The sequence below is a fragment of the Nelumbo lutea genome, chromosome 4, assembly GCF_056320005.1.
Source record: "Nelumbo lutea isolate HS-2025 chromosome 4, American lotus-T2T, whole genome shotgun sequence".
NCBI lineage: Eukaryota > Viridiplantae > Streptophyta > Magnoliopsida > Proteales > Nelumbonaceae > Nelumbo > Nelumbo lutea.
This window is the reverse complement of record NC_142687.1, coordinates 99316598-99388686: the sequence shown is the minus strand read 5'-3', so window position 1 is coordinate 99388686 and position 72089 is coordinate 99316598. Positions and strand designations below refer to the sequence as shown.

Sequence of the window (72089 nt, the reverse complement as noted above, 5' to 3'; positions counted from 1 at the left end):
GTTTATGTGGGTAGGTGTGGGTGGAGTTATTGTGGGTAGGAAATCCAGACTCCTTAAAGGTTAAGTCATGCTTGGCAGAGCCCAAGGCATGAGCGCTAGGCAGGACCATGCTATGTTGTAGGCCTGGGCAAGGCTAGGCTGAGCCAGACCAAGTGTTTTTTTATTTTTTTTTATTTTGTCATTTTCTTCATTTTTTGCTATGTAAAAATGACAAATTTGGGGACAAAAAAATTTAACAAAATACAAAATAGATAATAAATTGAAGACGAAATTTCAGAAATTTTATTTCATCTGAATTTAATGATTACAAAGTAAACAATAATGCTTCCCTAATCTTGTAGTCTGTTTTTAGCATCCAGTCAATCCTTCAAGCATATACACATTTCTAGGCTTTCATCGTTCATGCAATTTCTCTTGTCATTAATTACCCAAGTACCTTCACTAAAACAAGACTCTGATGGAATTATGGGCACCAATGGAATTAGTAGATTACATGCCATGGTGGCAAGAACTAAATAATTTTTTCCATGTTCTTTCCACCATGCTAAAATATCAGAGTTATTTAATTCTTCATAGCTAAGAGAATTTGATAAATTACTAAAATTAGCTTGTAAACATAAATGATGTTCAATAGTTGAACTTGATGGAGAAATGACAATGGATTGTTCTCGTAGTACTAGTGGTTTTGGTGTTGAGGCTATACAAGTTCTTCTATGTCCTAATTATTGAGATTTATATACACTATACTTTCAAATAATAAATTATTAACTTCATATTTTTTGTTCTAATTTCACTTTCTATATTTTCATAATAAGATTCAAGTAAAACATCTAAATAATTTTTAACCATAGGATTTAATATTACAACTAAGCAATAAAGAAGAGAAATATTTTTTGAGTATTTTTTAAATTTAATTTCCATTACATCAATAATGTTTTTAAATTGTAAATTATTTTTATATTTTGAAAAAGTAACTAATCATAAATAATTTATTAACTAAAACCTAAGAAGTTGAGCAATAAACACCCGAAGATGCATTAGTTGTATGATAAAAAATTTGTAAAAAATATTTTATTCAAACTTCAATTTTCCAATCATTGTTAACTATAAAATCATGGGGCATTTTCTCATTATAAAAATTTGTAAGAACATCTTTATTTTAAAATACAACTCTCTGCATAGAATAGGTGGAAGTTCACCTATATTGAACATCTAATACAAAATTTATATATTTTAGATCATATTTTTTATACAAACATTTAAATTCTTGTTTTCTTGTTCCAAAACTTGTAATTTACATAGTGCAATTTCTAATTTTAGAATTGTGAGGAGAAATACTATTTAAAGCATCTTGTACACATAAATTAAGATGTGATATGCACATCTAATATGAAATAATTGACCATATAAACATGGTCTTAATTGAACTTTTAAAATATTTGTTGTTGAATCATTATTACTGTCATTATCAAAACCAATAAAAAACTTTATTTTCAATTTCATAAATATGCAAAGTATTTAAATACTAGAAACAATTGTTGGGCCAAATGTGTGGCCATTCGAGTCTTGTAAAACTAAAAAAATCTTTCTTGTAAAAGCCAATTTTCATCAATAAAATGCTACATAACACAAATATAATTAATATTATACTATGAAGTCCAAATATTAGATGTAAGTTAAATTTTAGATTAAAAATTGACAAAGTAGAAATTAAAATTTTTATATGAATTTTTTTAAATTATTTGCTCAAATTGTATTTATAATTTTTTTTTTTAAATTGGAGATTTATTGAATGTTGTAAAATATTTCTATCCTAGGTTCTTCAACTAATAAAAATGGTTATGTAGCATGTATAATATATTTAGCTAATCCATGTCTCATTTTCCTAAGAAATATTCAAAATTACTAAAAAATCCACACCCAATTTGTGTTTTATTTTGATTGTTTTTTATTTTTAGATGACTAACCATATGTTTATACAAAATGGATAGTACCATCTTTGTTTCTATAACTAAAATCACTCTTACATTTTATGCAAACAACTCTTTTTCCCTTTCCCTAAAGATGTTCTATATTAAACATTTCCTAGACTAGGTTGGTTTTTCTCTTTTGTAGGTGTGGCTTCTAGCATTAATGATTGAACCATTAGCACCCATGTTGGTGTTGTTGTATTGTGATTGTACATTCTTGAAGGTGAACATGTTGGGAAATGGATTTTAATTGCAACTTGCTTGGTCCGTTAGTTTGCAATCCCAACTTGATTTCAACTAATGAAGCTTCTAAGCCTCCCAATTTGCAAACTTGAGATGCTTGAGCAAGCTTTCTTCTTGTTGAAACTTGAATGAAATTAAGAATTAAGGATTAGAGAGTATGAGAGTCCATGAAAGAGTATATGAAAATATGAGATAGAATGAGAATTGGTGTGATGAAAATTTAGGAGGATAAGTATAATTTATAGGAGTTGGAATTAATTCAATTGACTAAAATTCCCTTAAAAGTTGGTCATTTTATAGTTATTGAGAGAGGTATTTTGGCAATTTCCAAAGTTAAATTCCACTTTACCAAAATACCCCCAAACTAGATATTATATCATTGCAAGGGCTGTTCACAGTCGGGTTGGGTCGGTTTACTAGTTTTTTTTTTTTTCAACTGACCTGACCTGGTTGGGTTACCTAAAGATTAAATCAAAACTGACCTACTAAGCAATATATATATATATATATATATATATATATATATATATATATATATATATGCATGTATGTATGTATGTATATTTAAAACTAAAATATATATTTCGGAATATACATGTTATATATAATATTTCAGTGAAAATATATTTATAGATAACTCAATTCAGTTCGGTTCGAACTGAAACAGAATTGAATTATCGGTTTACCCATCTTTCCAACCCAAAACCGACTAATGATAAATTAAAACCAGCCACATCAGATTGGGTCAGGCCGGGTTAGTCAGTTTGAATTTATTTGTGAACAACCCTAATAGTTGTTAATTAGGGGGCATTATTGACATTTGACATTTTCATCCCAAAAGCCAAAATACAAAAATATCTCAAACTAATAATTTATAGCTATTGGGGGGTATTTATTCTAAACCCCCCTAAAAAGCAAAAGCTAGCTGACCCCCAATGACTACACTTGAAGTGGGTAGCATGGTCTATAGTGGGCTAGTTTCGTGCCATGCCGGGCTAGGCCAAGAAGGGGCCATATCAGCACAACCCACGTTGTCATGTCATGCTATTAGACCTGTTCATGGGCTGGGTGGCCCAACGGGCCGGTCCGGCCCCCGGACGGGCTTGAACATGTTTATAGGCCCGTGGGCTTAAATTCGGGCCAAAAAGTCTGACCCGTAATAAATTCAAGCCGGGCTCGGGTTTTGTCAAAATAGCCCGGCCCGACCTAAAATTAGAATTAAAAAATCATCTGAATTTTTAATTCTAATTTGAATAGGAAAAATTATAATTTTTTTATTAGGTCAGGCTTTGGATTCGGGCTTTTTGTCAGGGCTGGACTTGGGCTCGGGCCTAGCATATTTCCATTAATGATGAATAAAAGCCCGACCCGAACCTAGCCCGGCCCAGCCGATGAACAGCTCTACATGCTATGCCAGCCCGCAAGCCTCCACATGACTTGGAGGTTTGGGTTGGGTTACGACATGACCTGGTTGCTATAGTGACCGGGTTGTACCAACTCGGGGGAGGTGAGGCTCATCCTCGCAGCCAAATACCAAGTCACCATGTGTCCTTGAATGGAATGTTCAAGGAATTTGCGATGACCGGGACTAGCCCATCCAATTGACCTGACCAAGCGGCTCACCCAGACGCCTCCAACACTCTCAGATCTTGATAAGAGTAACCAGCTAAAAGCTTAGGCCGGATCCAACAGTTGTCTCCTAACAAAATTATGTATCTTCGGCAAGCATGACACCTCCCGTAAAACACACCTTTGGAAAATGGTACACAGTATAGCCCTTTTCTTGCGCTCATTTCGTCCCCTTGCTCCAATCGTCAACCTAGCCTCTTTTGCATGGTGTAGCGACTGTTTGCCTACTTATTATCTTAAGTATTAGAGAGTTTTTCAAAGGATAGATTTTATCAAGATTCAAAGTATCAATATGTATCGGCCGATATGTATTATATTGGAGCCTTCCCGATGCATCCTTATAAGGAGTATTTCGGATTGACAAATGGTTCAGAGGGTAAACCGGTCTTAAACAGGCCCCTTTGAATCAGATTCGAAAAAACAAAAAAAAAAAAAAGAGTACCAATACAGGCCAATACAACATATCAGTCAGTATCGATACTTTGAACCTTGCACCTCATGACTCTCTTCCTATCTTGCAGGTGCCTTCAGAAACAGTTTGGCTCACCTAACCTCCTCAATTCATCTAATTTCTACTTTTCCCTCCTTTGTCATCTATTGCTCTGTTTTGGATAGTGCCATATGGCCTTAGTTCCAAACTTCTATTGGATTAATAGAACTAATCAACTAATATCAAAACCTGGGGAAATGACACGAGCAAATCTAAATAATAGCCATTTATATATCTACTAATTTTGTAGGCAAATGCTACAATGGAGAAAGTGCAACATAAAGCAAAAAATATACGTAAACCAATGAAAATGTGAAACGCCATCAGTAATGCATAAATGTTGCAAAAACAACTTCCCAAACAAAATTATTTGCAGAAGAATTCTTTTAAGTGGTAACTAAATCTGGTGATGATGATGGTAACTAAATCTGGTGATGATGATGATAAATATATCGCATATGAAGCATCCACTATTGAACCACAACCACACAATGGTTTAAAACCCTATTTAACCGCATTGGGAACATCTCTCCATGACAAGTATGGGAGATGTTCCTAATACACACTAAGATATGCATGTAGGTAGGGGTGATCATGGGTCATTAGGGCTTTTTACGGGTCGGGTTGAGTCAGTTTATTGAGATTTTTCCAACCGATCTGACCTGGTCGGGTTACCTAAAATTGAAATTGAAACTGATGCTGCGTGATCCAGGCACTCCTAATTGGCAGTCGACTGGCTCCTACTTGACGATAGACGGTACTTGAGAAGAAGACAGTGAAGGATTCCCGGGGGACTTGCCCGGTGGGAATACTCCGATGCTTAAGTTAGAATACTTGAGTGATACATAAAGAATGCAAAGAGAGCTGAGAGTGCAGGTAGCGCTAGATCAATGAAAGTTCGAGATTAACTCAAGGTCCCTTTGCCCCTTCGACCCTGGGGCTTTTAAATATGGGTGTTCTTGTCAAATCGGGCGTAACTGCCACTGGACCTCTAACACAACCGTTATTTTCCAGGGCTGCGCAGGTAAACGTTGCAGAGTTCTACCCAATCGGATGAGTGACATGACCCGGAAAGGACAAACACACCATCACCTGTTGAGAGACGTGGGTGCAGTCTGCTGGGTTGGCAGGAACTATGCCGTCAGTCATGAGACGTGATGCAGTCTAACAGGTTCGGTCTGGTCAGATAAGAAGCTTCCTGAGAATGTTGTGTCGCTTAACAGCAAGCTATTCCATAGCGAGCTATCCCATAGCGAGCTGCCTTGTAGCGAGCTCCTGGATGTGTCCCGAGGTGATTCCGCCTGAGGTTGCCTTTGGGGCAGTCTTCTTGCCTAAGTATTGGAGCGAGCTGGTTCTCTTAGCTCGTGAGCTGGGATAGCCTTGTCTTGGAGTATTCCCTTTCCACATGCCGGGGTCCATGAGCTCGCATTGTAGAGAGCTCATCCCGTGGCGAGCTGTAATGTAGCGAGCTGTCCTACGAGGACCTTAATGAGCTTACTACTCAGTCGTAGCTAGGCTGTCATGCTGAGCTATTGCTTATGCTGAGTCACGTCCATGTGTCACCTTCTTAGGAGGTCGGGTCAAATCACCCTCCATCAATTTCCCTCCACTGCTAGAGCTAAGGATTCCACTTTGGCACAAGGAGTTCATGGAGTGTGACGGGTGGATTTGACATGAAATTCAAACTTGATTGACCAATTGCATTAAATACACATGCGGATGTCAAGCGAATCCTGGACTTTTCGAATGCCAAAAAGTGCACCAAAATGGCTCTCACCTTTGGAAGTCGTGCAACCGACATTACCTTAATTATGGAAGACGTGCAACCAATCACATTTCAGTTTCAGAAGACGTGCGGTCAGCTTGACTACAAACCATCAGATTCACCTTAATCTGAGCCATCAGTTTGTGGGCACAATGGCTATAAATAGGAGGGCCCCAAGCCTCATTTCCTTCATGCCAACTTGCCTTGCCTTTGGATTCTAAGGTCGCACCTTCACCCTGTTGCTCGAGCTCTTCTTCTGTTCACACCGTCTTTTCGGTTCATCTCTTCCCTGGTGAGTCTTATCACTTTATCAGTATGTCTGGGTATCTGTACAACGTCTTTCCCCGGGGCAGTAACCAAGATGACGCCCCCTCGAGCTCAGGGGGAGCTTGGAGCCAAGCTCCGGAGGCTCGGGAGGCCTCTGGTGAGACGGCTTTCACCTCCCGGGGCAGGGAGTCAGATAGCTTTGGTACTTCCTCCATGTCGATGGAGAGACTTAGGACCTTGGTTCTTCAATTTAACTTCCCTAGAAACCACATCTATAGTCTCCCATCCAGTGACTACCCTTGGGAACACAGTCACGATGAGATCGTAATCTTCCAGGAGCAGCTCATCGCTGGCCTCCGTCTTCCTCTACATCCTTTGATAGTGGAGGTATTAAACCATTTCAACGTTACTATAGACCAGCTTCACCCCAACTCAATCCGAAATGTAGTTGGGACAATTTCTTTATTTTATGAATACTGTCTTCCTCTTAACATCGACATCTTCTCCACCATCCTTTCCATCAAGAATGCTTCCCCCGGAGCGCCTCTAGAAAGGAGTTCCTATTATTTTTCTCCCTGTTCCGGCTTCAAGCTCTTGCACGAGCTACCGAACAGGATCCCGGCCTAAAAGCAGGACTATTTTGTAGTTTGCAACCCCGAAGGGTGGCCCTTCCCAACTCAATGGAGGGCTACCATCCAGGATTCGAGTGTTGACTTGGATCTCAAAGTTCGGGAAATGATTCAATCCTGGGCAGCGGTTGGCTTCCATTGGTTGGACTACTTGACCGAGGACAAGCTCGCGTAGGCCGACCTAAGCCCTGGTAGGTTGCCTTTTAGGTTGCATAGTGCCTTGTAATTTTTTTTACTAGACTAATGCCTTGTGGTTTTTGGCAGCCATCATGTCCGGTGTAGACGCGTGTCGCCTTCTGTCCAGCAACCAGAAGCGCAGGGTAAAGAGGTTGCATGCTGACCGATTTTCTACTTCCGGGAGTGCTGAGTTTGAGTCTACTGATCCAGCCTTTGTTCCTCCACCGCCTGAGGTCCCACCGGTTCCATTCGAGAGAGTAGCCACGAAAGGTGGCGCAGAAGAGCACGAGGTCCTGGTGCAAGGGCATTTCCCTTCGTCTAAGCAGTCCCACCCCTTTGCCTTCCCACAGTTCCCTACCGGAGGATGGGAAAGCATCACCGACTTCACTGTGGCTTCGCGAAAGAGTCGGAAGGCAATCTCTCACGAGGAGGTCGCTAGCTGGGGAGGGATAGACCCCAAACAGTTTGCCAGGCTAGCCTCCGCTCACTGCATGGTGGTAAGTGGCTGTTTTTTTCTTCTTTTCCTTTCTTCTCCTTCTTTTTTCTTTTTTTTTGACCTTGGCCTTTTATTGGCAGGTGAACTCCGCCATCCACACCATGGCCCTCCAAACCAACATTCACTCTAGTGATGCTCTCGCTCAGAGGTCAACCGTGTAGAAGATATGCCATCTCAATCGGGCCCGAGGTGAAGTCCTTCAGGCTAGAAAGGGGAGCGAGGCCCAGGAACTACTCGTCTGGGACCAAGAGGCAAAGATCGCCCGACTATCTGAGGAGAGCACTCACTACCAGGAGGAGTCATCGAGGGTGAAGCGGAGAGGGAGCTCCTTCGCTAGCAGGTCCAGGACTTGGAGTCCACGCTTCAGGATCGGACTTGGAACTTCGACACCATGGTGGAGGCTGAGCGAGCTAAGGCGGTGTGGGACTTCAAGGACTCCCAGGAGTACCACGACCTCCAGGTGGAGTACAGCTCGAGCTCCTACCATTCTGATTTAAACTCTGCCACTAGCTTGTCCGGAAGAAGTTCTCCGGGCTCAACCTTGAGGGCATAACAATGAAGGGTCTGGATCTAGAGACGGCGGACTTGGCGGAGGAGGAGCCTGACTCTCTAGAAGATGACGAGGATGTGGAGGCGGTGGATCCCTGAGGCCAGTTGCTGCTCTTCTTTTTCTTCTGAATGGATTCTGGTGGTTCCCGAGTGTTTGAACCCGATTTCTTCTGAATGGATTCTGGTGGATCCCTGAGGCCAGTTGCTGCTCTTCTTTTGGGCGGTTGGGCCCTTTTTTTTTTGTGTTATGGTGAACTTCTCCTGGGCTGTTAGGCCTGGGTTGTTTATTTTTTTTGTTTTGTAAAAGTTAGTAATGAAATGTTTTGACTTTTTTCGCTAAGTATTGTGTGCTTTTTACCTTCTGCCGAAGCGATTTTATCACTCGAGCTGTTAAAGCTGCATGTACGAAGTAGGATCTTTCGGTAGTTGTTACCCCGAGCTGTTCCTCCACACTTGAGGTAATCTTATGGTATACCCCGTGGTGGTCACTATAGTAAGCCCGAGCTGTATGCACCTAGGTTAAGTTGACGTGGGTTGTCCCTTATCAGGTTCAACTAGAATACCGAGGCAAGCTATGCTTCATAGGGTTCATGCTCGAGCTGCCTTTGCCTTTGGTATTAATACTTATCCTTTGCCAACGAAACGGTTAGGTCTTTCACAGTGCCGAGGTCTTAGTTAGCTCGGCGTTTTAGCCCTTAGGCTGAGGGAGTGACTTATAGTCCACTATCGGAGTTCGCCCATGCTATGGAGGCGACTGGGTCCTATCGCACCGAGGTCTATGTTAGCTCGACATTTTGGCCCTTAGGCTCTGGGAGTGACTCTTGGTCTACTTAGTAGTTCGCCCATGCCATAGAGGTGACTGGGTCTTATCGCGCCGAAGTCTACGTTAGCTCGACATTTTGGCCCTTAGGCTCTGGGAGTGACTCGTGGTCTACTCAGTAGTTATAGGTAATATTGCCTTAAGTTGACAATATTCCATGCCCGAGGTACTTGTTTCTCTTCTAGGGTTTCGAACTCGTATGTTCCTTCCCCGAGCACCTGCTTTACTCGGTAGGGTCCTTTCCAGTTTGGCCCGAGCTTACCAACACCGGGCTCAGGCACCATATCTTTATGAAGAACCAGGTCGCCGACGCAGAGGTTCCGCTTCTTGACCCTAGCGTTATAGTACCGAGCTACTCTCTACTAGTAGGCCATGGTCCTAATATATGCGAGGTCTCGTACTTCGTCAAGGAGGTCGAGGTTGGTGCGTAGCTCATCTTCATTTGCCTTGTCATCGTACACTTCTAGTCGTAGCAAGGGGACCTCAATCTCGGATAGGATGACTGCTTCAGTGCCATAGGTGAGGTTAAAGGGAGTCTCACCTGTAGCGGTCTTCACTGTGGTCCGATAAGCCCATAGAACACTGGGTAGCTCGTCGGCCCATAATTCTTTATGTTGGTCCAGGCATGCCTTCAGTCCGCAGAGGATAGCTCTATTCGTGACTTCCGCTTAGCCATTTGCTTGAGGGTTTGCGATTGAGGTAAAGTTCTATCGAATTCCCATGTCTTGGCACCAGTTTTGGAATTTAATTTCCTTGAACTGCTTACCATTGCCAGAGATCAGTACCCGAGGTAGCCCGAAGAGGCACACTATAATTTTCCAAAAGAAGTTCTATACGTTCTGGGTTGTGATTGTTACGAGAGGTTCGACATCTACCCACTTAGTGAAATAATCAATTGCTATCACTAAGAACCTCCTTTGGCTTGTTGCTGGTGGGAACGGTCCGAGTATATCGATCCCCCACTATGCAAAAGGCCACGGGCTGGTGAGATACTTCAAATCGGCGGTAGGTTCATGGTGGATATTGGCGTGCTTCTGGCACTTGTCACACTTTCTGACGAGATCGATTGCACCTGATTTCATTGTTGGCCAATAGTACCCCAAGTGTCCGCCGCACAGGCCCTCATGAGTGTCACGGAGCACGAGCTCGACTTCGGAAAGTCGCAAGCAGCGCATGTAGGGGAGCGTGTAAGATCTTTGGTACAACCGTTCGTCTATTATGACGTATTTGGCCGCCTGACGCTCTACCCTTCTAGCGGCATTGCAGTTTGCAGGGAGGGTCCCGTGTAGTAGGAAGCTCGCGAGCGGATCAATCCAACTCGACTCTGCTTAAATGACAGGAGCGACCTCTTCTGCCCTCGAGAATGCTAGGTTGAGGCTGGTTCTTTATGTACATGGTTCTCATGGTATTATCATTGGTGCTGGCTAATCGAGACAAGGCATCGACTTCAGTGTTCTCCAATCTCGAGATTTGCTTGATGAAATGTGACTGGAAGTTGAGCAGGGCCTCTCTTACTTTGGCTAAGTAGGCGATCATGGTTTGTTCGCGAGCTTCATGTTCGCCTGTGACTTGATTGATCACGAGCTGTGAATCGTTGTAGATGACGATATGCTTGGCTTTCACCTCTTTGGCTAGAGCTAGCCTGGCTATTAATGCCTCGTACTCCGCTTCATTGTTGGATGCCGCGAACTCGAAGCGTAGTGCATACTCCAGCTTTGTGCCACTTAGGCCGTATAGAACGATTTCGTCTCCGCTGCCCTGCTGGTTTGACGAGCCATCGTCGCGCTTGGCCTAACTAGGAGAGATGCCACACTGGTTACTACCTCACGGTGCTCAAGCTCAACCGACCTGGGAGCTTCGGGCTCACCCGAGTTGGGGGCCTCGTGCTCGACTGGCATGGGGACTTCGGAGCTGAAAGTGCATTCCGCGACAAAGTCTACTAAGGCTTGGGCCCTGATAGCAGTTTGCGGCTTGTATTGGAGATCGTACTTGCTGAGCTCAATGTCCCACCTCGTTAGTCTACCGGAGACCTCGGGCTTGAGTAGAACTTGCCTCAGAGGTTTGTTGGTGAGGACGATGACAATGTGAGCTTGGAAGTATGGAAGAAGGTTCCAGGCTACAATAACTAGTGCATAGGCCAACTTTTCTATCTCTAGATATCTCATCTCTGCTCCCTACAACACTTTACTAACATAGTAGATTGGTTGTTGGACCCAATCTACCTCTTTTATCAATACCGAGTTGACCACTTCATCACTTACCGAGAGGTACAGGTCTAAAACATCACCCTCCTCGGGCCGGGTTAAGACCGACATACTAGCGAGGTACCTTTTGAGCTCGTCAAAAGCGAGCTGGCACTCTTCGGTCCATTCAAAACCTTTGCTTTTAATTGCCTTAAAGAAAGCCAGGCAGCGGTCTGCCGACTTGGACATGAAGCAGCTCAGAGCAGCTATTCGACCATTCAGCCTCTGAACCTCCTTCAGTGTCAGGGGTGGTCTCATGTCTAGGATGGCTTTTATTTTATTCGGGTTGGCATCAATGTCGTGTTAGTTAACGATGTACCCCAGGAATTTATCGAAGGTAACACCGAAGACACACTTATTGGGGTTTTTTAACCCAAAGGGCATGACCTTGTAACAGTACAGGCCAAGCTCGGTTATAAAGGCAGTCTTTTCTTCATCAGCTGGGTCCATCCTAATCTGGTTGTAGCCTGAATAGGCATCTAAGAAGCTCAGCAACTCATGCCCTGAGGTTGCATCCACCAAACGATCGATCCTGGGGAGTGGGAAGCAGTCCTTTGGGCAAACTTGATTCAGGTCGGTGTAATCGACGTACATGCGCCATTTGCCGTTAGCCTTTTTTACCAGAATGGTGTTGGTCACCCAACTCGGGTAGTGGACTTCCTTGATAAAGTCGGCTACGAGGAGCTTCCTGACCTCCTCATCGACTGCCCTCCATCGCTCTAGGGCTAAGTTGCGTTTCTTCTATCTAACGGGCCTAACAATTTAGATCGCAGAGGCTCCTCAATGGAAGCACTGATCTGAAGTGTCCAGGCTGGGTCCTCCGTCGATGCCGGGATGGAGACGATCTCTTCCGTGGGCGCAGCTCGCTCCTCACACTGCTCCGTAGGTCGCTCCAGCTCGAGGTCGTCGGCCACCTTGGCTTTCCCTTTGAGGGTGACGATGTAGCATTTGCGAGACTCAAGCTAGTCACCTCGTGCTATCCCAATTCCGAAGTCCGTGGGAACTTCATGGCCAAATAGTAAGTGGAGACCACAGCTCGTAGGGCATGGGTGATCGGCCGACCTACTATGGCATTGTACGGGGAGGGGGTTGTGACCACTAAGAAACCATGGTTGAGCCTCACTATGCTAGGCCAAGTGCCGACTTCCACAAGTACTGTGATCCTTCCCAGGGGCTTGACTTCCTCTCCACTGAAGCCTACCAGGGGAGTATTTGTGGGCTTCAGGTCGCTTTTTTGGAGTTGAAGTTAGTCGAAGGCTGTTTTGAAGATGAAATCTGCCGAGCTGCCCGAGTTGATGAGGACACGCCTGACTTCAAAGTTGTTGATCTTTACCTTTATGACAAGCACGTCATCATGGGGGTAGTGGACCCTGCCCGCGTCATCCTCTATGAAGAAGATCGAATCTTTCATCCTTGGCTGCTTCGGTGGGTTCTGTTCTTCCCTAGCGGCCTTGCAAGTTGATGTCCGAGCTGCAATTGTGGTACAACCAGCAACAATCGAACCTCCAACGATTACGTGGATGGTCCCCCAAACTGGTCTCTCTTCCGGGGGCTGCCTTTGCAATTGCCCTGCCTGCCTACTAGATTTCGGAGCATCTCTATTCTGCTCCCCCTACCGACCTGCTTGACTATTATTATTATTTTGTACAAAATTTTTCAAGTATCCGTGATGGATGAGCTCCTCTATCTTGTCGCGGAGGTTTTTACAATTTTCAATGCTATGACCGTGGTCTCTGTGGAAACTACAATACAAATTTTTATTCCTTACACGAGGATCGACCTTCAGCCGAGGTGGCCACTTCACATATGGGGCGTCCTTGATCTCCATGAGGATCTCGGCCCGCTTCACGTTGTGGGGTGTGTAGTCCGTCCTCTCTACTGTTGGAGCTCGGAAAGGCTGACTCGGCCTTGCCCCCCAGGCTTGGTCCTTCTTCTTCTTACTATCGCCCTGAGTTAAGGGCTCTATTTCCCTTTTCCTTTTCTCGAGGGTCTGCTCGCCCATCTGGTTGATCTCCTCCTCCATACCTATAAACCGATCCGCGAGCTTGAGGAACTCGGTCACGATCTTGGGCTGATTGACAACCATGTGCCACTTGAATTCTGTATGGGTAATGCCTCGCTTGGCCGTGGTGAGATGAACTATAGGGTCCAGATTGGGTATTTGTAAACAAGCATCATTGAACCACTTGATGTAGCTCCGAATGGACTCCCCTTCCTTCTGAACTATGCGAGGAGGATTTCCTGAGTTCTTGGGCATCTCTTGTTGTGACAAAATGGGAGGTGAAGACTTGCACAAACTGTGCCCAACTTCTTATCGATCTGGGCGCAAGATTCCAGTACCATGTGCGGGCCACTCCTTTGAAGATGGTGGAGAAGGCCACACACATACAGGATTCACTGGCTCTTGCCAGGTGTATTTGAGACTGAAAGGCATCCACATGATCATTCGGATCGAAGGATCCATCATACTTATCCAGTGGAGGGAGCTTGAAGCCCTTTGGCATAGGGACCGCAAGAAGTTCTGGTGACAGAGGGGAAGAGACTGAAAGGAGAGGAGTAGCTTTTACTTCATATGAGCTTACCTCCTCCTTACCCTTGAGCTCGGGCAGGACGCGGGTAGCAGTTTGGCGAGCTCGTCGGTGCCTCTGTTGTTGCTTCGTCGGGTCGGCGTTGGTGCTACTGGCTTCAGTATTACAGAGTTCAATGGGCTCAGACTGCTGATATAGCTGTGAATCGAAGGGCTCTGCTTGTAGTCTGCGGCTAGGACCTCGAACTGGTTTTCTGCGAGCAGGAGCTCAAACTGAGAGCGCTGAGGCGATGCGGGCCTAATCGGATAGGAGGCCTCCGACCTGCCTACAGGCTGCGAGACGGGGGTGACTGGTCTCTCCTTCCTGCCGTGGAACAGGGCTTGACTTTTGGAAGGATTCTGGGTTTGAGAGGCCTCTCCCCGATGAGGACGTTCACTCCGACGGGAGGGCTTGGCTTGCTTCAAGACCGGATGCCGAGGGGGAAGCAGTTGCTGGGCCGGAGGCAGTGAAGGTAACTGCTGTTGGTAATGGTACTGAGAAACTTGATGCAACACTTGCTGTTGGAACCGTTGCATTTGAGCTTGCATGGCTCGCATGCACTGCACCAGGTCTTCAAGCTGGTTTTGGTTGCTCATTGGGCGAACAACGGAAGGTTCAGTGAAGGTTGCTCCAATCGTGGAAGGGAGTGGAGCGTTCACAGGTGCCACTATATGAGGCACGTTCAAGCTGGAACTCCGTCCACGGAGAGGGGGAGGGTGAACTGTCCAATGCAGGTAGTAGGGAGCTAGGGTTGCTCCCCTGAAGCATTCTGGTCAGCACCATGTCCGCCATTACTAGAGGAAGCCATGAATGCTGAGTTTTTGAGAGGGAGTGTAGAGGTTAGAGGAAGGCTTTTTGAAGCATTCCCACAGACGGTGCCAAATGATGCTGCACGATCCATGCACTCCTTGCTGGTAGTCGACTGGCTCCTAGCTGGCGACGGACGGTACCTGAGAAGAAGACGGTGAAGGATTCCCAGGGAACTTGCCCGGTGGAAATACTCCGATGCTTATGTTAGAACACTTGAGAGATCTGTAAAGAATGCAAAGAGAGCTGAGAGTGCAGGTAGCACTAGATCAATGAAAGTTCGAGATTAACTCAAGGTGTCTTTGCCCCTTCGACCCTGGGGCTTTTAAATATGGGTGTTCTTGCCAAATTGGGTGTAATCGCCACTGGACCTCGGATGCAGCCGTTATTTGCCAGGGCTGTGCAGGTAACCGTTGCAGAGTTCTACCCAATCGAATGAGTGACACGACCCAGAAAGGACAGACATGCCACCACCTGTTGAGAGACGTGGGTGCATTCTGCTAGGTTGGCAGGGACTGCACCGTCAGTCAGGAGGTGTGATGCAGTCTGATGGGTATGGTCTCGTAAGATAAGAAGCTTCCTGAGAATGCTGCATCGCTTAACAGCGAGCTGCTTTGTAGCGAGCTATCCCATAGCGAGCTCCTAGATGTGTCCCAAGGTGATTCCGCCTGAGGTTGCCTTTGGGGCAGTCTTCTTGCCTAAGTATTGGAACTAGCTAGTTCTCTCAGCTCACGAGCTAGGATAGACTTATCTTGGAGTATTCCCTTTCCACATGCTAGGGTCCATGAGCTCGCGCTGTAGCGAGCTCATCCCATGGCGAGCTGTCCTACGAGGACCTTAACGAGCTCGCTACTCAATCGTAGCCAGGCTGTCACGCTGAGCTATTGCTTATGCTGAGTCATGTCCATGTGTCGCCTTCTTAGGAGGTCGGGTCAAATCACCATCCATCAGAAGCCAACCCTGTGTTAAGCAAAACCAACCTAGTTGGTTTGAGTCTGTTTGTGTTGGTTTGGGTCAGTTTTGGCTCTAAGTTCAACCATGCTTGAGAGTCAAATTGTATTGGAGATTGTGCTTGAGTTGAGGGACTAAGGGGAGCGGACCAAGTTAGAATAGAAGTTATCAAGAAAATAATAAGTCAAATTGTATTAGAGAAAGAAGACTTAAATTTGTATATTTCAATAAACCTTCTAATCTAAGTAAAAAAGGACACCTAATTATAATTGTAATTGGTTGTCTAGTTGTCTTACAACACTTGCCATTAATGTCATTCCTAAATAGAAGACTAGAAATTAAGTTAGGTTGTAATTAGGATAGAGACAACTTAGTTAAGTAGGAACTAAGTAGGTTGTAACTACTAACTAGGAACTAAATACTAACTACTAAGTCGGTTTGGTTCGGGTCAGTTTTGGTTTTCAACCTGAACCATCGGTTTATAATTTTTTACAACTCAAAACTGACCGGTATTGAAGAAAACCCGACCAACTCGGGTTGGGTCAGTCCGGATTGATCGATTTGGTCGGGTTGGGTCTTCTTATGAACAGCCCTACATGGGTGGTCTGCATTTTTCACTAATAATAAAGGCTTTAGCCTAGGCCCAGGCCAGCTTGCACCCTGAGCCTAGATTGCAAGCCCAAGCCTAGCCTCGCATATGCCCGGGCTGGGCTTATAAGCTTTTCGAGCCTAATTATTTAGACCTTTCTTAGCTTGGTTTAGTTTGGTTTCTGTATCTATCCGTGAAGGCAAGGCCTTCATTCCCGGTCGGTCTTGAGCAATGTGCGACTTGTCCCCATTGAGTGTTGCTCCAAGTCCCACACATTGCTTAAGAAACATTCCCAAAAGGCCTTGCCTTAGAGGGCAGCTTTGATATTTGAGTTGACTCATGTATTATCATATGATAAAAAGATTTTTATATATCTTATCTAAATAATAAACATTTAATATAAAATAAAATAAAATAAAATTTATTTATATATATATATATAATGTAGTATAAATATAAGACATAAAATATTAAGTGTATATAATTTATTAAATATGATCAAGCAAATCCAACCCGTGTATCGCATGGGGCTCTTATACTAAACATCTAAGCCTAAAGATGCCATAACTATTCGTTGTAAACTTATAATAAAAGCCATAATTTTTGTTATATATGGATGGATGGAGTGATTTTTTATATTAACCTACTAATAATATCATTTAGGTCGGTGTATACATTTGTAGACAGAAGATCTGAGATTTATCATACCTGCAAAAAGAATACATCAAAGAAAAGCACCGTATCGTATGGGAGCTTTCATAAGGTTAATACAACTGAAGGCCAAGCTTCTCTTACAATCCAAACCCCAATCATTAAAGCATTCCAGATCTTTTTGCTTTTGGCTTTTGGCTTTAAGATATTCTGTGTACAAGACAAGCTATTGAATAAACCGAGAGAGCTTTTGAGCTTTTGAGTGGTGTGGTAAATCATTATATTGTTTACAAACGCTAGCTTCGCTTCAAGGACGAACTCGAAAGAAGACATTCGCAGCTTCCTTACAAGCATACAGGTAAATAGTTTCTTAACATGCTGATATTAACATTTAAATAATTTCTTACTACATTGATGATGAACCATGTCTTTTCTGTTTTTTCATCTATCTTCAAATAGATACAGATTTGAACAATGTACGGTTAATTAATTTGAATCCAATTCAGATTTGAACTGCACACAAATGGAGCCTAGTACCTCCCTTTGTTTTTTATTGAAGTAAATGTTTTGATAGTTGGGTGCAGCCAAATAATTTCTCTTCGGGGAGGGGATGAAAAAGTAATTAATTAAATTTGATAAGTGATATTGTTTTCATCTTGGGTTGTTGTAGAAAGGATTTTCCGTGAACTAAAGTTACAAGAAAACACAAAGGACCAAAGAAACAACTTACAACGAAAAAAAGAGAGAAAACAGAACACAACAGACATACAGTAATCTAATCTGAAAACCAAAACTTGCTAAAGAGGAAGATTAACCAGATTCGTGGTTGCAATTTGTGATCGCCGGCTTAGACCATTTTTCTTTAGTGATCTGACTCCAATAATACCGATGAATAGATTAACCAGATTTGAGGTTGCAACCAAAGATGGAGTAGACTATTTCCATCCCTACCGATAGACAAAGTAAAAATTGACGTTATCATCTAAGATATAAAAAATATCAACCAGCAACTGCCATACAATTGGGATTGCATCAAAAGACTTTGAAGAAATTACACTTACAGCATTCTTGGCATCACATTCAACAACCAAATTTGGAAAACCCAAATATTTTGTTTTTCCAAAAACAACATTCTCTTGAAAAGCCATTGCACTTCAGCCCTCCCAAACGGGCACCAATTTTAACTACTGCTGCTTCCTGAGACCAAGATTATCCTCAAAGAAAAGAAAATTGATCCTTCTTCTATGCCCACATTGGAAAAATATGAGTAATTTTAAATTTGCAATTTATGTCAAATTTTAATTATTATTTCAAAGAACCATTTAACCTAAAGGCTTAAGCTATTAGGTAAGGTCCTTGAATAAGTTGATATTCTCTAATACATCCCCTCACACGAGGGCCCATTGGGCTTGAACTGTGAACAAGCACAGGCCCGTCTATACCTTAAATAAGTTAATTAATTATAATGTAATGGAGATCGAACACTAGATCACTTGATCAAAGTGACTCTCATACCATTTCCAAGAACCATTCAACCTAAAAGTTTAAACTATCAGTATTAGGTGAAGTCATTTAATAGGTTGATATTCTCCATCAATTGCTTCATATTATAAAGAAAACATATAATATGGTTTTAGTTATTTGCTCTTCTCAATTTGACCACATGCAAATACAAATGAACAGAAATATTATCTTAGGAATTAATTAGATTTTGTTCTGTACCAGAGTAATTTAGATAAGTTGCGTTGTTGTAACTGTTTATTAATGATACCCATATATACTTTGATAGGACCCATATTTGGTAGAGCACCGGTTGTCGTCCTTGAATGATCAATGGAGCATTCCGATGGTATGCTTCAGCTTCAGCCTCAGCTGCTACTTCCAAGGTTTAATGGGGAAAAGTTTCAATATTGGAAAATTCAGATGAAAGCCATGTTCAAATCCAAGGATTTATGGGAAATTGTTGAAGGAGGAGGAATACCGACAAAAGATAATAAACAGGTTCAAAGCAAAGACTCGGAGGCCTTGTTCTATATTTTTCGAGCTGTAGATGAAAAAATTTTCTGGGAGATCGCTATCTTATCATCAGCCAAAGAAGCTTGGGACAGGTTGGAGGTAAGGCTATGAAAGTAGGTCCTCCTAGTTCTTACTAATTATCAGTTTGAGAAAATATTTTATTAATTTATTAAAAGATTATTAAATTATATATACAATTGTTATAGTGGAAAAATCTATGATGTGATACTGGAAAAACTTTAACCAATCATCAAAACCTGTCATGAATTTTGGGGAAAGTCCACCTGATTATTGATTACCAGTTTTATGATGTTGGTTGATTGGTTATAAGTTTTTCTGGTATCATTGTCTGGTCCCGGCCTTATATATCGGGTTGGTTGGGCCCGCATTGTGTTTGTGCTCGATGTGGATCCGGACTAGTTCATAAGTGATCATCTTAAGTATAAGCATACAATGACCTAAGAGTTGAGATGGTTGCTTTCTGGTTTTTAGCATATTGCATACCTATATTATACTCTTTTGGAGAAAACTTTGGTTGTCAATGTTTGATAATATGTATTATGCACAAGGTATCTCCACATATTATGTTGGTCCATATAAGGTTAGTTTTGTGTCTGCGGTTCAAATTAAAAGTGTTAAAGATGTATGTTTTGTGTGTTTTCACTTATTAATGTTCGGATGATGGTTGAGCTAGCTAAGGATGCCATGTGGCAACTTTCATAGCCATCCTCTCTCTCAAGCCGCATCGACTCCACATGTGACGGAAGAGTACTACTAAGGAGTGTTCTGTACAGACAAGGAAGCGGACATCGCCAAGGAAGAGGGAACCTCTTGAAAACCTTGATGGATGACCTCATCCCGACAACCCCAGAAGACCTATCTATTTGGACCGCGAACACCCAACTATAAATAGGTATTCCCCGCTCGAGGTAAGGGACTTTTGGAAGAACACTCTATGAATACTTCTTACACTATCCCTTCGGCTTGGACCAACATTACCTCTACCTACTTGGCCCGACCACCTCTTTCTCTACCCAACTGACTTGAGCATTGGAGTACCTACCCAAGGAATAACTCCTTGGGCCTTTGACCTTTCTCTTGGTTGTAGATCTTGTTGCACATTTCCATCCTTTCACCTTAGCCTCGTCCAGTTGGCAGGACTATTTGATTGTTTCTTTGGTTCGGAACACCTCGAATTGAACAACATTAGATTGACGCCATTTGTGGGAAACATACAAAAAATCATTTCCCAAACACCCTTCCACACACTCAAAGCTAACATTCCTAGAAACACATTCGATTGCTCTAGAGGTCGTTCCCCATCTCGGGGATCCCGCTCACTTTGCAACTCTCCACCTCGGGAGCCCTAGCATCAGACCGTGGTCGACCCAAGCAATTCCAAGCCATGCTATAGAAAGTCGACCGTATCCTAGCTATGATGGAGATGCTGCGGCAACCAGCTCATGCCCTCAAGCCACTTGCGCGTCTACTATAGTCGATCCTCACACCGAGGACCTCAAAAGGGGCCACATAGACATGCACGGGGCCCAATCTGACTGAGATCGACCGCAACCATCTAGAAGAACTGGCTCCCCAGCTCGGTCTCGCACACACGATGCCCACAATAGATCCCATTGCTCGACCCGAGTTCTGGTGAAAGAACGGCTCGGCCAACGTCTACAACAACTGCTAATCTTGATAGTCAAATCCAGCTCGGTCCGAGATTGGCCTGTGATCCCAAAAAGGGAGAAATCTGTGAACATGGTCACAACTGATAGAGACACAGAGATCAAAGAACTGAGAGAGGAGTTGGCTGACCTGGAATGCAGCCAACTGGACAGAAGTGCTGCCCCTTTGATGACTCAACCAACCGAGCAACACCACGGTCAACAACCCTCCAAAGATCCTGTCTTCATCCAAGAGATCATCGACGATCTCCACTTGGCTGGATGACGACCTCCTTAGTTCAAGAAGTACAATGGAGCCTCAGACCCCAACGACCACATTGAGAGGTTCAAGGCGATAATGATCCTGCATGACTCTCCCGAATGTATTATGTGCAAGGCCTTCGTTGCCACCCTCTACGGAGTCGCTAGAACCTTGTATGTCTCCCTTCCTCCGTGGTTCATATCCTCCTTGGAGCAGCTAGAGACGTTGTTCCTAGCACAATTTACCACTAGCCAAAGGCGCTAGAAGACGTCGGCTAGCTTAATGCAAGTTCGATAGAGGAAAGGAAAGACTTTAAGGGAATACTTGGCAAAGTTTAATGCCGAGGCCCTCTAGGTCTGAGCCCTTGACCATTCAATGGCTATGACAACCATCATGAGTGGATTGTGCTCCTCAATTTTTAGCTTTTCTTTGCAAAAGAATCCTCCACCCAACTTGACTGCATTCATGAGACATACATAGAAGTACATGAATTCCAAGGAAGCCCAAGCACTAGAAAGGAGTAAAGATGACCAACATGAATAGAAGCGAAAAGACAATGAGGAGTGTAGATCGAACAAAGACAGTAAAAGACAGGACCGCCGACTTGACTGCGGGCCGAGGACCCCACCACCGACGTATCACAACTTCACTCTACTTAATGCTCCACAGGCTCACATATTGATGCAGATCCGCGGCTGCAACTTCGTTAGGTGGCCCAAAAAGATGAAGATACAAAGCAACAAGAGAAATTGAGACAAGTTTTGCAACTTCCACTGTGATCACGACCACGGCACCAAGAGCTACCTTGACCTTCGCCACCACTTGGAAGACTTTGTTCAACATGGATACCTTCGTGGATTCATCGACATCAAAGAACATAAGCATAGTGAAGAACCGCACTGCGCCGACGAGTCCCCAGCCTGAGCTCCTTCGGTTAGGATGACCCTTAAAAGGGGAAACTAGGTGCGAAAGAACTACCTCGAGGAGTTGGAGTGCTAGGACAAATGTACTGATGACGATCGATGCAGAGTATTAATGGCGATCAAGTTGTACAAGTTCAATAAATAAAGAATCCTCTTCAAGCACAAACGACCAAATGCCCATGCACAACCTATCCGAATTCCAATGGTTGAACTCCGCATTGGCCAACGATTGCAGCGCGATGATCACCTCACGAAAGACCCGACCGACCATAGACGGTCAAGGCCAGAACAAGCCCCCCCATTGAGCATCGTGGGAATGACGTCCCCGTCACAACGACAAGAGGACAACTATCGAACTCTGCGTACCCACCCGACTTGCATTTAGAATAGAGCTAACCAAGGATCGTGGCTAGCCTAGCTAAAGAGCGTGAATCTCTCCAGGACCAGGTGCCACTAAGCTCCCTGACAACATTGACAGCTTGGAAACACCTCGGCCAACAAAGACTGAGGCTAGTAAAGCCAGAGATCTTGACCAACGAAGATCTAGGATCTCGGCCAATATAAGACCAAGGCTACTAAGCTAGAAACCTCGGCTAGCATAAGACCGAGGCTACTAAGCCAGAGATCTTGGCCAGCAAAGACCTAAGACCGAGGCTATTAAGTTGGAGACCTCAGCCAGCGAAGATCTAAGACGTCATCCAACATAAGATATCGACTATTAAGCTGGAGATCTCAGCCATCAAAGATCTAAGACCTTGGCCAGCAAGCTGGAGACCTCGACCAACAAAAACCTAAGACCTTGTCCAATATAAGACTGGGGCTACTAATCTAGAGATCTTGGATAGCGAAGACCTAATACCTCGGCCAATATAAGACCAAGGCTACTTAGCCGGAGATCTCGAACAACGAAGACCCAAGACCTTGGCCAGTATAAGACCAAGGCTACTAAGCCAGAGATCTTGACTAGTGAAGACCAAAGACTGATGCCACTAAGCCGAAGACATCAGCCAACAAAGATCGAAGACCTCGACCAATATGAGACCGAGGCCACAACGTAGAGTTTGAAACTCTGATTATCCCAAGAGCCAAGTACAAAAGCACAACCTATGTTCCCTACCAACCAACCTAACTCCAAAGCAAAACAACTTGAAAGAAAAAAAGAGAAAAGCAACACAAAAAGTGCTTGGTAGAAAGGCTAAACTTCCATTAATGAAAAGTTTATACATTGATTGTAAGCTCAGAATACCGAGTTGTATACAACAGAGAAAAAAAAGAGAACATCAACTTTCCACTAGAGGATCCTTGGCTTTCTCCTGGACGTAGGCAACAATGGCACCCCACCATCAGGCTTTCTGACATCAAATGGACCAAACCCCTGAATGACTTTGGCCACCTCCAAGAACTGACTTATCACCCTCCGCTAACAGAGAGCGAATCCCGCCTACCAGGAGTCAGTAGCATAGTCATCCAGCCATTCTGATGGGCCTCCAAAGCCCTATACTTGGAGACACCCTCCTCCTCCGCCCGAGCAATCTTTGCCTTAACCTCCTTGAGCCCCCTCCTCAGTGCATCTCATGCCTACTTGAGATCGTGGGTGCAACCTTTCAAATTACAGATAGTGTCATCCCTCTCCTTGACGTCGTGCTTCAGCTCAACCAACTCTACCTTCAAATAGGAATTCTCTATCTCTCGTGACTCATAAAATCGTCACAACCCACAAAGGTGGTCAACAAGGCTAATGATCGAACAACAAATAAAGTTGATCTCACTAGCATGACTTGATGAAGAGTCGCGCTCTCTAGGAAGATGTTGGTGTGACTACTGGCTTCCTTTCTAAGACTGGGGAGCATCACATCTCGGGCAACCTACTCAGCCACTCTTTCTGTCTCAAGGGTGTCTTTCGACCAAACCGACCACTATGGTATGTATATGCTAGCCGAACCCTCAGCCAAAGCATGCTCTGGAGTGTCCCCCCTCTATGACGAGGACCGCCCAAGCTGAATCGTAGCCTCATCGAAGTCGACCACAACGACCTCCTCCGTTAACCTCGACCTCTTCCCTTTTTGAGGTGTGCATTTTGCCAAGTGACGTTGAAGCTCCGTGGCCTCAGGCTGCACACCCGAAGTCTTAGCCGCTTGTGCCTTTTTTGCTGCCGCCGCCTTCATACATTGAAGTTTCTCCTTAGCACTAGCCATATCCGAGTCTGCACAATTCATTACAAAGTTACACAAGCTCACAAAAAAAAGAGGTTGCACAACCCACAAACTAGACTGGGATTGATCAGCCAAAGCGCACATCAACCTAGCCAAGGTCTACAATTGGGACGATGTATACTCCCCGATGTGCACCCGCACTATCCTCCTCATAGAAGCTTTCTCCTCCTTCGACAGCTCGATCTGGGAAGGACCCTTATCCTTGGTCCTTGAAACGGATAGGGCGAGGGAGAATGGCCAACCTCCTCAGCACTTCACAAAGAAAAAACCCTCTTTCTAATGCTTTATGGGAGAGGGAACCCCAACAAGCACCTTGGTGTTTAGCTTGGAAAACAAGTAGTAGTACCCCTTCTTGTGCTTCTTCAAGTGGAGAAAATATCTAAACATTAGTAGGGTGATCTCAATGTCCTTAAGAGTGTAGTAGAAGAGCAGCCTGACCAGGTATCGAAATGAGTTCGATATCAACTAAATAGGAAGGACCCAATACCACCTGAGGATGGCACTACCCCGAGATCTAAAGGGAACCTAAGGCTAGCTATCAAACTGTGGACATATACTCAAATCTCCTTAGTATGATCCGAAGTGGCCCTCTCCACGATCCCAGGACACCTCAGTTCCTACTCCTTGGGAATGCGATACGCTTCCCGGATCTGAGCCGGGTTGGCCAGAAAAGGTTTACACAAAGTTGAGGCAAGCCGCTCTTTAGACTCCACATTGGCCTTGGCTGCCTCGTCGATACCAATCTCTCGGACCTCAGCATCACCCTCGTCACTGACCTTGGCCACATTGGCATTGGTCTCCAGTGCCCGAACCTCGGTCACCTCACATCGAGGAATACCCTCACTCTCACCCCCCGAAGTGTACTTACTGAAAAGGGAAGACAAGGAAGATGAAGTGAAAGACATCTTACCGAAGAAAAAAAAAAAGAAGTTTGGGACACTTGAGATATCAACCAAGGCACGTGAGCTGAACTCTAAGGCATAAAATCTTCTCAAATGACAAAGTAAAATGGCTCGCCTACCCTTTTTTGTAAAGGCATCCAACGGTTCAGACCAAACCAAATCAACGGCACTGATTCGAAGCCACACTTCGCATGTGCATAACCTCATGAAGACAAAATGACGCGTCTGCCAACCTGTCTCGGAAATGGTACGAGTGTTGAACTAGGCGGTCCACCCAACAAATTGGCCCTACTCTGGATTAGTCAAGTTGAAGAAATTAAAGTTCCTCAACTAAGGACCATAGAACTCTTCCACGCCTAGTCATGGCCGAGCACTACCCTCCTTGACTTCTAAACCACCAGACACATGCATACATTGGGTTAGGTGGGCTGGGTTGGGATGTTTGTGTGTGAAATCCCATGCTTTTGTTTTTTCTCCTAATTTTTGTCATGTTTTCTTATGTTTTGGTAATAATTTTGGAGGTTTTCTCTCAATCACATTTTGTAACCATCTCTTCAAGTTGACTTCAATGCAAATTGATTCTTCCAAACTGGTCTGGTTGTTAATCTCCCTTTACCATTCTTTTATCCACTATTTTAGACATTTGTAACAAACTGGTTTGTTGTTTGGGGCGGTGAATGCACACAATGCTTAGGTTGAGAGTTATTATATGTTGGAGACCAACTTCTAGAAAACTTTTGCACTAATGGAGACATTGCTAGAGGTATCAAAATCGGTTTTAAGGACAATGAAAATTTTCATGTGCCTCAACTATTACCAATAAGTGTTCTTTAACTCTTTATGATTTTGTAGATTAAACTTGATCATCACAAACTTATTGTTGTTCTACTTTTGGTAAATTGATATTACCATATTGCTGCCAACATAAATTTCATACTCATTTTCCAACAACATTAAAATCAAAAAAAAAAAAGAAAGTTTAAGAAAATTATATTTTTTACAACTTTCTTATATTTTTTGTATAAAAAAGCAATACTTATAACACTTATTTTTGTTTAACATGATGAATATATAATAATAGAGATGTGCCCAAATGTTTTCTACAAAATTTATATTTTTTATTTATCATTTTAATTTTTATTATTTAATTATGGCATCAAGGATTAACACATTTGACCTAAAATATTGAATTGCTAGCCCACTACCAAATGAGAAAATAATTTCATTTTTGGGTCAATTTTAAATTTGTAACTTATTTCCATCAGTAATAAAAAACAATTATTGTTTATTAGATTTATTTTTTTAATATGATTAATAGAAAATATTAGAGATGTGCTTACATTTTCTACATTTTTTTTTTGTTTCTGTAGTTTTTGTGTTTATTTATATTTAAGAATTTTTATTATTTAACTATGAGTCTATCACATTGTTGTTTTACCCATTTGACCTAGATGGTTGATTTAATTGCTTACTTGCAAATTGAAAAGAAAATTTATTTTATTTTTGGGTCGATTTTAAGAAATATGGATTTTATATTGTCAAAAGTATTAGATACTGATGTGGCGTAATCTGGCAACTCCCTGCTGGATACGACCTGGCTACCAGCAACGATGAGGACGGGTGTTCATGAAAGAAAAGAGTCAGAGATCCCGGGGTGGCTCACCCGGCGAGGATACTCCGATGGCTAAGTTAGAGCACAGTGATAGTAGGGAGCTTGAAGATGATAACAGTGAAAGAGCTAGAGAGTGAAGATTACACACACAACAATGATCATAGAACGTACCTTCGCTCCTGGGGGGTGGGGTCTTTATACACTATGGCCCAGGTGGCTTGGTGGAACGATCACTGAATCCCTGCTGCGATGTGACCTATCGCGTGTTAGGTGGTTGAAACGCCGCCAAACGGTAACACTGTCACTTCCCATCAGAACGGAGAGTTGGTGAACTAATGTACCATTATAAAGTACAGTTCTGCGGGATACAGGGTACGGGGGTGTGTTCCTCGAGGTTGCCATGCAGAGGTCTGAATGCTGGGTGAGCTACCTGTAGGATACCGGGCTGCTTGATAGCGAGCTAATTGGCACGAGCTTCTCGAGTTCATGCTTAGGTCTGCCCCTGACGTAAATGTCGAAGTGCCTTTGGGCCGAGGTGATCCCGGTGTGATCTTGTGTTGAGGTATATTTGTCTCGAAGTAGTCCTGACCGAAGTGGTTACATCTGTCTGGGCTCGATCTAAACTTGGTTCCGTTATTCTGGTCGAGATCTGACACCGGGACGATCTTAGCCCGAAGTGGCTTTAGTTCGGTGCACTAGTGTACCCGAACTCACTTTGTAGCAGCTGACTTATGCTGAGCTGTCACCTGTGTTGAGTCACATCCACGTGCCGATCTGATCGCGTCGAGTCATCGCCTATGCGGAGTTACATCCACGTGTCTCCCTATCAGGAGGTCGAGCCAAATTCTCCTTCATCAAATACATATCTAATTAGTAGAATTTATTAGTGAAAAAAGTATACCTTAAATATAATATTTAATGAGGGATAGTGGATGTTCATACCTTCAACATAAAACTTAATGAGAGGGAATTGAATGACATGTATAGCAAATTTAAAGTATCAACACTCAATCTGAAAAAAATGTGTATCGAGAGTTTTATTAAAATAACCCAATTCATAGTATTTAGAGTATTGGCAACTTTGGATAGTGATACATATCCTCTTGTAGTATTGATGCTTTCATCCTTTATGCTGAAAAGTAGTAATTAAAATTACATTTTTTACTCTCACAATTAGAGGAGGACCAAATTCAAAAGTAAGGGTTTTAGTCAATAAAAAAGTTGCACAAACTCTTGAGGAGGTTATGTCTTGAATCCATCTTTTATCTTGATATGTTTAATTTGATTATTGCCTTCACAAGCTAAATATCACTATCTTATTTTCCTTATTTGTCTCTTTCACTTTTAACATTTTTCATGTCTTTCGTTTCTAGATGAAATATGAAAAGGCAGGGCAAGAAAGCAAAGAATATGAAAAAAGTAAAGAAAGTGAAGAAAGCAAAATAATCAAAGGTAATCCCCTCTCTTTTCTCTATGAAGTTAATTTTAAAAACATAAACAATAACAAATTGAAGTAAAAAGTAGAAAGAAGGAAAGAATTAGAAAAATACAGCTAAACGCATGCTAAGAAAATATTGGTTGTCCACATTATAGCCCCTCTTGTCTATAATGCTTTCTCCATTTGACACATTTAATAACTAGATTGATAGGGTCTAACAAAAGAAGTTTTGATGATATTTTTTTTTAGCCTCAAACTTTATTCTAGGTGGAGGAGCCACCTTAAAATTTTATTAAAAGCAAATCGCTATCAAAAAGATAAGGGAAGGACATAGCCCGCCTTTCCCCAAGCCCAAAGTACAAGGAATACTCCATTACATGTACCTGGGAATTGGTAAATCAGAATTATCTTTGCGGATTAAAGATCTAATTGTATGGATATTTGATTGATTGAATAAAAATAGGCGTTTGAGGAACTATCTATTCCAAAATTCGCAAGATAGTCTACCACACAATTAGCATCTCTGTAGATATGATTAAAAGAAATTCTATGCTGGGCGGCCAATCGAGAAATTTCTTGAACTTGGTAATACACACCAAGGAATCACCAAACCTGAATTTAGGAGGTTCACTAAGACCATGTTATCACTCTTAGCCAAAATATTATTCAAATTGAGATTTGAGCATAGTTGAAGACCATGTAGAAGAGATTTGACTTCCGCTTCCAAGGAGGTACAATGCTCGTAGAAACAAGAGAAGGTAGCATTGAAATTTCCATCACAATCTCTAATGACCCCACCACCCCCCACCCAAACCCAAGTTGCCTCTACATGCTCCATCAGTGTTAATTTTAATATAGTTTTGTGGTGGAGGTTTCCAAATTATCCATTTAATACATCTTGAAGGGACATTTTTAACAAGAATTTAAAGGCAAGTGGCCCAAGAGGTGTTATGATCAGCAACATAGGTCATGGTGCCATATTATTTAGTTGACTAGGCCAACATTTTATTCGAATAATAACTTGGTTCCCACAGATAGCTTTTCCCTCATGAACTCTTCGACACCTCTCAACCCATATTTCCCACAGAATAATAGAAGGAACCAATCTTTAAATCTGATTTCGTTGATTATTTCTTTCACATAAAGTCCAATTTTTAACCCGGTCCTGAATATGCTGTGATCTATAAATATGAATGTCAAATGTATTAGCAAAGTAACTTCAACACTTTGAAGCTACAACCCCTGTAAAGAAAAGGTGATCAAAAGTCTCCTACTCAAAGGATTTGCAACATTTGCATTTTGATGCCATAGACACCTCTTTTCTTTTAATAGCATCATCCAACACCTCTTTTCCACACTAAGTCTGATACTTTTGTAGGGAGATTTACCTTCCAAATATGCTTGTTCCAGCAGGCATTAGTGCCTAAAGTCCTTGTGAGCTCCCATGCCGAAGAAACATTAAATTCACCATTTTAATTATTCATCCACACTAGAAAATCCCTATTATTAGAGAGCCTTAAACCAGAGTCGATAACAATGTCTTGGATCTCCGTTTCCACACTAAAATTATCTGGAAAAGACCATGATCCACTAGTACCCAAAACTTCATTAATTTTGAAGTCAATTAGACTATTGTCACTAGTAAAATTACACAAAGGGCCCATACCTGACCAGTTTTGATGCCAAAAGGATATGTTGTCATTCCCAACTTTCCATTTTGCATTGGATAAAGCAATCTCTTTAACATCAAAAATTTCCATCCAATATCGAGTCGAGTTTGCTTTAAAATTTTACATTGCCAAGTGATTATCACCAAGGTGTCTAGCTATAAAAAATCTAGCCCATAAGTTCTTGTTCTCCATCAATTTGAAACAAGCCTTTACCCGAAAAGATTTTATCATCTCAAAGAGGGATCGCACTCCTAGACCCCCTCCTCGCATGGTTTACACACAAAATCCCAACTTCGCCAATGGTATTTAGATCCAAATTCAGAGCTTCCCCAGAAGAAGTTAGCTAGCATTTTATGTATACGGTGGATTACTGCCTTAGGCGTGGACATCGAGCTTAGGATATGTATGGGCATGCTATTAAGCACATGCCTAATAAGGATTAATTTACCACCTGAAGAGAGGAGTCGCGCCTTCCGACCTTCAATCCTTTTTTGAAATTTTCAATGACAACTCAAAATCACTGCTTTTAGGCTATTTCCTTCCAGTCGGAGCTCCTAGATAAGTGAAAGGGAAGCTCTTTTGATGATATACATCCCCAATTAGCCAAAAAATAAAGATGATAGACATCCCAAGGATAATAGGTGGAGGCCAATCCATATAAATAATTTCACCAATTATACACCATCACTATGATTAAGGGTGGACATGAACTAACCTTTTTATCTTGTCAAGCTCTCAAGGCGAATTGAGCTTATAGTATATAATATTTCAATGTTTTATATGTATAATAATAAAAATCATTTTATATGTATATCTTTTAACTTTTTATATGTATAATTTTTATTTTTTATATAACTTTTATATGTATAATTATTTTTTATTTTTATATGAAGATTGGCTCACTAACGAGTTTAATAAACATATGAGCTTTTGAGTCAAGCTAAATTGAAGCTCATGTTTCTAACTAAAATCAAGCTTGAGCCCGAATTCAAACCTTATGTTTTTCTACTTATCCAAGCCTAAATAACCAGATATTTGGTCCAACTCGACTTGAACCCACCCCGAATTACAACATCCAAACTAGTATAGGTACTGAAGTTGGAGTAGGGGCTTAGTCATTATGGGACTAGGGTGGTACAAACTAGAGCAAGCAAGGATAGGAGTAAAGAAGAATTTTAAAGGAATTAAGGAGAGAAGATTCCTAGAGATGGATAATATCTACCTTGGGGACATTAGAAATACATAAAAGGAGAAAGATGAGTTGAAAAGGGGGTAGGAAGTTTGGCAACAACTTGCACAACTAAGAAGAAGACAACCTTGGTGGGGATCAAGGTTACCAATCAATATTAGTAAATTATATTAGAAATGCTAGGAACTAGAGTGGTCCTAAACAGTTTATGCATTGATGTTTTTCCTCTAAACCCATAAATTAAATGCTTTGAAAAGTTTGCATCCTCAGGCTATATAGCAGTGGATCCAATTGATAGGACCAAGGGCTTGATAGTAGCATGGTAGGAATTAGTGGATATAAGCAAGTGATTGGGTTGATGCAATAATTAACATTATTATTCTCTAGAAAGAATTATATGTTTCTTGGCATGACACCTTCATATAAAAGACAACCCATTGCAGGAGCAAAGGATTTAGTGTTGGAATGAGATCAAAGCAATAATTGATAAGGTACAACTTCCATGGTTAGTGACAAGAGATTTCAACAAAGTTAGGTAACAATTGGAGAAGGTGGGGCAACTTGAAATCAATAAATCAGCTAAAAACCTTCAACGACATGATAGATGATTTTCATCTAATCGATCTAGAATGGAAAGGTCCAATGTTCATGTGGATGAACAAGAGGCATGGTGATGCAAATGTTAAGGAAAGACCAAACTGATATCCTACTTTAGTTAAATGTTGTTGTATTGGGGAGGCTTTAATCCACGATGAAGTATTTATGAGTTCAGATCACTGCCAAATAATCTTGGAAAATTTGTCAAAATGATGCTTGATGTGGTAGATGCTGTAGAGTGTTTGTGGGCTTTAATCTACCATGAAGTATTTCAACTTGTTCATTATATTGGGGATTATGAATTGTTGAGAAATGATGCTTTATGAGGTAGGTGCTGCATAGTTCATCTATATCTTTATTGTCAAATGGCTTTCCATTATTAATGACAATGGATTCAGGGATGTTATAACAACATAAGAGATGCTATGGATTTTGCATCTTAAAACTTTAAAGGGGCAAATTTTACCCTTTTAGTAAAATAATTCATAGTTGTGATTATGAATTTATTACTATTAGAGGGTTAGAAAGGTTTAACAATATCAAGAGCCTGAAAGTAGAATATATGTAACGTATAGTGACATCGTGTAGAGATTCAGTTAGTGGATGTATGAGGGGAGAGTAAGATGACAACATTTTACGAAATCATTATGGCCTTTAACCATAGTAGGCTAGTAGAAACTTGCCCTAAGAATCCTTTTAGAAAAAGCAAGACCATTAACATGCCACCGTAACACGGCCAGAACGGGCATTTTCTATCGCTTTGGAGGTTTCATGTGGTAAGAGAACGATAAAGGGTGCCATCAAAGGATTGTTTATGTAGGGTATCACCTAATATGATGTAGTGTTTGGCATGTCTTCAGGTTAAGGATTTGGGAATAGAGGAGCCGGGAAGGGTGCATGTCAAAGGTATTGATAAATGCCAGGAAACTAAGGGATCCTTGTCTACTACAAGAGAAGATGGAGAATGATTGCTACCAATGGAGGAAGCTTCTAATGAGGAATGAGCAAGAGATCCTAGTTGTTTGATAATAAAAAGGGTAATTGGGCAATAGAACCTATAACATCCATGTCATTAATAAATTATTTTCTATGACACAAGTTTCGAAAGTACCTTTTTTAGATTCCAAGTAGGCAGGACAATTCATCTTCTAGTGGTCGGCCTGCTTACAAAAGTGACAGGCATCGGATGCCTTATCTTTCTTTTGTTTCTTAAATTTGGTGGCCTTCTTATGGGGCTTTCTCTTTGACTTCCTCTTCTTGTCGGATTTGCCAGCTTCAACAAGCATGGCTATCGGCTCATCATTCCTTATTAATTCCTCAGTTCTTTGCAACATATTGCTGAGCTCTTGGACACTGACATTCAACTTGTTCATATTATAATTCATAATAAACGGGTTGAAGGACAGAGGTAGAGAGTTGAGAATAGCATCGATCTGTATGACCAGATCTAGCCCGGAACATAGGGTGCATGGAGCCAAATGTTTCAGCTTCATAACCCCACCACCTTTCTACGACGGATCACATCCACTCATCATATGGATTTTCCTTTGGCCTCTGCTAGACAAGGTTCAGAGCCGTTTTTAGGTAAACATTTCTATCCAGTAAGCATTCACCCATTATATTCAGGTTACGCCAATGTACCGTGAGAGAGTTCCCATTTTCTAGTGAAGCCCCTCCCACATCGGTCTATGGTGCCCCTATCATCTTATGAAACACTCTAACAGACCCAACAACAAATGGATAGCCAAATTTTATGGTGTGTTTCCTCATTACTGAAGGACTCATCATCGTGCTAATGATGGAAGGCTTTTAGAGAGTCCATCATATGGATCTCCCTATCACATGCACTCATATTACCGAAGGGAACAAAATTACGCCCTAATTTTAATTTAGGTCAAACCAAAGTGGCTCCCACTGACTTTCATAAAGCCATATTTCTGGTGGGCCTAAATCGGTTAGGGTTTCCACACGCGCCCATTTCAAGGTTATGGGGCCCACCATGCAAGGAGGGGACATCCAATGACCTTAGGGGACACCATGGCAATGATGTGCATTCAGCCATTGTGTGCGCAAGAGCCACTAATGAATCATCATGGGCCAAGTACTTATGGCACATGGTCGCAACACATCAAACATCCACACATCACATGATATGGAAGAATTGATCCAATCAATTAACTACTGTAAAGCCCATTAATTAGCCCAACAAAAACACAATATTAACAATTAATATCATCTAGGTATATGGGCTGAATAGCAAATAGCAGTTCGGCCCATATAGCTTTTCTCACAAAAGTGGGCTTTTGCAGTTTTAACTCTTTAAAACTGGGCTTTACAAGTTGGGCCGAATTAATCCCTGCAATTGAACATCAAATTTGGGCCTGAAAGTGTGAGAAATCTGGACTAGAAATAGTCCCCTTTCGAACCCTAGATTTGGTCCAAACAGAATTGGTCCAATCTGGTCCAAGATGGATCGAAACTGATTTTCAATTCAAGAATTAATTCAGGAAAGATCTTAAATTAATATTTCTGATTTTAGACAATCATAAATTAGACATGGACTGTTTGCACCTCCTGAAAAATAGAGGTTAGTCACTAGGGTTGCAGTTTCATAAACTGCAAAACGTAGAATGCGATCCCTCCATCTGTAAATCTCCAACGTCGCCGCCTTCTCCAATCAAGAAATTAAAATAAAAAACAGAAATCCTATTTCTATTAATTAATTACATCATTTGATTGAATCCTATACATTCAGTCTAGAAAAACAAAAAAAATTATTTTACAGACCGAATTGAATAGAAACTACAAAGAAAGAATGCGCAGACAATCTGCGCCAAGGCTGCACTTCGATCTCCATGTACAAACAGTCCATTAAATCAAGAAATAAATAAAGAACAATTATAAATAAATTTCAGATTTAACAAAAATTAATTTCAGATCAATCGCCCTCAACAAGAAACGGTTTCTTGAAATAAAACAACAAACTGCGCAATACCCGGATAGAACAGCTTCAACCGAATTGCGCAGGTTCAGATCTGATCTTTTGGTTCAAGATTCGAACCTGTGGCTCTGATACCACTGAAAGGGATGGTAGGATCCATTGTATGGATGCCAAAACTGTTGCGGAATGGGTGGGCGAATTTCAAAAATTTCCTACCTTCCTTCCAACTGAGAATCACATTCCCTGATTTTAGAATCAAATTCAAGGATCCTGCTTGAACCAAACCATACTAGATTTAAATCAGAGGAGAAGGGAGTGATTATACCTGATCCAGAGAAGTAATATCTCCCAAAGTTGGTGTTTATGCCCAAAGAAGACACCGAGATCAGCTCCCACTGAAGATGACACAGTGATGATGGAGCCGAACCAGCAATGTTCGTCCCACGAACCAGGTTCTTCTGAAGAACTCGATGGAAGACTGTGAGCACCACATGAACAATCAATAACCTTTTCTTGATCTTCTGAAACTGGCAGAAAAAGGTGGCGACGACTACTGGAGGAGAATGCTAGAGAAGAAGATGGCGAACTACAATTTTCTTCTCTAGGGTTATCTGAGATCCTATCTCAAGAATGCAGAGTGTTCTCTTGAAAAACACCTAGGGTTCGAATTCAAGTAATTCAAAATTAGGGTTTTCCTCCTCTTTCTTAATGATTAAGAAAACCTCCTAATCATATCAGGAGTTGCCCTTATCCAAATCTGTATTTGGATTAGGACTCTTCTTAATCTTATCTGCAAATTAGATCAGCTTTTGGGCTTAACCTAATCTCAGATCCTCCCCCTTAAGTGACTGATCAAATCAGCCCAGATCAAAAAATATATAATAAGTGCTCAATAGTCTTCCAAACTACTGCCCAATTGGGTTTCTTTGTGTGGTGTGGGACCCAAGCATTGATCTACACACCAGCCACATGGGTTCGGCTCAACCTCTGTTACAAGGCCTAGCCGAATTCACTAGAAAGCCCAGTGAACCCCTTGAGCCCATCACATGGACCCTATGGGCCCAACACTTACACTAAGTGGTCCCTGGGCCAAGCCATCTTATAAACACCCAGGGACTGTGGGCAAATGCAAGATTAGCCCATCAGGTATTATCCTAAATGTCCTTATACTTAACCTCTCAGCCCATAATGATCAAGCACTGCTCGACAAGAGAGGACCTCTCCGTCGGCTGCAAAGAATAGTGTTGCACTCTCTACTCACATGGATCCCAGAAATTAAAACCATTTGCAAACATTTTGAAACCATATGTAAGTATATATCATATGTATAAATTTTGCAAAACAAAATTCCAACGATTGAAATCAACTATCGGCAGTTTGGTTTCCATCAGAGAGAGTCCATCCCCGATCATTACCTTTCTCTGACAAAGGGGTTGATCCAGTCACTATGATCACCCACTCAGATGAATTCTCAAACTGTCCCAATATACCCAGGTTTTGACCCCCTCTAAGGATCTCACTGATTGGCATATCAAAGACAGTCTGATCCGACACCTAGTGCAGTACCATAATCGGGTCTAAGGATCAGGTGTAACTTTCCTGTTTTGCCTATCAATTTCTAAGGTCCAGGGCAATACTAGAAATCTGGTCCAGTTCAAGGGTTCAAGTAATCCTACACCGCGTGTGCCTTAGGTCTCACCGTGGCGGCTGAGACAAGCCACCCCAACAGTTGGCAGCACACTAGTGTTAGCCTTGACAGGATAAATCTCCCCAGACTTATCCAACAGTTGTGAACATTTAAAACTAACCCAAGTCTCATTAAGTGTCCAGTTTTAGGGTCTTATACAGAAGCATACCTCATAACATGAATTAAACATGTACTTTATTTATTTACATTAAATATCAAAAGTACATAAAAAATGATTGAAGCTAAGGGCATACAAAAACTATCCAACAGTAGGAAGGTTGGGCGAAATTTTAAAAATTTCTTTACTCTCATCTGGGAATCGTATTCTCAATTTTGAAAACTGCATTTTCAAGGCTCGTTCTTGTAACTAAACCAGACCAAATTTGAAACCAAGATTAGGGAGAGGTATACCTAATACGGAATCCATGCAAAAATGTTCCTCCCAACGCAGGTGTTCATGCCCAAAGAGTGTACCAAATCCTCCCTCCACTGAAAATGACATAGCTTAGAATGAGACAGGATCAGTAGGTAGTTCTTCACCAAGAACTTGTGATTCTTCAGCAAGAATCGAATGGGGTAGTAAGCACATTTCAGAATTGTTTCTTCTAGCAAGAAACAATATCAAGATCTAATCTTGATCAGTTACAAGAAATGGAGATCGAACATGGTAGGGCGGCAAGAACAGGGAAAGAAAGAACTGAAGGCAAAAACAGTCAAACTGTGTTGTTTTCTATATATTTTTCAGATCTGCCTTGCTCTTTATATATAGCCTTAAAGAAATGATCTCCTAATCTGATTAGGAGTTTCTTGATCCAAATCTTTATTTTGATCTGAATTCTTTATGTGATAAGGATAATCCCTTATCTTATCTGCAGATCAAGATCAGCTACTCCTAATCAAATTAGAAGTTTCCTGATTCAAATCTCTATTTGGATCTGGACTCTTTAAGTCGATAAGAGTTATCCTTTTATACTTATCTGCTGATCCATGTGGTCAGCCACATGGGTTCAACTCAGCCTTAGTTACAAGGCCTGGCTGAATTCACTGTGAGACATAGTGAACCCCTGAGTCCATCACCATGGGCTCTTAATAGGCCCAACATTTACACTAAATGGTTATTGGGTCCAGCCATCTTATGATGGCCCAAGAACTGTGGACAAATGCAAGATTAGCCTATTAGGTATAACCCTTAATGGTCTTACACTTAACCTCTTACCCCTTAATGATCAAAACACTGCCCAAGAAGAGTGGACCTCTCCCTCGGCTGCAAGGTATAGTGCTGCATTCTTTACTCACATGGATCCTAGGAATTAAAACATTTTGCAAACAATTTGTAAAAACATAATATATAAGTATATCTCTATATAAATATATTTTGCAAAACCAAATTTCAAACACATTTGAGATCCACTGTTAGGAATTTAGGTTTCCATCAGAGAGAGTGCATTTCCCTGATCGCTCACTTTGTCTGACAAAGGGGATGATCCTATCACTATGATCACCCACTCAGATGAATTCTTGGACTGTCCCAACATACATAGGTTTTGACCCCCTCGAAGGATCTCACTAATTTCCGCATCAAAGATAGCCCAATCCGACACCTAGTGCAATACCATAATCGAGTCTAGGGGTCAGGTGTAACATTCCGGTTTGGCCGATCTGTCTCCAAGGTCCAGGGAAACATTGGAATTTGGTCCAGTTCAAGGTTTCAATAAAACTCACACTGCATGTACCTCAAGTCTCACCCTAGCAGCTGAGACAAGCCACCCCAACCAACTTGGCGGCACATCAGTATCAACCTTGGTAGGATAAATCTCCCAAGATCTATCCAACGACTGTAAAGATTCTAAATTAATACGAGTCTTATTAGTGTTTAGTTTAAGGGTATTATACAGAAATAACCATAATAACATGAATGAAATATGTACTTTATTCATTTACAGTAAATGTCATAATGTACATCATGTTGATTGGAGCTAAAGGCATACACTATTTAACAGAAGGAGAAGGGAGTTGACGTCTTTTCCAAAGGATTTTTGGCAAATAGGGTTCCTTTTAAAGGGAATGTCCTTTTGTACGAGCTCGGTTAAGGGTTTGCATTAAAGGGCTTGATGCAGAATAAATCTATGAATGGATGTATATACCTCACTAACCATTCTATGTGGTGTCATATCTTGGATTGCTTTGATTTTGAGAGGATTTACTTTAATTCCTCAATGACTAACTATAAATCTTAAAATTTTACTAGAGGTAACACCAAAAATGCACGTTTGGGGCTTGAAATAAAGCTTGTAATTGCGTAGGTCAGCAAATAGTTTTTTGAGGACAAAGATGGGAATCTTGAGTTTTGGATTTAACTAGGATTTCATCACTATAATCTTGTAAAACTTCATGCATGAGATCATAGAAAATGGTGGTCATGGTACGTAGGGAAGTGATCCTTGTACTTTTGCGACCAAAGGGCATTACATCATCATCATAATGGGGATATAAAGGTTGTATGGTATTTGTTTTCTTTGACTAGGTTAATTTGGTTATAACCAGAGAAGCCATCCATAAGGTATAACATTTCATGGCTACCTGCACTATCTGCTAACAAGTCAATGTTTGGAAGGGGAAAGTTATCTTTGGGACATGTACGATTAAAGTCGTAGTAATGTACACAAATATGAATGGAGCCATCTTTCTTTGCACTATGAACTTCGTTATGGACCCAACTAATATAAGTAGTGGGGGAAATGAAACTTTTATTAGCTAGTTTTTTAAGATCAACTTTAACTTTTGTGACTATGCCTAGATGCATGAATTCAACATAGCTTCTAGGTGATAGGTGGGGTGCTAGGAGGTATGCCAAGGCAATGGACAACTAAAGAGGGATGTCTAAGCTAGGCATGTTAGTATAAGACCATGCAAAAATATACTTAATTCTGTAAGACAAGCTCCTATTTTAACAATGTATGGATTATCTTGAGTACCTAAGTTAATATCTAATGTGCCTTTAGTGAGGGATGTAGTGCCATCTTCTAGTTGGTGAAAGGCTATGAGCACCATAGGAAAGTCAGTATCATCGTGTAAGTTTACGACATGAGTGGATGGAGGAAGAGAATAAGGTAAGGTGATTGTAGTAGTGTGAAAGATAAAGGTGAGGGTTTTAGTGAATGAAAATTGGTAGTTTTTAGGCTTGAAGACCTATAGAAAGGCAGAAAGTCCCGAGGTATGTCCTTGAAGGAGAACTCTCTTATGCTTAAGCCAATATTTGAGCTAAAAATCACTGGACCGAGTAGAGGAGGCTAGTTGGTGAGGAAGGTAAGAAAGAAGAAAGCAAGTCTGGAGAATGTTCTATTGTGCATACTTTTTTCTAGGGATGCCATACTTGTATATAGAGGGTATTTTGTACTTGCCATGGAGTCCTAGTCCTACTAGATGACAACTATTGGGGCTGACTCGAGGTTCTCGATAGCGCATCCTTATTTGACTGTGGCTTACATGGCTCCAATTTGTCAAATTAACTGTTAGGCTAATTTAGATCACTGGGGAGCTCTCTAGTTCATTCCAAGACACACATATGGGCCTCATGAATTACCTTTAGTGCAAACATTCCAATGAAGTTTAGGAAGATCATCTTGCACATGTTCTAGATTCTAGAAGACAAGAAGCTGAGTAAATATTTGGGAGTTCCTTCAATAATCGGGCAAGGTCGGAGTCTTTACCTATACTAGAGACAAAGCTATACAAAGATGAGATGGTGAAAGCGTCTCACTTTGAATTGAGCAAGTCATGATGTATTGGTGAAATCGATGGTATCTGCAATTCCTACATACATGATGAACCACTTCTGTCTTCCTAAGAATTATGCTAGAAGATTAACTCTAGAAATGTGAACTTTATTTTGGGTCAAAAGAGGAAGAGGGAAGACTTTAATGGGTAAGCTGGAGGAAGACGTGTGCAACAAAATTTAGAGGTGGTCTAGGTTTTAATGAATTAGACATCCTGCACTTTGTCGAAGAACCCCAACTCTCTATGGACACTACTAATGAAAGCATTGCACTTCCCTACGGATTATATTCTTACAACTAAAATGGGCAACATCCCATCATGGGGATGGAGAAGCCTTCAAATAGGTCTATAACTCATGAAAATAAAGGTGTTGTTTGGAGGAGAAGTCTTTAACGGTTTGGCCGATTTTTATTTTTTTTTATTTTTTTATCTTTTTGTCAGAACAGGCCATCAGTTTGGTTTGAACGGTCAGACTGTTCGACCCCTAACCGGTTTGTTGTCCGATTCAGTTTTAAAATTTTTGAGAAAGATCTTGGTGATCACTAGAGAATAACAAGCTTAGTTCTTATGTAGTGAAGATGTTGAATGTTGAGTGTTGTTTATTGTTTAAAATAAAATCCAAAAATATAGATTTGGTTGGCATCCAAAAATGAAAGAAAAACTTTGATAAAAAGAAATAAACAGAGAGAACACAGATTTACGTGTTCAACTTATAACATATGTCCACAGGCAAAGGAGTAGAAATCCACTATGAAATTAGCAATGAGAAAGAATGTAGAGTTGTGCATTCACAATCTCACTCACAGAAAATCCTAAACCCCAAATACACCTAAAATCGCTTGATTTCTCTCACAATCCGAGGATTAATATACAAGAGAAAAAACCTCTAAAATACATAATTTTTCGTATTTGGGTCAAACCCATAAATTGAATATGTAAATTTGTCCTATGCTTCAACTAGCTTGAAGTGAAACAGCTAGGGAAGAATTATGTTCTCAGAATACAAGGGAGAAGATGTGGAAGGGTATTTAGAAAATGAAGGTGCCTTGGAAAATTTAGGAGTTTTTTTCGGAAATGTTAGAGAAGGCTTGGTAGGTTAAGGAGTGAGTAAAAACATACCATATGAAAGGTGTAGTGTGCTAGAATAGACCTGTTCATGGGCCAAGTAGCCCGACAGGCTGGTTCGGCCTAACCCGTTCTAAGTCGGGTTTGGTCATAATTTTAGGCATGCGGGCTTGGGCTTAGGCCTAAAACATCAGGCCTAACCTTTTTCGGGCCGTGCTCGAGCTTTCTCAAAAAAGCCTCGCTTGAGCCTGAGCTTGATTTGAAACTATATATTAAATAATAAAAAGCATATTTTATTTAATAAAATATATATAGATATATATATATATATATATATATATATATATACAGTATTTTTTATTTGTTCCTCTTCTCCCGATTAGTACCTTGTACTTTGGGCCTATTACCACTTTGGTCCCTGAACTTTAAAATGATCCAAACTTTTAAAACGTCTCAATCCAGTACCTGTCGTTAACCAGTTCATTAAACAACCGTTAAGTGGAATTTGAAAAGACACAAATGCCCTTCAAGTGTCATCTAATTCTCTTTATCAACCATCCAAACATTGACAAAAAAACCAGCCCCAAATCTTTGCCTCTTCTATTCAAGAAAGTTGGGGTCACATCTCAGTGGGCATTCTAGTGACCCCAACTTTCTTGAATAGAAGAGGTAAGGATTTGGGACTGTTCATTTTTTTATCAACGTTTGGATGGTTGATAAAGAAAATTAGATGACATTCGAAAGGCATTTGTATCTTTTCAAATGCCACTTAAAAGTTGGTTAATAAGAAGTACTGGATTGGCACGTTTTGAAAGTTTTGGTATTGAATTGTCGTGTTTTAAAGTTCAATGACCAAAGTGACACTAAAACCAAAGTACAAGGTACTAATTGGGAGTTTTCCCTTTATAATATAAATAAAATAATTTTTATTGAATAAAAAAAGAAAAAATTTATGTTTCCAAATTTCTGGCCAGGCTTGGGCTTGAGCCCGAGCTTCAGACTTTATATGAGGGCTGGGGGAGGGCTCAAGACCTAAGCCTATGGTCAGGCTGGGCCCGGGCTCAAGACTAAATGTATTCTATTGATACATAAACAAAGCCTGACCCGAACCTAACCCGTCCCTTGAATAAGTCTTTGCTAGAAGATTTTACATCTTCAGAATGTAGAGAAAAAACCTAAAGTCGCTTGATTTCTCTCACAAGCTGAAGGATTAATATATAAGAGAGAAAACCTCTAAAATACATAACTTTTCGTATTTGGGTCAAACCCATATGTTGAATATGTAAATTTGTCCTATGCTTCCACTCCAAATCACTAAAAAAATTTGCCTTCATACTTTTTTTCAACTTAATTACATGCAAATTTGTAGAGCGGATCGCAACAAAAAATTAAAGCACAATACTATAATAACATCGAGCAATATGAATTTGTCGTCAAAAGTATGAATAGGTCCCTCAAAGTAATAGGAGATCCAATATGAAGTTGTAATTTTAAAAGCAGTTGGTGAATTACATGTGAGTGTAACGTAAAAGGATAAACATACAATAGTTTCATATACAAGATAATCAACAACTCATGAATATAAGCTTACAATCTTTGGACGACAGATGATGTTCAAATTGTCTCGAAGTGCAGAAAATTGAAACCCGCCATAAAGTGATAAAGATTTTTGTGGTATGGATTTTTACATATGAAATAAGTCATCAATTACAAATTAAATCTGATCTATTTTTTTTTCAATTAAATGACCTAAATCAAATTTATCACATAAGCAGTGAATCTCAAATAAAATAATGGTGTAATTGCCCATACTAGTGTAGTAGGGAAAAGTGTTTTCAAAACCGGACTATATCGGATGGTCAGACTGGAAAAACGAGGAATCAGTCACTTGAATGGTTTCGTTTCACCCCAAAACCGTTTTTAGTCAAAAACCGTTGATTTGATTAGCGAAACATTGATTTGAGCGATCGAACCACCAAATCAATCCTGACAACGATTTTTGGCCTTTTTTATTTTTATAATTTTTTAATTTTTTATCAGAATGGGTGGTCTATTCAGACTAGACGATCGGACCTTTGACCCAAGAACCGGTCCAAGAATGGTCCCCTGTCCGGTTGGATTTTAAAAACCTTGGTAGGGAGTGGTCAATACCTAGTAGAAGCAAATCACATCAAACAGCATAATCTTCTACTACTTGAGCTGACTAAATATTTGTTTTTTCATTATTTCAGGTGCACATCTTGATGTTCTAGGTGAAGCAAAAAATACAAACTATTTAATTTGGAAAACCGCGATGATAAAATACTTGGAGGAACAAGGGATGGAAGTATCTATGAATCAACAAGTTTCAGAAGGTGATTTAATGGCTCTGAATGAATCCACGATGAAAAAGAAAAACGATGAAGCTATCTCTATAATCTATCAACACTGCAATGGAATGATCCGGTCTTTTATTAAAGATTTGTACCCAGCCAAAATTGTCTGGCGTCAATTGGATGTTATGTTTCACCACCCTGAGGAAGGTATATGTGCCAAAAAGAACTTCTACTTTTATGAAAGAAAAATGTGCTCTTTTTTTTCTTTTTTTAAATTTACGATGGATAGATAGGAATGTCAATTGGACTGGATTTGGTCCAATTCGGTCAAGTCCAATGAATATTTTGGATCATTATGGACCGGTCCAGAGACTGTCCAATCTGTTTAAATTCCCGTTGATTCAGATTGGTTTCAACTTAAACCTAGTACATTCACACCTATGTTCTTATCTTCTATCAATGGATCAGATATTGAATCGATCCAATATAAATTCATTATGGATGGACCAGGTCTAATCCAATATGTCATATTGGTCCATCCAAAATCAATGTCTTATTGGTTCATCCAATCCATCCAAATGGATTTTGATTTGAACGGAGTCCAACAAAAAACCAGTCCATTGACACCCCTATGGACAGATAAATTAAACAATAAATACTCTTTCATGATGGATATATAACAAGGCTGTCTCATAAAAAAAAACTTTGGTTGCTTGGAAAAAAACAGCCTGTATTGTTTTAAGCTTTGGGGTACATAAATCCTGATGGGCTCCTCACACAGAATGCGCCCCACAGTCCATTCTCCCATGGAGTCTGGATCTGCTCCTCACAGAGCATTTCTCACACCGACCTTATAACATGTCCTAATCTCACATCAGGAATATGTCTCGTAGTTGTATTTGTTATTTATAGAAAGATGTTCTTAATAAACGAAGGGAGGAGCAGATCCTAATTTTCTCCTGTAAATTTGAAAACACCGCTTATACTTGAATGGGTCACGTTCATTGTCTGATTTAAAAACAGTGAAGCGTTTTTTTTTTGGCTATTTATTTGAGAAAACAACCAACAAAACAGTATATACTGATGCATCTTTTTTTTTCGTTTTCTTATAATATCTTATGTGATTTCTATGTGCATGGTGCTGTTTTCTTAAAAAATGACCATGAAACCAAAACACCACCTAATTCTTGGATGGTTTTTGGCTCCATTTCCATTTTTTGAAAAAAAACGACGCTACATTGGAGCCACACTAGATTTTGAGAAAATAACAAAAAAATGCATAGACATATTCTGTTTGGTTAGTCGTTTTCTAAACAAATGGGAAAAAAAAGATTATGTAGTTTTCTCCAAAAATGACCCATCTAAAAAATTGTTATTTTTAACATTTTTTTTCTCTCAAATTAAAGCGTTTTCTGATGTGGTGGTTGACATGGCCTCCTATGTCAAAACTACAATGGAACCCAAACAACACCATGCACAAAACGTTTTCTCAAAAATCACAAGAAATACAATACCATTTTTTGAAAAATTACAATGGGAAAAACCCAATAAAACCAAACACCTCCTTGATATACACATCGAATAGGCTCCTAATATCGTTTTGGTGACACATGTTCCATAAACTAACGTGTATAAAGTAGGTTGGGAAGTTTTTCAGGGACAGGTTTTATTAAGGATATGGGTTGAGTTAGTTATGTTATGATAGAGTTTGAGATGGATTGAAATAGATTACATAAAGCCTTAGATAGAGTCTAAGAGCTTGAATTTGAGTTTGAATAGGTTTGATCTATTTTAATCTATAAACATGATGTAATTATCATATTCAATCAATGCATTATCTAATAGGTTTTAACATTCTGATAATGTGCTTAATTATTCAGTGTGCTCATTACCAGATGTGGTCTCAATAAATCTCTTGCCTGTTCTAAACCAAGCATCCATGGGGAAGAGTTATGGATCGCTTGGATCTGCCACCTAGTTTACCCGGCCCAGACATTGTTTTAAAAGGCTCAAGTCTGCACCTTGAGTGGTGAGGCACAAATGGAGAGATTTAAAAAGGCTTAAGCCGCCTTTTGTTTTATTTGTTGATGTGACACAAATGAAAATGTTATATGTATGTATGTATAGAAAACTTATATAATTGATGGGGTGGTTTCTATTGCCACAGCCATACCAGAGTTGCAGAAAATGACTATGTACACATGGTGTCAAGAATTCTACAATAACATTGTAGGCGGTAAACATAAAAAAGTTGAGAGTTTCCTCAAGGAAAATGAAGGAGTGGTTGCATGCAGAATTACAGTATGCTACGATTTTCCTCTTCACGTCGCAGCGAGAGCAGGGAAACTGAAAATTGTAAAGCTGCTACTAGGCAGGATGAGCAGTGAAGAGATAATGACAAAGAATGGAGATTTGAGAACAGCACTTCACCTGGCAGCCTCCAGTGGGCACTTGAAGGTTGTAAAGGCCTTGGTAGAGAAGGAGAGGCGCCTGCTGCTGATGCAAGCTCATCATTCCACATCCCTCCACCTCGCCATCAGGAACCGCCAAAAGGAAGTGGTCAAATATCTTTACCATGCCGATCTTGAAGAGGAAAAGACTTCTGCTAAATATCATGAAACCACAGATCGCAACAAGTTTTGGGCTAATATTCTTTGTAATTTGATTCATGGCCGCTTCTTTGGTAAGCAAATTATATATAATCAATTAGATATGAATTGGGGTGTCATTGGACGAACCAACAAGACATTGAATTATATTGGACCAGTAGTCCAGAAAGGCATTTATTGGATTGGATAGGATATGGTCCATCTGCAATGAATTTAATTATATGGAATTGGGTTTGATTGAGCCAAGATCTAGTTCATTGATAGAAGATAATTAAGAATATAGGTGTCAATGGATCAGGTTCGGGTTAGAATTAATCTAAATTAAAACAAATTTGAATAGATTGAATAGTCCAGTAGACATTGAATTGGACCGGTCCAAAATGGTCTTAATTAAAATATTCATTTGCAATATTGGACCTGGTCCATTTGTAAATGAACTCACATTGGACTGGATCTGATTGGAGCCTTTAATTTCTTTCATTCATCCATTCTTTCTTTATTTTCACATATTAATTGTTTCCATATTCATACTAGCAGATCTGGCTTTGGATCTACTCAAGTCCTTCCCGGATTTGCTCTTGAAGGAGGATGCATATGGGGAAACGGCCATAACTGCACTAATTGAATGTACTTCTGATGAAAATAAAAACTGGTGGAAAGCCATTATAACGCCTATCTCCACAGGTAAGCATCTAGCTTCCTACTTCCTACTTGTGACATAGTCAGTCTCTCTTTAATTCATCTCTATTTCTCCACCTAGCTAGGGATGTCAATGGACTGGGTTTGAGTTGGACCCCCCTGAATCAAAACCAATTTCAATAGGTTACATTGGACAGTCCAATAAAATAAATTAAATTAAAATATATTAAATTGGATCCGTCCAGACTTATTTATTGAATTGGATTGGACCTGGTCCATGGTAATAGATTTATATTGAACTAGGTCTAGTTGAAGAAATATCCAACATTGACAGAAATATAAGATTAGGAGTGTCATTAATGGGCCAATTGTTTGAGTTGCACACTATCTGATGCAATTAAAACAAATTTGAACAGGTTTGATGGTCATCCAATAAGGGTATAAGACATTAAATTGGATACCAGTCCATTATTCCAAAGGGATTTTTGGACTACAATCCCCCTCAGACTCCCTCCTAGTCTACTAGTAGCCCCCCTCCCTATAAACAACATCCTGCCCGTGGATTTGGTATCAATCCACGGTCAGGATTCAGTCCACCCCTAGAGTGGAGCTCTAGATTTCTAGGGGTGGACTGAACTGAAAAATAAACTGAGAAATATTGATGGCTGGTAGCTGTGGTGTGGTCAAAAGATTGGTAATTAAGTTTGAGATAATTGAGTATTGGGGTTGGTAGAAGTCTTCATAGATCGACGACGGTCAGATCTGGTTCTGGTATTAAATCAATAATCATTTGTTCCCCACTAGACTGGGAAACCATGTAGCTCAGGTGCTTGTAGGATCGATCAAAAGAATTAATTATACTGTGACTGATTGGTTGGTTAATTAAATGCTGCATGCAAAGAAATTAAGTAATGAGAACCATATATATGTTGGCTAAATTAATGCATATAATTAAAATTACAGAGATCATCAGTAATTCCTTTGTCTAATACTCCATTGCATGCACAAGATTGATCTACAACTAGGGTTTTTCTTATTTATCTTTTCAAGGCATTCAAGATATTAAATCAAGACTCTCTTCTTCTCGCAAACGAGATGTGGAGAATCCAGATAATGCTGATCGTCAAGGTTAGTTTGCTTCTCTCTCTTTCTCTCTGTCTGTCTGAACTCCTGAAGCGATCGAAAAGCTTTGTAATTAACTAACTTGATGAGTTTACCTTGCTATATATAGCTAATCCTTTTGTCCCAGTGCCACTCAAATCTGCCATGCAAGTGAAACGATTGAGGTTGATGCCTGGAAGTGCCTTTAATCTACTACGACTAATATGTCAAAGAGTTGCAACTGAAATGGTGATTGATGTTAATAATGAGGGCAAGAAGCACAGAGAAATGAAAGCATTAATGACCAAAGCGCTTTTCCTGGCGGTGGAGAAGGGGAATATCGACTTCATTGCTGAGATTCTGAGATATTGTCCCCAGCTAGCACGACTCAAGAACGAGCAAAACATGACCCTGTTTCATGCTGCAATTCTCAACCGCCAAGATAGAATATTCAAGCTCATCCTTGATCTCCAAGTGCCACTCAGCATAATTTATGCTTACAAGGAAAACCAATCAAACAACACATTACATCTTGTAGCAATGTTGCCACCCAAGGATAGACTTAATCGGATCTCTGGTGCAGCTCTTCAGCTGCGGAATGAACTCATCTGGTTCATGGTGAGTTTTGAGTTTTCTTTCTTTTAATTATTTCCTACTTCTTATATATATTACTTCGTCGGTCATACTCTGCCGGTCACGGTCTCTCTCTCTCTCTCTCATGATCGATCACAGAAAGTGCAAGGCATTCTCCCACCCAACAGGCACATAGAAGTTAACCGAGACAACAAAACACCAAAGATGTTATTCAATGAAACGCACCATGAATTGTTCAAAGATGGAGAGGAATGGATGAAGAGAACCGCGGATGCGTGTATGGTGGTGGCCGCGCTAGTGGCTTCAGTTATGCTTTCAGCAATTCTGTCATTGCCCGGTGCAACTAAAAACGAAACCGGCATCACCATTTTCATCCAACACAAAATCTTCTACTACTTCGTCGTATCAAACATGGTATCGCTTCTCTTCTCCTCTGCTTCCATGATTGCCTTCCTCTCCATTTATATGTCCCGCTTCACAGAAGCAGATTTCTTAGACACCCTACCCTGGATGTTGTGCATCGGCCTTCTATTCCTTTTCATCTCTATTGCAGCCATGATGACTACTTTTGTTAGCACCCTACTCATGGTGCTCCGAGACGAAATCAAGTGGGCTATGATTCCTCCTGCATCTCTAGCTATTCTCCCAATTGCCATACTTTCTCTGCGCCAACTCCCCATCTTGCTTGACATGATGCTTTCAACCTACTCGCTAAGCATTTTTACTCAGTCAAGAAGACAACTCAATGTCTAGCTAGCTCATTGATGGATCAGTTTCAATTCGTTGCCAAATGTAATATTTGTTTGCATTAATTTTGTTAAGTTATATAGATTGCTGAGTTGATTGTCACTTCTTTGATTTAATTTATTGTGTAATTTGATCAATCAAAAACCTACATTACATGAAACCATATTAAACCATTTCAGTATTTAATTAATGTCTTGTGTTTTTATGCTTCCTCTATTTTTCTAGCCCCACCTTACAAGGTGATGAATCGTGGTCGTAAATTGATGCTAAATTCACGGGCATGATGCAATTTATTAGGGTGTCAATTGGACTGGATTTGGCCCAATCTGATCCAGTCCAATGTGAGTCCATTACAAATGGACCAGATCCAATCCAGTCCAATGAATATTTTGGACCATTTTGGATCAGTCCAGAGACTGTCCAATCTGTTCAAATTCCTGTTAATTTAGATTGGTTTCAACTCAAATCTGGTCCATTGACACCTATGTTTTATCTTCTATCAGTGGACCAGATATTGGGCTTAATCCAATATAAATTCATTATGGACGGACCAGGTCCAATCCAATATGTCATATTGGTCCGTCCAAATTCAATGTCTTATTGGTCCATCCAATCCGTCCAAATGGATTTTAATTTGGGCGGAGTCCAACCCAAAACCGGTCCATTGACACCCCCAACTACTAGTTTTTACTATGGGAGGCTATCATTCAGAATTCTGCATTGGGCTGCAGTGTACTTAACCCTTAACCTAATTGTTAAGTACATCCTATAAAGCATGAATCAATGAATACCTAACTAGACCATGTGTAGGGGTGTCCATATTTACACTCTAGACTGCCAAACCAAATTGAACCAAAGGTTAAGTTTGGAAAGAGTGATACAAATACAAATATGTAGAATGCAGGTTTAGAAATACAAAATACAAAGCTTTGAATGCCAGATTGGAATGATTTTTGGTTGTGATAGGCGCAAACATGAAACCCGAAACCAGAATCCCCCTTCTTTACATTGACCAACTTTGAATGCGATGCAAACTTCGCAATCATTTTTGGATGCAAACCTGTCTTCAAATTCGTCTTCCTTGTCATTTTCAATACACACATCCATTCTTCCCAAACACCAAAGTGCATATATGCATTGTGTTGGTGTTTACACTCTTCCCAATGGAGCCATAAACACATATTAGGTTGTTTTGAGACCGGGTCTACCCTGACCAGACCCGACCCATTGACAGCACTAACTAGCATTTACACAATGTCCCATCAAATTGAGAATACTATATTAGTCCTAACTTTCTACATGAAATTTCAACATGATATAGGTTTCCTTGACGGCTTGACTTCCCAATATAAGAATATGTTATCAAAGAGGCTCTCCCTGATCCCTGCAGAGAATATACGACAGAAGATTAAAGAAACCTCTATCAATGAAAACAGGTATTATCAGACTCCGATTCTGGATGGTCTGGCAATCAGAACTAGGAACCTGTAGTCTAAACAAATTTTGGATTGCATAGTTCTTAGAAATGTTGACTTGGTCAAACTTGACTCAAATGCATGTTTTAATAGGTGTTGTAACCTCTAAGATTTACCATTTTATGTTTATTCTGATTAGAATAGCTTTAAAAGAAAATCTGGAACCATTTTATAATTTTTCTATTTTTTACTTTTATTTAGATTTTTTTAATGAATGAAATAGTCGAATTGAACTGTTTTGATCCATGACCAGCGACCAAAAGAGTTGTATGTCCAATCTGAATCTCTAGTTTGACCAGAACCATATGCAGAGCTGTAAGAGGACTCACAGATGTGGCATATTTACAAATTGGATGATATTCACATGATCGAATGCTGGAAATTAGTTCACATATTGCTTCCAGAAAGGAATTAAGGGTCTGTTTGGTTTATAATTAGAATCAGAATCAAAATCCTTTAGAATTGGAATTGAAATGATCTAATGGTTCAGATAGGAATAGGAATGGGAATTGGAATTAGCAGGAATATGATTTCATTCCCAAGGGAGGGGGAGATTCCCTCAAATGGAGGGATGCTATTACACAAGAAATGGGAATGTGATTCCAATTCTGCCCAACCAAGTAGTTGGAATCAGAATAACCCATTCCGATTCCGATTCCGGACCCCTATTCCACAAATCAAACGGGGCCTAAAGTTTACAAATGCAACACCATCCAGAGCGTCTATCAATCAACTCATTGAAGGTTGCTATCACCTTGTGTGTTACTGAGTAATTTTGGCAACATTAAACTCCAGAACACAAGGAACATCCCAGAGAATGGATGGTAACTGCCTAGTCAAGAGACCAACAAATGCCACTTTCAACAATACTTGGCCAGATCAAGAAACTGTTGTAGGAATATAGGGAAGCCTCAAGAAAAAGGGTCATTTAAGTAATGTTTCATATTTTCATTAAATAAATGACCTCGGTAATCAATTATTTTTTTGACGTTAAAGACAACAATTTCCACTGAACATTCCCCACCGACCACATAGAAATGAGAAAGGAGAAGTTAAAGAAAATGCCATGAGATAACTAGATGAAATGAGAGCATCATTCAGAAGCACAAAACCTAAAATAGAGGGTGCAACAATAAAATTTTTTCTTGTTATAGGTATATATGGTTACATCTATTACAATAATAGTCAGAACTCTTGAGGTCTAGACCACTACATGGAGGCCTACTGTCCAATCATGTATAGTTATCATCTCCAAACATGGCAATGAGATCATATATGATGTACCAGAGTGAACCTCTGGTTAGTCACCTATGGAGATCAATATCTGTCAGTGTAAGGTGTTCCATACACAATCAGATAAGGAATAGTCCGTACAACAGTGTCAATTGGTATTGCAAAGTTGACGCCAGAGGATATTCCCGTTCCTGTGTAACAACAGAAAATAAGATGAATTCAAACTGAAGTTGGAATTCTGGTGAGCAAATAATTTGCAAGGTAATGCATGCTTATCTGGTCCATTGAACCAGGCAGAGAGCAATCCAAATTGAATTTCCTTTCATTTATTTTTTATTCTTCCTTTTAACCTTTTCCGGTAGAACACTACTGATTTAAAATATATATAATCATCTGCATGGGATTCTCAGTCATTCAAAGTGAAAAGGACCCACTTGGTAACTGTTCTTTTTCCCTAATTTGTAATGATGTGCTTAATTTTAACTTTCCTAATAAGAAAGAAAATCAAATAAACAGTAAAAAGAATCTGTCTGCAGTTGCTAAGCCACAATAAAGGAGATAGAGAGCTTACCTTTGCGAGTGAAAGTAGCTGTATTCACTCCAATGACATGACCATACGAGTCAATCAATGGTCCACCTGAATTTCCTGTTACAGATTTCTATCTATCGTGTCAGATCCATAGTAATGCAGCATCTAAGAAATGTTTTGTGCAACAAAATTGTACCAAACACCAGAAAGCAAATAATTGCAAGGGGGAATTTGGAGTCTTTACCTGCATTAATAGCAGCATCTGTTTGTATAACTCCTCGAATGGCCCCTCCATTTGGGGAGGGAATCTCCCTGCCTAACCCACTCACTACCTGCATATTGTCAAATCATCTAGTAAGGAAAGATATGCTGCTACTGGGATTCTCACATGGCCAACCCAAATCATCACACCAATTCTCTAGATCGGGCACAGGGACTGAATCCTCATCCATGACAAAGCCATTCCTGAGAGGTACTGTTTGACTTTTGAGAAGACCAATATATGCCCAAACCATCTTAGCCTGAGCTAATTTCTTTTCAAGGTCAATAACATTTAAAAACAAATACAATTTATGATCAACAAGCCAATAAAAATGACTATAGCTACCAATATGGTGACACTGCAATTACATTTCATGAAAACCTACCCCTGTTGTTAGAGTGTTCTCATATCCATAAGGATTTCCAATAGCAAAGCAGCTCTGGCCCACACGTAGATCATGGGATGTACCAAGAAGGGCAGGCTTTAATTTGCTTCCTTCAACATCAATCTGCATTCAATATTGGAATTAGCAGATGAAATCCATTCTATTTTTCAATAACTTATTTGCACATATATTTCCATAGAAAGACATCACCTCCTTAGCTAATTTCCTATTGAATACATTGAGTGCTTGGACATGAAAAAAATTCTGAAGGCCCACTTTGAAAGGCTAAGAGAAGTGTCTGTACATCTCAATCTCTTAAGAAGTTTATAAGTATGGGAGAGCCTTTTGTAATTGAAAGAAGTTGATTATTTAGAATTAAATGAAATATTTCTATTACAGAAGTGACACTCAAGAGCTTTCTTCTCCCATGTGACTGCATTGCAAGGCTTCTAGTTCAGTTTGGTGAAACTCTGTCTGTAATTAATTAGTAAGAGAGGTTTGACTTTTTCTAATCACCTCACTTCTACCTAATTCTTGTCTTTTCCATTATTTCTGAGAGATTTCATCATTCGTAAGTATTTTCTTCAACATAACTAAATATCAGCATCAAGCACAAAAGTTATACAATTATGAATTAACGACAAAAATTATGCAATAATACAATAGATTTAAGCATGAAGAATTAATGCAATTGAAGACATCAATGATTATGTTTATGGAACAAGTAGAAAATAACTAAAAATAAGAGAATTATGAAGTTTAAGTCAAATAAATATATCAGGATCCATGATCATAAAGGCAAAGAAAAATAAAAAGGGAAAAACTTGATGGGAGCACAACCCAGAATCCCAGATCAGATAGGATGGGGGAGATTTCCAAAATCCTGGCTCAGTTGCAACCATGCTGCTTGTTCATATATTATGCATCATTCTATATCCTCGCATGCACACTTCCTTTTCTTTGGTGTTTAAGGCTTTAAATACAAAGCTCTAAGAGAAAAGACCCTATCAGTTAGCAACAATATATGTTAAAAGGGTGTTTCTGAGACATGATAAGGTGTTTGTTGCACATGCAAAATTATAAAATAAGGAATAATCTTATCATGATACAAAGATTCACCTATGTATTAGAAAAAATTAGAGTTTCCCAAGCCTGTGACATCACATGATTGCCTGGGCAGCATCCATTGTATAAGCCTAATGAAGCCACCCTATTCATCCTAGTGGTGCCTCTCTCTAAATTAACTAGGCTTGCCTTCCTCAGAACCAGTTGGAGAACCTTCTTCTCTAGTCTTGCCTAATTATCAACCAGAAACCATGGAGAATTGTTGTTCAAACTCTTTTCTGCAATCAATCCAAATTATGGATTGCAGCAAAGCTGGCATTGTCATTTTTATAAATGAACATTGCAAGAGTTAAAAAATCTATTATCAGAATACTGTTTTATCACAACAGTCTATTATCACAATACTGTTTTAAAATTAATATACATTCATAAAAAAACTGTTTTAAATATAAATTTTGAAATAATAGCAATACTTTGCATGCCCTTATTTTATTTTTATTAATTTTTATCATTGCCAATAAAGCATAATACTAATTAGATATAAGGAAGAACTTTTACACAAAGGAAAGTAACCAATTCAACTGGTTTAACAAAATAAGTAAATAGAAAATTGAGTTCCACACTACATCTAACATCTATTAACTCTGCCTTTTTCTTAATAAGTCTGCCAAAGCATATGCCAACCTTATCACATTAATGCTTACATGCATAAATATAGGGAAACAAAAACCTTTCATAAAGCAATCCCTTGAACACATATTGACTTGTATGAATAAGAAGACATGTAAATGAATGGAGAACAGGAATAATTCACAAATATGCAACTCTGGAAGACCTAAAGTCAACACTATGAGCAGATTACCATCTATTAATCATGGAGGCGAACATATATATTCCACAATTATAAACAGATAACAAACAAGTCCAAAGAAAACGGACAGAAAGTTCAATTCAATACCTTCAAAACAGCCAGATCGTATGCAGGATCAAAACCAATTACCTTGGCTTCTTTGGAAATGCCATTGCCACTAGCATCTACTAAAAAAACCTGTCAAGAGTATAGCAATGGATTCACAGAAGCCTATCTGAAAGAACATATCAAGAATATTAAGTGAATATTGATATTGTCGTACTCCAATATAACAAACTAAAACCTTCTCAAAGAAAAGAGAGAGATGCTCAAAATAAACCTTACAACGCTGAAGCCCACTTTTATCTGTGACTAGTTTAGCTACAACATGATAATTAGTGACCTGTGATAGGCACAGAAACAAGCTTGTGACAGCATCTTAGAAAGCATTCCAGTGGTTTAAAGAAAATGCAAGGACCCATATCCATTGTAGCAAAGAAAAGCATAAAATCTAATATATAAAACTAAATTTCCTATGATACTCTGAACTATAAGACCTAGACGTTGAGAATGGATGGGATAAGGATGTCTTAACTGACACACAGGTATCAATAAAATCAATAAACATAACTAGACATAAAACCACTATCTCTAGTCTTAAACATATTCTGACATCCAGCAGAAAGGTAGCAAGTCATAGCCATATTCGAACCCTAAGTTTATAGGTGTTGAAAATCTAAAATCACAGATGGTTTCTTTTCAACTATAAATAACTGTAAGCTTTGATCAAAGATCCATCCCCCATACCTAATTCTGACATAATGTTTTTCTTTTACACGATAGACAAGCCAAACATCATAATCTATGATGAAATTCTAATATTTGATTTCAAGAATGCCTACAATATGTCCGAACTTATCCCAGATGAAGCCGGAACCTGTCCCTTCAACTTTTGCATTTTCATCCTCGGTAAGCATGATCTCCTTGGACCTCTTGGGATCTTTAACTACTTCAAGATCTTTAATGAAGACCACAGAAGGTGAAGTCTCCTGCATTCATCCAAAAGAATGTGTTCTTATTAATACAAAGATACTAAGTTTATTTATAAATTAATGGAACAATAAAATTAAGATGGAGAAGAGAAGATGTAAGAGATTAAATTCATATGTTGTTCAACCTTCTTGCTCATAGTTATCAGAAGTTAAAATGTGCTAATAATGAATCTTTCTAAAATTCTAATTTTCTTGGTCATTTTCCCTCTCATGACAGAATGCTTTAACAGATTAAATCTTTACCAATATACGTACAACCCCAAGAGCACTTTACTAACAGAAGTTCGAAACAAGACCTACTAACTGTCCAGATGAAACCTTATAACATAATCCAAGTACAAACCAGATTGGCGAAGCAAGAACAATTTTGAAAAAATAAATAAATAAAAAGGCAAGTGAAACAGACACCAATGCCAGAAAAGTTAACTGGAATACCAAAAAGTAATTGGCTTTCCCCCACAAGGGTTAGTGCTTATAATAGAAGCAACATGAAGAATGATTCATGCAAGGTGATCTTCACAATACCTTCCATCTTGCATCCAAGAGTAACATTTAGCAATCCGACTCTTCTTCTAATGAATTTATTGAAATAAAGGAATTCCCCATAAGATCAACTCAGTAATGATCTCAGACAAGATAATCGTAAATTTCTAATAAATATATGTTAAGAATAATAGAACAAATGAAAATTCTGATACTGATACTAAGCTGCTTAGAAATAAACAAAAACCTAATGTAGCTATTTCCACTTGGAAAGTAAGCAAAAAAACATTGAAGATGACCAAAATGATAATTAGCATAGTAATATAATGATAAATTTGCAGGAAGTGAAATGGGTATTATTTTAAACGAATAAAAAGTCATTAATAATCAATGACACTGTAGACTTCTGTCAAAGGACATGAGAGAGAGAGAGAGAGAGACCTGGAATAATTGGACGGTCCGCCCTTCTTCTTGCTGAAATTCATCTTCGGCTCTTGCTAAATGAAATGGGCAAATGGAGTTGGGTTGCAAATGGAGAAACGAAGCCAGAATAGAGGAAGCAAACACTATCGAATTTCTCCTTGTAAGAAAGCTCTTGTTGAAAGAAGAAGAAGAAGAAGAAGAAGAGGCTTGTTGGAACAAAGGGAGAAGGAGACTGCAAAGAACCCAAAACCAACATCTCAGTAGACTGTAATCTGTACAACACAACACAGTCGAGTCTGAATTCTGAAACAGTAGAAACTTTTCTGGTTATCTTTTTCTCTTGCGGTCTTTCAGTCTATGCCATTCAATTAGTTGGGCTCCGTAAGGAAGCCAAGTGGGCCTGACTAGGCCAATAATTTAGGCCCGAATTAGAACCGAATTAAGCTGTGCTTGCAAAGGAAAATGCCTCAAGAATGTTTTGTTGCAAGTAAAAATGTAAAATGAAGGAAAATGAATTATTTTCTTGAAAGATTATATTCAGTAGGAAAATAAAAAATGAATCATATTCCTAGAAAACAACCCTGAATGGTAGAGAAATATGAATGCTGCAATATATGACTAGAGAGAAACCATCCTTTGCTCGGAAAATAATTCAAGGAAAATTGGAAGAAATTTCTTTTTCCTACAAATGTTGGTAAATGTTTGTTTTTCACAGCCATTTTACTTGCAACCTGACGCTGTAAAATGCCAATTTTCAGAAATTTATTTCCTTTTCCTCACTTTACATGCAACCAATTGGAGCCATCAATTAACAAAAATAATAATAATGAAAGTTTACTCTTGAGAAATAGTAAGGTAATTGACTCTTAGGCTGCGTTTGGTTGCAATGCAAACACAAATATGTACATTGCATATTTATTATTTTTTTGGTTCATGAATGCAAATACAGTTCACATTTTAAACCGTTTTTGCACTCTTCTTATTTGTTTGAAATCAGTGCAAAGTGTGAGCCCATCAGTGTGTTAGATGCGGTTTTTATTGATTTTCAATTGTTACCATTTGGTATCAGAGCCACCAAAGATTCTAACATGCAGAAAATGTGATTATGTAACAAGTTTTGCAACTTTGGTAGTAATCACATACCTTGAGATTTAATTAGTTTAAGGCTGCATTTAGCATTTCTTATTTTAAGGACTTATCCCCTTTTTGCTGTTTAAATGCCTCTATGAACACTGAGATTTTAATTGTAAGAAGAGATAAGTCCTTAAAATAAAGAATGCCAAATGCAGCTTAAATATCCTTCAAACAAAGTTTAATGAATATTAAATGGTTGCAAAAGTATTTTTCAATCATTTCTGATTGACTCTGAATCTGCTACCCACAAATTATTCTCACATCCATACCCATGGAATATCACCGCTGGGAACTTCTCCCTATAAATGATAAGGGAGATATTTCCAATGCAAAACTATAATTACTGGTGGGTAGAAATGTGGGAAAACAATTTGTGCATAACAGATCTGAGCCCATTTTTTGGTTGGTTCGGTACAAAAATAAAATAATAATAAAATATCAAAGAAGCACCGCCGGTTGCTGGATAGATGACTAGAGGTTTTGAGGTGGTACATAGGGTTGTTGACCACTGAAAATTGTTTCATGGGTGGTCTCTCGTGCTTGGGGAGACTGCATAACCAAGTTATGGGTGGTCTGTGTTGGTCCATCCAATCCGTCCAAACCAAAATCAATTTGGACAGATTGTATGGACCAACAAGACATATTAAATTGGACCAGTTCAGACTTAATTGTCTAAAGTATTTATTGGATTGGACCTAGTCCATTCATAATGAATTTATATTGGATTAGGTTGGATTGAACTAATATCTGGTTCATTGATAGAGGGTAAGAATATAGGTGCCAATAAACCAGGTTTGAGTTAGCATTAATCTAAATTAAAACAAATTTGAATAGATTAGACGGTCCAAACATTAACCAGTGTAAAATGATCCAAAAACATTCATTGGATCGGATTAGACCTGATTCATTTGTAATGGACTCACATTTGTACTGGATTGGATTGGAAATCCAATCCAATTGACACACGTATCCTTTCATTCGGTAATGTGCTAACTGTCACCTATGAAGACGATAGTTGTGGAGATTCAATAAGTGCTCCTTGAGCGATCTGGAATCGCCTTGTCAAATTCAATGGGTTCACCAAGTTAACAAGACGGGTTTTGGCTCTTGAACTGTTACTTGGACCGCTCTGACGTGGTCTTACCTTATCCGGCTGAACCTATACAAACTAACCAACTCGAATTTGATCAAGCTCTTTGACCCCAATTTAGGTCGACAAGCTGATTTGACTCGTCAAACCAAGCCAATTTAGTTGAACCAGAGAAGCATTTAATGGAACGGTTCAAGGCCCTACAGAGTTCGGATCTCAATGAAAATTGGTATCCTAAGGTTTTTTGAGAATTTTAAATCTATTTGTGTGGATCCCACACCTGGTTATCACAAAATTAAACCTTTGTGGTTCAATCCTGGTTCAATGATACCCAAAATTTGACTGACCTATTTAGGGGTTTCCTAAACCAGTTTTGACCCAATCAACCCAGGGATGGTTCGTTGATGTATTAGCTGGTTTGTTTCAGCATTGATGCAAAATCAAATCCCGCAACCAGTAGGAAAAGTTATTTATGGTGCATAACACTAAATACAAAAAAAAACCATTTTAACCCTAATTTTTTTTCCGGTAGTCTTCTAATGGTATGGGACTATGGGGTCTAGTTTAACAAAATTTCAGGAAGTTATAAAACGATTTGGCACTGGTTCAAAGGTTTTATCATGTTTTTGGCAATGTTTTTACTATCTATATTAAGAAGTGGCATGGGAGCAAGCAAACCATTTAGGTTGAATACACATGAAGACTAATATAGCAAAGCACATTCAAGGTTCCATCCCCAAGTGTTCTAAATCTAAAGACTATCTAAATGATGTTGAGGAACAATTTGCATGACCAAAAAAAAAAAAAAGCATTAGCCAACACCTTGATAAATAAATTAAACATATTGGAAATAGGGGTGTATGATAGGTATATAATAGAAATGAGATATTTGACTTCTTAATTAAATTCCTAGTGGTTGAGATCATAAAACATCCTCATCCATATCATACTCAACTCTTTATTAGAGAATAAAACCTATTCAAGGACTTCACTCAACTCCTTTTAGGATGAATGGTTCTTTGAGATGGTATCAGAGCCACTGAGACTCCTTACCTATTGAATATGTGCTCATTCGAGAAAGAAGAAAGAGGGGAGGTGAGTGGGTCCTCTCACTACAGAACTCACATGTGCCTCTTCTTATTCTCATTTTTCGCACATGTGCGTATATATTTTTAAATGAAATCATTACAAATATAATAAGGCAAAATTAAAATCCTCATGATTCTTCATTGTCTCTCATAAAATCTATATTTATTCTCTAATAATCATTAAAACCCTCATGAGTCTTCATCACCCCTTCCCATAGCAATATCCCCAATAAGATTGTCCATCACAAGACCCTCCACACTTAACCGTAGCCATTCATAATAGAACATAAAAGGAAAAGGAGTGCAGATAAACAAAACTAGTTTCGTGTGCCCAAGTCTACAATCTACCACATACTCTCATCTAACCAGTCATATAAATACCCCCCAAAACATAGAAGCAATTGACAAACCAAACCCGAGAGCCACCAAACTATCAACCATTGAGTGGGTGGAAAAGTAAAACTATTTCCCAAGCTGGTCGTACGGTGCTTATAAAATCAACCATGGAAGTTGTTCCAAACTATCATATGCAAACTCTCTTATTACCAAAAGCTACATACTCATTAAACCTGTTCATGGGCTGGGCCAGGCTCGGGCCAGGCTTTTACTTTTTATTAACATAAATTTTTCAGGCCTGAGCCCGAGCTCAGCCCAACCAACATACCTAAAACTTGGGCCCAAAGCCTGACCTGGGAGTCTGAGTGCAGGTGCCCTTTGAGGATTGAGAGAATGGTGCCTGATGAGTTCGTCGATTCTTGGGAGTCTGAGAGTGAGAATAGAAACTGAGAAAGTGAGAAGACAGAAGAATGACAACAATGCTGGCTAGAGAGAGAGAGAGAGAGAGAGAGAGAGAGAGAGAGAGAGAGAGACTCACCGCTCAAGAAAGAGAGATGATCTAGATCTAGGGGTGCCAGCCACCAGTGCCTGGGTTCGCAGAATGAAAACAATGCACCTAGGTTCTGGTGGCACCAGCTGGAGAGAGAACTGAGAAGATAGAAGACCTATTTCTAAGAAGAGAGAGAACTAAGAATGAGAAGAAAGAAGATGAAAACGGTGTTGACTGGAGAGAGAGAGAGAGAGAGAGAGAGAGAGATCATCGCCGAAGAGAGAGATGACTACTTCTAGTGGCGTCGGCCGCCGGTGATTGAGTTCGCAAGTGCAGCTAGGTTCGCTGGTTCTAAGAGTTGAGATGGAGAAATGAGAGCCGCTTCTGAGAGTGAGAGTGAGAAAGGAGAATGAAAAGAAAATTTTACGACCCAGGCTCGGGTCAGGCTTTTTTAACAAATCTCGAGCCCGACTCATAAAATAGTCAGGCTCAGGATTTTAGGCCCGAGGTCAAGCCCACGGGCTAAAACACATGCTCAAGCCCGTCCGAGGGCCGGGCCGATACATCGGGCTACCCGGCCCATGAATAGGTCTAATGTTCATGAATCAATAATCTTTACAGAGACTTTTGGTGGGGTTCAGCTGAAGGAAAAAACAAATTTCACTTAAAGGAGTGGAAATGGTTGTTGAAACCCAAAGATCAGGTTGGAAGTGGTCTTCATGATACTGAAATGAGGAGCAAGGCATTAGTATCGAAATTATGTTGGAGGTTCCTAAAGGAAAACGATGCACTTTGGGTAAAAATTCTCAAGGCCAAATATTTAGAAAATCAAAATTTTTGGTTAGCAAAATCAAAAGTCAGCGCCTCTATCACTTGAAAGAGCTTAATGACTTGCAAACAATTCTTACATCAAGGCAGTAGATGGTTAATAGGGTCAGGACGGCTGTAAATGCTTTTATGGATAACTGGATTCCAGGCATCCAAGCTGATTGGACCAAAGTAAGTGAAGACCTCTCGAAGATCAAAGTAGCTGAATTCATCAATCACGAGAAGGGAACATGGGATCATGACAAATTGGCCCATTACTTTGACCACAACACAATCCAATCAATTCTCTCAATTCGGTTGCCTGCTCCAAAAGCTCATTTTGATGATAAATTAGTTTGGCTCCCTATGCCCAGCGGTAATTACTCCACCTCAACTGGTATGAAATCCTTATTAAATGAACTTCCTTCATCTTCTAACAGTGACTTGTTGACTCAAAACATAAGTTGGAATTCATTTTGGAGGACGTTACTGCCACCGAATATCCTACTCTTCATTTGGAAGAGTTTCTAATCTCCTACCCACTAAAGTTAATCTCTTTAGGCTCCACTGCATATCAGATAAATTATGCTCCATATGCAATGCACAGGAGGAAACAGTTCAGCACTTATTTTTTGGTTGTGAGATAGTCCGTTGTATCTGGTTTGGCTCCAGTTTGAATATTCGTATAAACAATGAAATACGCGACCTCGTTAACTGGATAGAACGATGGATGGAGTTGGACAAGGAACAACACACAGTGAGTTGGTTTTTAAGGGTTCAATTTTCCACCCACCTTCAATTATCAACCGGGCTCAGATTTTGCAAATATGATTATCCAAAATGCACTCAATGAATCCAGTGTTCACAACTTGCCTCACTCCCCTTTGATTGTCAACTCAACTAGGTGGTAAAAACCACCAGCAGGAGCGGTGAAACTCAACATTGATGGTGCTGTAGGTACCATCTCTTCTGGTGGCGGTATGATTCTTTGCAACAATGATGGAGAACTTCTTTTTGCTAGAGCAACTCCCTTCCAAAAGGAAAGCCCGTTGATCGCTAAAACTCTGGCTTTGGTGGAGGTTGAAACTGGCTTTAGAGGTGGGCATTTCTTGTATTCTGGTTGAGAGCGACGCCCTCACTTTAATGAGATGCTTGTTGGTGGATTCATTGGATCCACCGTTGTCTATTAGTGTCTTTTTTTGCATGTTCTTTATTTCATGTTCTTTTTTTGCATCGACCAAGAATGTTCTTTTTTTGCATGTTCTTTTTTCAGATTTATGTGGAGTACAAGTAAAGTGTATTTACCTGGGTATCACTTACCAGGTAAGTGATACCTATCTCGTAGGTGGGTAAATAATTTTTCCACATAGGGGAAAAGTTGCCAACACTTGAATGGAGCAAAAGTGCCCCTTTTAATAATGGATTTTTATGGCTAAAATGGTCATTGCCTTATTTACATGAGAAATAAAAGAACATGGATAAATACACTTACCCAGGTAAGTGTTTCCCAGGAAAAATATACCCAGATAACTGCATTTACCCGGGTAAGTTACTTATCGAAAAGCGAATAGGGCCCTGCATTTGTCCTTTTGTTGATGATTCTTTACCCACCGTTTGTTGGTTACAAAAGTGTTTTTATTTCTCACTTATCCATTATTATTGTGTATTTTGTTCTTTTTAAGAAATTGAATTTGGGCTTCTTATTTGGCTTTTTTGCCAATTCTCTATAAATGTACAATTTTCTTGGTTGAATGAAATATGCTTTTAGGTTTGGCTTTCAAAAAAAAAAAACATGACTTCCAATTAATTCAATAAATAAGATCTCAGAAGTGGTTCTTCCTGTTCTTAGAAAAAAGCAGAAATACAAAATTCCACTTTCCAAAGAAATTGCACATTTTTACACATAACTACCTATCAAATAAATTTCCAATTGAAATAATGCGGTCTATAACTAATCTTTCTAATCCAACTTAATTTCCAATGAAATTGTTACTTTAAAAACATGGCTATCTATCAAAAAATTTCAAATCAAAATAACATGGAACCCATAACTAACATTACTAATCCAACTCCCTAACTGAAATAAAATACTCCATTTAAATGTTATGTGTTAATTTTATACAGATTACTAGTACAAAACCCTCTCTTAGGCTGTATTTGATTTAAAGGAAAAAGTAGGGAAAAGAAGAGAAAGATAGAGAATTTTTTACAAATCTTGCATGTTTCCCTACATTTCTCTTTCTTTCCTTACCTTTTCCTTCAAACCAAACATAGTATTAACGGTGACCCATGGGCTATTTATATATCCAGAATTGCTGTATGTGTTGGCTGGAGAAAATTTCCCTATATGTAGTATGGTACAATTTATTAAAACTGGGACAATTTGTCAAATCCTTGCAAATTTTGTGCAATAAATATGTTTACATATAAATAATATTTTTCAGAAAGTTTCCATGTGAATAGTGATATTTACAAACTAAATTGTCAAATAACTTTGCTTTCAAATAAGATTGAATGTTGAAAAAAAAATCATACTTAAGAGCCAATTTCCCCGTACCATTTCAAATGATGTAGAATAATAAAGTATGGTATTACTTAGAAATAAAATTTTATTTAATCTCTTAAATTAAATATAAAAAACCTATACATAAAAAATAAAATAATATATTCATCTTAATTTAAAACATAGAAAATGGGTGTCAAACAAAATTTGTTAGAATATATAAATAAAGAAAAAATATCACAATACTAGCCCCATACTTAGTACGAGGGGTCATTCTCTATTAGATATAATTCTCAAAGGGATATAATTACCAAATTAAAAAAAAATGCATATACTGTCAATTTCCCTACTTATACGGGGCCATTCACTATTAATAATTTATATTAATAGCCAACAATTGATATTCACTCAAATTAGTAAAATATCGTACGTACATAATGGCAAATTTTTCCATACTTTTTTGTTGAAGCCAATTTTCCCTTACTTAGTACGTGGTCATTTGAGTAGGGGTCATTTGCTAGTTGTGAATTTGGAATTATCAGTTTCAATTTAAAAACTTGGAATAGTTTAGATCATTGTTTTTAAAACCGGACCGGAAAAACTGGAAACCAGTCAGGTGATCGGTTTTGGTTTTCCCCAAAACCAAAAATTTGCCCAAAACCATTGGTTTTGGTTAGTAAACCGCTAAGTCGGGCAGTTAATCGTTCAAACAATTTTTTTAATTTTTTATTTTTTTGTCAGAATGGACCGACCACCATTCAACCCGATAACCAGACCCCTGGCCAATTCGATCTCCGGGTCGTTTTTAAAAACCACGGTTTAGACTAGTGGCCCCGTAATTAGTAGGGATCATTCCTAAGTTTTTAATGAAAGAAATGGTGTCCTTAGGCTAATTTAATTGGGTTGATAGGAAATAAGAAAGAAAAAGAAATCTGAGGAAAAGTTCTTAATGAACACACTCTTGAGAATTAAGAAGTTGTACAAGACAATATAAGGAAATGGAATTTCTTGAAGAAAAAGGGTACGAAGTACGAACACACTGAATATATAGGCATCCAACCACAAGTCAGGAATTGTTGACATGAAATTCTTGTCTTGCTGTAGGGAGTACAAAAAAATAGTTGTTTGCTTGTTTCCGGAACGATATAACCTTCTGTTGGACCTTTGCAAAACACCACCTAGGCCTTAGGCTGCATTTGGTTCCTTGTGAGAAAGTACAAAGGAAAAGTTGTGGTTGTGGGTGAGGGCTGCTGGCCATGCCACATATAGATCTTTGTGGCATGGCCACAAGCTCACAATGAGCCCAGATATCCTACCCACTCTCTATCTGTCGTGAATTGTAGTCATATATCTCTCAATTCAAAATAGAGATATATGACTTCAATTCACGGGGAGTAGAGAGTGGATAGAAAAAGTGAGCAGGAAATCTTGAGTGGCTCACAACCCTTGTGAATTTTGGTGAAAACCCAACTGATTGGTTTCTATTTTTATGATACCAATTGATTGGTTGTAAGTTCTTCCCGTATCATATCTTTCTGGAATCATAGTCGAACATTTTTTTATATATGTCTTCTTTTCTTGTGCCTTGTTTGAGCTATAAACCATCTCAAACCAGCTAGGGTTGCCTCAAGTTCTTAAATCCATAGATAAAATACTTGTGCAGCTAGTTGTTTGCTTCTCTCCCATCAAATCAAAACTAAATAGATAAAATTTATAAAGAGATATAGCAAAAGGAGAGAGGAGAAACGATGATTTGATTACATTAATTTCCAGAAAGATGATCCAAAAATCATGGCAGGGACAATACCTTTGCTCATCGATTTTGAAAAATGGGACCATTGCATGCATCCATTTGAATTGATCAATCCCCTCAGATATATAGTTATATATTAATTAATTAAACACACCTTTTTGGCAACTTTTAATTTATAACAAAAGTTGAAATTATTGGATATCCCACGGCTATTAACTTGCTAGCTTTTCCTAACGTTTGGATAACTATGAGTGCATTTTGTCTCTTGATTTTGCAATGTACAGTCAAAAGAGATCAGGGTGTGCTTCCGACCTACCCATGTCTCCAAACTTTTCAAATATGATCAAATAATAATTCAAAGCCACATTTGGAGATAACATTCTTTTAAAATTAATGTAGGCATTTTTTTTTTTTTGAAAAGAGTTATTAAGCTGATTCATTGCATCAAATCACCATAATTACATGCCTGAGAAAATTAGGATTCTTGGAGGAAGAGACTACGTTGTGGTTTGTACATATCACATTACAACCAGTTTGTACATATCACATTGCTTGTACAAGATACAAATACGAGTGTAAATGGATCGAATTTGAATCGGATAAGATATTAGAAAATTTGATATCTGAATTCGATTAATATCCGATATATTTGAATTTGAATTTGAGTAAACATATAAAATAACTAATTTATTTATATAATTTTTATATAAAAAATTTATATATTTTATATATTATATATAAGAATTAAGTAATTAGTTGAATTTAGATATTTATCAAATCAAATCAGGTCATATATGAATTGGAATCTATTACTTAAACAATATGAATAGAATATTCAACTTTAACTGTTATGATATTCAAATTATTCGAATTAAATTCGATTATATCAAATTTCAAATTTAAAATTATATTTTCGAATAGCATTGACACCCTAAGTACAAAAAGAAAAGCACTGAACAAAATATTGCATAAGGGTCCTGCAATCAACAATTGAGGAATGTGACCTCCATGGGACTTCCAAATGAGCCTCCGACAGGATATTAATCACCTTCTGCCCACCTCCTTTATTTAGTATGTATTTATAGTTTGCACGGTACATATTTATATTTGCAAAGTTTTATAAATAGATATAAAATAATACAAAATATAAGATTTTGCACTTATATTCCTTCCAAACTAAGCCTTAATAATTACATTCTTATTTAGAATATAGATCAATTTTAATTAAAATAACATTCTTCGCTCTCGAATGTCAAATAAAACATAAAAACACAAAATTTAAAGTAATTTCTTTCAAGAAATGTTATATTTTAGACATATATAAGATTTCTGTGCAACAGAACGATACCGAAATGGATTCCAATTCAAATGATATTAAATCCGATCCGTTTGTAACCCTAGTGATTATATGAAAAAATTAGCTCGAAGGCGAATCTATGCCACGTTTTTAATGCTTTTTCCTTTTTTTAAAAATTGCTTTGAGGGTTAAAAAGCTGAAGTACAAGCCATCATTTGGTTGCTTTTTTAAATAGACAGCTTTAATACTCTTTTCTTGCCACGTATGCACCCGATTCCATGTGGCACCCTGTTAGGGTTTGATAGGGCCCACATGCTCCAATTGAAAATGCCTTTGCCGTCTCCAACTGTAACAACTTTTAAGATCATCTTTAAGATAAAAGAAATCAATAAGTCAAATTAAATGGTAAAGTAAAGTATTTACAAAATTAATAAAATTTTGGTTTTATAAATTTATATTTTATATGTTAATTGAACCTTCAAACCAAATTAGTATGCGGGTGTTTGGCATCAATGCCATTTTTTGAGAAAACGGTATCACGTAAGCGCCATATCAGAGAAAGCTGCTCATTCACCTTATTTCAAATAATATCAAGTCCCTTCAAATAACGTATTTTTGTTTGGTACTGTGTTTTTAGAAAAAATATTTCTCCATACCATACTTTGGAAATTGAGAAATGTAGCTTGGAGCAACGCCAAATTTAATGTTTTTTGAGTATGTGTTTAGCATTGATGTTGTATATGTGTGGGTTGAAAATATTGTCTCAGAAAATGGTGTTTTTTTTTTTAGTTTGGAAATGGTGCTGCCAGGTAGGAGGTTTCTTGGGACAATAGCAACGCATTCTATTTGGTACCAGTGCTCTATATTTGTTTTCAGCACCGGTACCCATTATCCAATTTTTCCACTATGTATATATTATCTTACATCCATCCAACGGTGGAAAAAAGCGCCCATTTCATCCTATGGTCCCAATTTTTGAGTAGACTATTAAGAAAAAGAAATTCAGGAAATCATGAAGAAAATGTCAAAAAGTTTGAAAATTATATAGAAAAAATAGAAAATTCAAAAATTAATATACACAAATTCTAGATAAATGGAAAAATATAGAACAAAGTATGAAAATCAGAAAATTGAATGAAATATGGCGCATTTTACAATGTCTATAATGAGAAGCCTTTTACAACATGGTGCATTCCATATCAATTCAAGCATAATACACGTTGGACGCCGCATTATGTTATCATTGGCAACAACGAGCTCCATAGTGAGAAAACGTTGAATTTGGCATTTTCCTAGACCACACTTTCCTGATTTCTAAGGTGTGGTTTGGGGCAACATTTTTTATGAAAAATGTTACAAACATGTCGCCATTTTCTGAAACTGTGATTTTTCTAATGTGGCACTGATGTATCACCATTTTTTGGAGCAACGACATCAATGCCAAACATCACCTGTGACAATGAGTTGCTGGCTTGCTACTAACAATGCAATGACGTGACATCAATGAGGCATCATCTTGGACATTGGATATTATAGACTATATTGAAAACGTTGTTGCTAGCATTAGTACCAAACAAAACTAATGCTATTTTTTCAAGAAACAGCCTATGTGGCAGCACCGATTCTAAACAAAAAACAAACACTACTTTCTTACCATTTTTCTCATAAAACAATGTGATATTCCCAACACTAATGCCAAACACCTGCTAAAAAAGCCTCTAAACAAAGAAATTGTGCTACAGGCAGAATTACCCTCAATGAAAGAGTTTTATATAACTAGGGATATCATAAGTCAAATTAAATGGTAAAGTAATGTGTTTACAAAATTAATAATAAAAATGTGGTTTCGTAAGTTTTGTGTTTTATATCTTAATTAAACCTTGAAACCAAATTACTAGAAAAAACCTTCAAACCAAGAAATTAATGCTACAGACAGAAATCCCCCAATAAAGAGGTTTATATGACTAAGGATATAGTGAATCGGGTTGAGTGGTAATCCTGCATTGACCTGACTATTGGATTAAGGTCAGAGAAAGCTTTAAAGTATCAATACAAACCCGATAAATAGTTATCTTTACTTGGGTTTTGGGTCAGATTTTGATTAATTAAATCTGATCAGTTGCGTTATAACATTTAAGCTCGTTCGTTTCTGGGATTTTGAAGGGGAGAAGTTTGGTCAATTTATTCATATTCTCATTTCAGAAACGTGTGAGATCATAGCAAATTGATTTTCTAAGTACCATTTACCTGAGTAAGTAATACCTTTTTAGATTTGGGTAAATTGAATTTCCTATGTGAAAGATAAATGAAAAAAAAAATGAAAAGATATCAAAAAAATGTTTTTCTCAAAAAACATTTATCAGTATAAATTAAACAAAAAATAAAACATAAATAAGTATACTTATCTGAGAAAATAGGTTCTTGAAAAATGAAGAGAGACTTAAGTTATGTTTGATTTGAAGGAAAAGATTAAAAAAAAACATTTGCAAACTTTGTACAAGTTTCTTCGTTTTTCCCTTCTTTTCCCTATCTTTTTATTCAAATCAAACACAACATCAAGATTCAACTATTTACATGATATGTTCCATGATATTTGGTATTTTATGGTCATTGAAATTCTATTTCATAAGAATTTGAATATTTTAAGTTTTAATTAACCACTTTTTTGGTGTTGAACTATAAAACAAAAATAAAGAGCAACAATCAATGTAAACTCTCGATATACCAAAGTTTTATATTGAATGTGTTGATACATAGTAGCATAAAATAATTTACAGAAAGATCTTGATGATGAGTTAGGTCAGACTAGCATCAGTCGCCGTCGATATGTCCGAGTGGTTAAGGAGACAGACTTGAAATCTGTTGGGCTCCGCCCGCGCAGGTTCGAACCCTGCTGTCGACGCTTTAATTAATTTTAATTTATTCTTTTATTTTAGAAAAAATTACCGATCAGTGATAATTTAATCTCCAAATTTTAAAATGCGATAATTTAATATTTGAATTTTGTAAATACGATACATAAATGCCTGTTCATCGGAGCAAAACCCTCATCATTACAGAGAAATAACCTTGATTATGATTCAGGGCAGGATAGAATCGATCGGTGTCGATATGTCCGAGTGGTTAAGGAGACAGACTTGAAATCTGTTGGGCTCTGCCCGCGCAGGTTCGAACCCTGCTGTCGACGCTTTCTTAGTTTTAATTTATTCTTATTATTTTAAGAAAAATTACCAAAATTTGGCCTCCGAATTTTAAAATGTGATAATCTAATATTCAAACTTTCGATAATCTAGTATTATAGTTAATTAACCCTTTAAGTGGTATATAAAAGACATAAATGTCTCTTCATTGGAGTAAAACCCTAGCCTTACCATTAGACTTTGGCAAGAAAGCCGAAAGTCCACCAACGGTGCCGTAGATGGGAGATGGGAGTCGGGAATCGGCTGTTGTGATGTAAATCCATCATTTCCTACCGATGAGTAGGGAGACGTGGGTCATTGCCTATGTAGCCATCGTCATCGAATGGGTGAGTGGAAGAGACCAGTCATGGATCCTTGTTGTCCTGATTGAACGAGATGGACATGTTTGTTTTCCAAGATTCTGACGCGAGTCGACCCCTCTTCGTTTGTTCGTTGCTCTGGGCGGTGGGCGCACCAATCAGGCACCTTTTGTTTCGTGTTACTTAACACGCTTCATTCGCTCCCGTAAATTAACTGTGATTGGGTGTGGCATCCCTTTTTCCATTGCTGCTGCCATCTTCATCGATGACATTCTCAGTTGGCAGAGAAGTTTGGAGGACTGTCAATCATTCTATCTAAGAAGGGTTTTAGTGTTTGTGATAGAGAGGCTGATCTTTATTTCATCTTTTTTTTAGGAAGAAGATGATAAGCAGTGTGTTTTATTTCTAAGGGTAATCTTAATACTTTCAAAAGTCTTAAATGGCATATGAAGTCACATGATATATATAGTGTTTGTGATAGAGAGTTTGGACTTTATTTCATTTTTTTTAGGAAGAAGATGATAAACAGTATATTTTATTTCTAAGGGTAATCTTGATATTTTCAAAAGTCTTAAATCGCATATGAGGTCACATGATATATATAATTGATAGTCCATTAACATTAGGTATTAGATTCTTGCATTTTGAAAGTTTGAGTACTGGATTATCCTATTTTAAAATTCAATGACCAAATTGTCATTCAAGCCAAAGTATAGGATACTGATCGGGAATATTATTATTTATTTTACCAAAAGAAAAAGAATTGATTAGCTTTAATTGGGGTCAGTTTAGATAGGGAAAGTTTCATAGTCAATGTGTCTTTCCAGCTTTCCATAGTTTCATTTGGCCCATTAGTTATGTTGGATTTTAATCTCATTAGAGATTAAAGCCAATGGGGTTTGATTGGTCAATTACATGAAAAAAAAATACACCTACACACATGTTTTGAAAAATTGTTTTTCTCTTAAGCTTGGTTTGAAAAGAATACAAATGCAAATATGTACAATGTAAATACATACAAAATAATACAAAATATAAGGTTTTGTACTCTACATATTTGCATTTGTAATCCTTCCAAACTCAACCTTACTAAAACCAATTTTTAACTTGTCCCACATTGGAAAATTAAAACAATTGTTTTGGGTTTTTTAATAGGAATTGATTTACACTTCTTAGATATAAGATGAGAGTATGGAGGCTTGCTACCGTGCAATGTGCACATGCGCATGTGTAATGCAATGGGGCCCACTTTATTTACACTTTTTTAAAACTGTGACTATTCAAAAAGACTTTTCTGAATCGGCACCTTCCTCTTCTCCATGACTCACTTTATCTCTCTCTCAGTTCGGCCTGTTATTGTCTCACTGAATGTTTCTTCGGAGATTTTTCAACTTTATTGATGGTAGATTCTTGCCTAAAATTGTTGCATACTATGAATGAATTTACCCTATAACCCAACAACAAACTCAATACAAGTAAGTATGGACAAATAACATTCTAAAGACAATATCTTTAGATACACCTCAAA

General features: G+C 38.9%; 2 protein-coding genes and 2 non-coding genes across 4 annotated transcripts; 3 read left to right on the top strand and 1 right to left on the bottom strand.

Annotated features, from left to right (window-relative positions):
- The first annotated feature begins 17106 nt into the window (after positions 1-17106).
- Positions 17107-49023, top strand: LOC148862161 (uncharacterized). Its single transcript, XM_088986802.1, has 9 exons — positions 17107-17201; positions 18633-18958; positions 27812-27890; positions 43034-43324; positions 45285-45800; positions 46264-46410; positions 47416-47493; positions 47597-48084; positions 48199-49023. The coding sequence occupies exons 2-9, from the start codon at positions 18677-18679 to the stop codon at positions 48811-48813; spliced, it is 2496 nt and encodes an 831-aa protein (XP_088842928.1). The 5' UTR covers positions 17107-17201; positions 18633-18676; the 3' UTR covers positions 48814-49023.
- A 2311-nt stretch (positions 49024-51334) lies between these two features.
- Positions 51335-56903, bottom strand: DEG5 (DEGP protease 5). The gene is given in 9 exon segments (XM_088940823.1): positions 51335-51706; positions 52087-52161; positions 52289-52376; positions 52692-52814; positions 54715-54804; positions 54947-55009; positions 55509-55655; positions 56583-56768; positions 56770-56903. Coding segments are annotated over 9 exon segments (930 nt in total). The 5' UTR covers positions 56821-56903; the 3' UTR covers positions 51335-51599.
- A 12979-nt stretch (positions 56904-69882) lies between these two features.
- Positions 69883-69964, top strand: TRNAS-UGA (transfer RNA serine (anticodon UGA)). Its single transcript has one exon. It is a non-coding gene; the product is annotated as a tRNA-Ser (tRNA).
- A 203-nt stretch (positions 69965-70167) lies between these two features.
- TRNAS-UGA (transfer RNA serine (anticodon UGA)) lies at positions 70168-70249 on the top strand. Its single transcript has one exon. It is a non-coding gene; the product is annotated as a tRNA-Ser (tRNA).
- The last annotated feature ends 1840 nt before the right edge of the window (positions 70250-72089 follow it).

What these genes read in the sequence shown, in the direction of transcription:
- LOC148862161 (XM_088986802.1), top strand. Translation starts at nt 18,677, where the DNA reads ATGGAGCATTCCGATGGTATGCTTCAGCTTCAGCCTCAGCTGCTACTT. An exon ending in GTTTCACCACCCTGAGGAAG is followed by an intron (nt 43,325 to 45,284) that starts GTATATGTGCCA and finishes CTATTGCCACAG; the next exon opens with CCATACCAGAGTTGCAGAAA. An exon ending in GATTCATGGCCGCTTCTTTG is followed by an intron (nt 45,801 to 46,263) that starts GTAAGCAAATTA and finishes TCATACTAGCAG; the next exon opens with ATCTGGCTTTGGATCTACTC.